The 71502-nt window shown below is 51.9% G+C and overlaps 3 protein-coding genes across 3 annotated transcripts; 1 reads left to right on the plus strand and 2 right to left on the minus strand.

The window, feature by feature from the left end:
* Positions 1 to 4514: 4514 nt before the first annotated feature.
* LOC138354565 (sericin 1-like) lies at positions 4515 to 28639 on the minus strand. The gene is made up of 3 exons (XM_069308934.1): positions 27196 to 28639; positions 20916 to 23025; positions 4515 to 4692 (listed from the first exon to the last, which is right to left on the minus strand). The coding sequence occupies exons 1-3, from the start codon at positions 28637 to 28639 to the stop codon at positions 4515 to 4517; spliced, it is 3732 nt and encodes a 1243-aa protein (XP_069165035.1).
* Positions 28640 to 28749: 110 nt separating this feature from the next.
* LOC138354566 (small proline-rich protein 3-like) lies at positions 28750 to 35563 on the minus strand. Its single transcript, XM_069308935.1, has 2 exons — positions 34804 to 35563; positions 28750 to 28889 (listed from the first exon to the last, which is right to left on the minus strand). The coding sequence occupies exons 1-2, from the start codon at positions 35561 to 35563 to the stop codon at positions 28750 to 28752; spliced, it is 900 nt and encodes a 299-aa protein (XP_069165036.1).
* A 25163-nt stretch (positions 35564 to 60726) lies between these two features.
* On the plus strand, positions 60727 to 61827 carry LOC138354567 (uncharacterized protein in mobD 3'region-like). The gene has a single exon (XM_069308936.1). The coding sequence runs from the start codon at positions 60727 to 60729 to the stop codon at positions 61825 to 61827; it is 1101 nt and encodes a 366-aa protein (XP_069165037.1).
* The last annotated feature ends 9675 nt before the right edge of the window (positions 61828 to 71502 follow it).

The following is a 71502-nucleotide window of genomic DNA, read 5'->3' on the forward strand; positions in this document are numbered from 1 at the left end:
ACCTATTGGAGCTGACGTGAGAAAGGTTATTGGGCCGGACGGAATCTCACCATGGGTATTGAAAGAGTGTAGAGGAGCACTCTGTTTGCCACTCTCCACTAATATTTTGCCATACTTTGCCATAGTGTATAGTAGGTCACTGGAAACGGGAGACCTACCAGAAATATGGAAGACGGCTAATGTAGTCCCAGTATACGGAAAAGGGTGACAGACAGGAGGCAATGAACTACAGGCCAGTGTCCTTAACTTGTATACCATGCAAGGTGATGGAGAAGATCGTGAGAAAAAACCTAGTAACACATCTGGAGAGAAGGGACTTCGTGACAACCCATCAACATGGGTTCAGGGAGAGTAAATCTTGCCTTACAGGCTTAATAGAATTCTACGATCTAGTGATAAAGATTAAGCAAGAAAGAGAAGGATGGGCGGACTGCATTTTTTTGGACTGTCGGAAAGCCTTTGACACAGTACCCCATAGAGAGGCTGGCTGACCAAGCCAGCCTCTCTGACCAAGCAAGCCTCTCTGACCAAGCCAGCCTCTCTGACCAAGCCAGCCTCTCTGACCAAGCCAGCCTCTCTGACCAAGGTATTGTCCCCGACCAGGCCAGCCTCCCCGACCAAGCCAGCCTCTCCGACCAAGCCATCGTCCCTGACCAAGCCAACCTCTCCGAACAAGCCATCGTCCCCGACCAAGCCAACCTCTCTGATCAAGCCATCGTCCCCGACCAAGCCATCGTCCCCGACCAAGCCAACCTCTCCGACCAAGCCAGCCTCTCCGACCAATCCAGCTTCTCCGACCAATCCAGCTTCTCCGACCAAGTCAGCCTCTCTCCGACCAAGCCATCGTCCCCGACCAAGCCATCGTCCCCGACCAAGCCAGCCTCTCTCCGACCAAGCCAGCCTCTCTCCGACCAAGCCAGCCTCTCTCCGACCAAGCCAGCCTCTCTCCGACCAAGCCAGCCTCTCTCCGACCAAGCCAGCCTCTCTCCGACCAAGCCAGCCTCTCTCCGACCAAGCCAGCCTCTCTCCGACCAAGCCAGCCTCCCCGACCAAGCCAGCCTCCCCGACCAAGCCAGCCCCTCTGACCAAGCCAGCCCCTCTGACCAAGCCAGCCTCCCCGACCAAGCCAACCTCCCCGACCAAGCCAACCTCCCCGACCAAGCCAGCCTCCCCGACCAAGCCAGCCTCTCCCCGACCAAGCCAGCCTCTCCCCGACCAAGCCAGCCTCTCCCCGACGAAGCCAGCCTCCCCGACCAAGCCAACCTCCCCGACCAAGCCAGCCTCCCCGACCAAGCCAGCCTCCCCGACCAAGCCAACCTCCCCGACCAAGCCAACCTCTCCGACCAAGCCAGCCTCCCCGACCAAGCCAACCTCCCCGACCAAGCCAACCTCCCCGACCAAGCCAACCTCCCCGACCAAGCCAACCTCCCCGACCAAGCCAGCCTCTCCCCGACCAAGCCAACCTCCCCGACCAAGCCAGCCTCTCCCCGACCAAGCCAGCCTCTCCCCGACCAAGCCAGCCTCTCCCCGACCAAGCCAGCCTCCCCGACCAAGCCAGCCTCTCCGACCAAGCCAGCCCCGCAGGAAAAAGGGGCTGGCATACCTGGGATAATGGGCTGCGTGTTAATTTTGGGGAAGAGGTTGCCTGCTGACAGGCAACAGGCAGCCTCATTCTGTGCTGCGTCCTCTGCCTTGTAGCCATTAATCTGGCGTGCCCCAGGACGGGCGTCTCGGGGCGCCTCTCCTGCTCTCTCCGCCCAACCCAGCCTCACATCTATGGGCGCAGTAATGCACTTTTGATGTATACGGTCCAAGTAGCACCGGCTATGGTGAGCCCGTAGTGGAGTTGTTCTGTATACATCAATGCACTATTGATGTATACAGAACAACTCCACTACGGGCTCACCATAGCCCGTGCTACTTGGACCTTTTTGTTCCAGGTAGTGAATCTTTAACAACAACAACAACATTGGTGTATACGTTAAACTGTGTTAACTTGCTGATCACCATTGTGACTAACTTGGCCAAATTAATTTTGGAGCTTCAGTTCTTGAGCCCGTTATGTGTGTGTGTGTAACCTTTTCCACTGCCGCCCACAGGATGGGTATGGGAGGCATAATAAATGAAGACAATCACATGAATAACATTTCCTCAAATAAATTACTCATTAGTTGGTTGAACTGATTTGTCATTTTAGTTATACGAAAACTGAGTATTTGCGTTTACTCTGTTGGGTATATTGTGGTTACCTGCGTGTGCGTGTGCGTGTGCGTGTGCGTGTGTGTGTGTGTGTGTGTGTGTGTGTGTGTGTGTGTGTGTGTGTGTGTGTGTGTGTGTGTGTGTGTGCATGTGCGCGTGCGCTTATACATAACTGCCAGTGACTAGGGTGGAGTGAGGTCTAGGTCTTATGCCCGGACTAACAGCCTTGTTGTGCCTCTTGGCTGAAATTTAACAATTCTGACGTTCGAATTCTCTGGCAAATCTGGCCTTAAAGTTGTTGACTGAGGTGATCTTCGCTTCTTTGAGTGCATTCCACTTGTTACCCACCCGTACCCGGCACGAAGCTTTCCGTACACGGCACGAAGCTTTCCGTACACGAGCGTTTCCAGCTTCCACATACGTCCTCTCATCCTACTTTCTTTAACTTAAACAATGCTGTCCTAGTCCATCTTGTCAATTCTCTTCAGTATATTGTATGCTGCAATCATGTCCCTCCTCTGTTTCTTCTCTCATCTAGGGTTGTAAGGTCTAGTTACCTTAACTTATCTTTACATTTAAAAGCCCAACCACTTGGGGTGGACGATAGAGTGCCCGTCTCGCTTCATGCAGGTCGGCGTTCAATCCCCGGCCGTCCAAGTGCTTGGGCACCATTCCTTCCCCCCGTCCCATCCCAAATCCTTATCCTGACCCCCTTCCAAGTGCTATATAGTCGTAATGGCTTGGCGCTTTCCCCCTGATAGTTGCCTTCCCTTCTACCCTGTTAGCTCTGACACTGTTCTAGATGCAAGCCTTTGTACTTTCTCAGTTTTGGTTTTATGCTTCACAAGGTGCGGATTCCAGGCCGGTGCTGAATACTCCAGTATTGGTTTAACAACGACTGTGCAGATTGCTTTGAAAGAGCCGTAGTTTAGGTTTCTAAACGACACTGTAATGTTGGTCAGCGTCACATACGCTGCCGATGTTACCCTGGTTGTGTGTGCTTCAGGAGAGAGAATATTGTAATTATCCCCACTCCCAAATTCTTTTCTCTCTCCTATTCCTGTAGTTGCCTTACCCTTATGGTGTACATTCCTCTTTATCTCATTTCTGACTGTCTCATCTTCACTATCTTACATTTCTTAGGATTGAACTCCAGTAACCATTTATTTTCCCATTTCTAGAGCTTGTCAAGGACAAACTGAACACTTCTGCATTCCTCGGTGTTTGCATACCTCCCTACCTTTGGGTCGTCCGCAGACACTGATGTGTAGGGGGCTCACTCCCTTGGCAAGGTCATTAGCATAAATTAGAAACTATAGGGGGAGTGAGGCGCGACCCTCAGGGAACGCCACTTGTTATGTTCCTCCAACTCTAAACCTCTTCTCTTACAGTGACTTTGTTTTCTGTCCTTCTGTCAGGTAGTTCCTTACCCAGTTCAGTATCAGCCCAGTTATACCTGTGTGCTTCTCCCTCTGCTCTTCATGGGGACCAGCATCAAATACTTGTTGACAATGTAGGAAAATATAGTCTACCCAGTCTTCTTTTGCTGTCTTCTTCGTGTAGCCTGTTCATAGGTTAGTCATCAAGTTAGTCAGGCACGACTCTTCTCTTTTAAATACATTCTGCAATTTTGTTACAAAGTTTATCCTCTCCAGGTGTTAAATTTTGATAAATCAGATTACTTTTTCCATCACTTTACACGGAATACTTGTCAGTGACACTGGTCTGGAATTTTGAATATTGGGATTACCTTTGTCTCTTTGTACAGTTCTGGGAGGTTTCCAGTCTTAAGTTTTTCACTGAAAACGTTGTGCTGACCTTGCAGAAAGCAGTTACTGTGTAGCGTGTTGTTGGCACAGTTCTCACTGACTGTGGACGGTGGAGGTGTCATAACATGGCCTGAGGCCTCGAGGGAGGGGGTATAGTGGTGTTATATGGCGGGATATGACGATGATGGTGAGAACGGAGGGTTGATGGTTGAGGGCAGGATAGTCGAGCCGCCTTGTTTAATTTGATATGACCAAGAGAGCTGGGACTGGGGGTAGTAGGGGGGGGGGGTGTTGTTGGTAGTGGTGTGGTAGGTGGAGAGGGGGTTGGGGGGGGTGAGGGTGTAGGGTACACGCACCGTGCACTCTGGGAAAGTGTTTAATAACTGCCACAAGGATTGCAACTAACAAAGTTCTCGAGAGTTGCAGCTCTATTGCCAGAGGCTTTACAGGTATCACACACCAGTTTCGGGTCGGGTTTATAGGTGTCGGTAAGATTTACGCCTCACGAGGGATTTGTGTTGACTGTTCTCTGACGCTCTGCTTGTTTTATGATAATCTCTTGGAACGGCCTCGCCTCTTGCGGGGACGGCGTTCAATCCCCGCTGGTCCAAGTGCTGCAGGCCGTTCCTTCACTCCTTCCTCATGGCCCGCATTCTCTTGGTAGTTACCTGTTCTTGCCGGAAGTCTTCGACTCGATAAGATTTGTTTTGTTTCATCTGTTGAACTGAAAATAAATACACAAATTTCTATATTTTGTCTCTAGTCCCATTTTATATCTTAGCTTTACACTTCTTGACAATTATGGAGGAGGAGGAGGAGGAGGAATTATCAGGGGAAAGCGCCAAGCCATTAAGACTATATAGCACTAGGAATGGGTCAGGATAAGGATTTGGGATGGGACGGTGGGAAGGAATGGTTCCCAACCACTTGGACCGTCGGGGATTGAACGCGGGCAATTATGGAAACGCCAAGATACATAAACCCTTCAAGAAAATGTCGATGAAATTAGCTTTTCAATCTTGAAGTTAGCTTTTTAAACTCAAATTTGATAAATACTTAGCTTTCAAAATAAAAAGTATACTTGCAGATTTGAAGTTATCTCTCTAGTTCCAGGTTATCTTGAGGTTATCTTGAGATGATTTCGGGGCTTTAGTGTCCCAGGTGGTGCCTCGTCTTGCAGACATTGCAAGCCGTGCACAAGAGCGGTGGTAAGACCGGTTGCCCTGGTTGGCGGCCGGTTCATTTTAAATGTCACATAAAGTGAGGTAATAGAGAGCTGGAGAGTGCAACATTGCAGACAGGACTCGGGTGGCAGGGGGAAGGGTTTTTAATTTGACACCGGTTTATGTGGCACCGGCAATCGTGGCACTCCCCCTGCTCCCCCTATAACAGTGACTGGTTCATGCCTTGTTAGTGGTACCCTGTGTTCCAGCCTCGTTAGTGGTACCCTGTGTTCCAGCCTCGTTAATTGTACCCTGTGTTCCAGCCTCGTTAGTGGTACCCTGTGTTCCAGCCTCGTTAATGGTACCCTGTGTTCCAGCCTCGTTAGTGGTACCCTGTGTTCCAGCCTCGTTAATTGTACCCTGTGTTCCAGCCTCGTTAGTGGTACCCTGTGTTCCAGCCTCGTTAATGGTACCCTGTGTTCCAGCCTCGTTAATGGTACCCTGTGTTCCAGCCTCGTTAGTGGTACCTTGTGTTCCAGCCTCGTTAATGGTACCCTGTGTTCCAGCCTCGTTAGTGGTACCCTGTGTTCCAGCCTCGTTAATGGTACCCTGTGTTCCAGCCTCGTTAGTGGTACCCTGTGTTCCAGCCTCGTTAGTGGTACCCGTGTTCCAGCCTCGTTAATGGTACCCTGTGTTCCAGCCTCGTTAGTGGTACCCGTGTTCCAGCCTCGTTAATGGTACCCGTGTTCCAGCCTCGTTAATGGTACCCTGTGTTCCAGCCTCGTTAGTGGTACCCGTGTTCCAGCCTCGTTAATGGTACCCTGTGTTCCAGCCTCGTTAGTGGTACCTTGTGTTCCAGCCTCGTTAATGGTACCCTGTGTTCCAGCCTCGTTAGTGGTACCCTGTGTTCCAGCCTCGTTAGTGGTACCCTGTGTTCCAGCCTCGTTAATGGTACCCTGTGTTCCAGCCTCGTTAGTGGTACCTTGTGTTCCAGCCTCGTTAATGGTACCCTGTGTTCCAGCCTCGTTAGTGGTACCCTGTGTTCCAGCCTCGTTAGTGGTACCCTGTGTTCCAGCCTCGTTAATGGTACCCTGTGTTCCAGCCTCGTTAATGGTACCCTGTGTTCCAGCCTCGTTAGTGGTACCCTGTGTTCCAGCCTCGTTAGTGGTACCCGTGTTCCAGCCTCGTTAATGGTACCCTGTGTTCCAGCCTCGTTAGTGGTACCTTGTGTTCCAGCCTCGTTAATGGTACCCTGTGTTCCAGCCTCGTTAGTGGTACCTTGTGTTCCAGCCTCGTTAGTGGTACGCTGTGTTCCAGCCTCGTTAGTGGTACCTTGTGTTCCAGCCTCGTTAATGGTACCCTATGTTCCAGCCTCGTTAGTGGTACCCTGTGTTCCAGCCTCGTTAGTGGTACGCTGTGTTCCAGCCTCGTTAGTGGTACCCTGTGTTCCAGCCTCGTTAGTGGTACCCTGTGTTCCAGCCTTGTTAGTGGTACCCTGTGTTCCAGCCTTGTTAGTGGTACCCTGTGTTCCAGCCTCGTTAGTGGTACCCTGTGTTCCAGCCTCGTTAGTGGTACCCTGTGTTCCAGCCTCGTTAGTGGTACCCTGTGTTCCAGCCTCGTTAGTGGTACCCTGTGTTCCAGCCTCGTTAGTGGTACCCTGTGTTCCAGCCTCGTTAGTGGTACCCTGTGTTCCAGCCTCGTTAGTGGTACCCTGTGTTCCAGCCTCGTTAGTGGTGCCCTGTGTTCCAGCCTCGTTAGTGGTACCCTGTGTTCCTGCCTTGTTAGTGGTGCCCTGTGTTCCAGCCTCGTTAGTGGTACCCTGTGTTCCAGCCTCGTTAGTGGTACCCTGTGTTCCAGCCTCGTTAGTGGTACCCTGTGTTCCAGCCTCGTTAGTGGTACCCTGTGTTCCAGCCTTGTTAGTGGTACCCTGTGTTCCAGCCTCGTTAGTGGTACCCTGTGTTCCAGCCTCGTTAGTGGTACCCTGTGTTCCAGCCTCGTTAGTGGTACCCTGTGTTCCAGCCTCGTTAGTGGTACCCTGTGTTCCAGCCTCGTTAGTGGTACCCTGTGTTCCAGCCTCGTTAGTGGTACCCTGTGTTCCAGCCTCGTTAGTGGTACCCTGTGTTCCAGCCTCGTTAATGGTACCCTGTGTTCCAGCCTCGTTAGTGGTACCCTGTGTTCCAGCCTCGTTAGTGGTACCCCTGTGTTCCAGCCTCGTTAGTGGTACCCTGGTTCCTAGTTCGGTTGTTACCGGGACTTCAACTGATGTGGATACCAAAGTATATACTGATCCCAGGCTGGTTCTGTGTATCATTGCCTGTGGAACGACAGAGTATCAAATATTATCCCCTGCACCATAACATTGTTAAAATGTTACCTAGGCCTACTGCATAGGCTATCAGCCTTGTAGAACTCTCGTGTCAGCTATACAGAGGCGTAAGTGTGTGAGCACCATTACCCACAGGCGATCGTAAAGTGAGGCGATCGTAAAAATCCCGATTGGGCACTGTGACTTCAGTAGAGTTCCGGGTTGATTGGCTTTGGTCCTATCGTGGCTGAGTGGGTTAAGGCAGGTGTCTGGGAGTCACCAGAATGCTGGTTGAAGACCCCTCATTCCCCCAAAAGGATTTTCTCATTGATATATCATACCATTGGGATTTTTTGGTTGATCAATGATCTACCTAATGTCTCTAACATTCTGAAACCTATTTTGTTTGTTGATGATACTACCCTCATCTACTCTAACCCCAACCCACATACACTAAATAATGTTGTTAATAATAAACTAAAAAAAGTCCACTTATGGATGTTAACCAACAAACTAACACTTAATATAGAAAAGACCTACTACATCTTATTTGGAAGCAAATCTACAAATGCAGTTCAGCTTCAGATAGATAATGGCAATAAAAATGATGGAAAGTTTCTTGTCCTATTCCTAGACAAGAGACTCAACTTCAGTACCCACATATAACACATAACTAAGAAAGTCTCTAAAACAGTTGGTATACTCTCCAAAATCAGATATTATGTACCTAACTCTGCTCTCATATCAATATATTATGCACTAATCTATCCCTATCTCAATTATGGTATCTGTGCATGGGGTTCAACCACTGCAAACCACCTCAAGTCTATCATCACCCAGCAAAAATCTGCTATCAGAATAATAACAAATTCTGCTTTCAGACAACACTCAGCCCCCTTGTTTAAATCCCTAAACATGCTAAACATAATCTCACTCCACAAATTCTCTTGTGTCAACTACATTTACAAAACCCTGTTCTTAAATGCAATTCCTGCTCTGAAACTCTCCCTGGACAGATGTAATAGGACCCATAAGCACCACACCAGAAATAAATATCTCTTTGTTATCCCCAGAGTCAACCTTAATCTGTGTAAACACTCTATGCAAATAAAGGGACCCAGTCTATGGAACTCACTCCCTAATGAATTGAAAAGCTGTCCAACTTTTGCGTCATTCAAAAACAAAACTAAAAAGTGCCTAATTTCATCTTCATAGTTTTTTACCTTTTGCTTTAAAATTGCACTGTATCTATTGCTACCCAATCTCCCACTCTTTATGTACCCAGTCCGAACATCTTTACCATTGTGATCATTGCTGTCTTCTTATATGTGCTGTCAATCTACTGTATGGTGTCTATTAATCTTGTTTAAATTACCAATCAAGTTGTCAATGTAATCAGTGCTTTAATATACCAATGTCCTTTAATATACTTACTAATCTCTCTCGTCTCATTTTTGTCTTGCAATGTATCTGTTATTTTATTAATTCTGTTAGAATTTACCTACTTAAAATTATCTGTTAGATTAAGGACCTGCCCGAAACACTGCGCGTACTAGTAGCTTTACAAGATTGTAAATACTATGCTATGTATTCTCTCAAACTCAATGTACCTTCTTGTATATAAATAAATAAAAATAAATAAATAGAATGCTATTTTGTAGATTGCTGAGCATGCCAAAATTAAAACAAAAATCCATTCATAATATTGACCCTTTAATAGCCAAATTTACTCAGCCAGTGGTAAAACCATCCGTCCTCCTAATAAAACGTCGCGTTTTGACGTATACTCTACCTACCTAAGGCCAAAAATTATAGTAACAGAAAATGATAGCGGCCCGCAAAATTGATATCCTACCGCGTTTTCTGTTTTAGGTCCTCTGGTAGGTTAGGATGAGGGCACTTATGTACGACAGTTTCTTGACGTTGGGAAACCTTAGGAGGACGAGCTGGTTAAAAAGTCGAACCTTTCGTGCCCTGATCTGCCAGCCATCACGCGATGCCCTAGGCACCTCCCTCCCTCCCACTACAGCCACACGTGTGCAGGTCCCACTCCACCCTTCACCCACCAGTGTGGAGATCACACTGCCCTCGTCTCCCCTTGTCCCACACGTGTGCAGGTCCCGCTCCACCCTTCACCCACCAGTGTGGAGATCACACTGCCCTCGTCTCCCCTTGTCCTGGAGAATATTGTTGTCAGGTTTACTGTCATTAACGACCTCTGGCATTTTCTTCGCCAGTGTCACGTTAATGGTCCTCAACACACACTATAATCTTCATTACCTGTAGCTATAGCAGGGCAGAAGTTGTTGCTAAACACATGGGACAAAATCTTACAGAAGCGACCATACGAGTCATAAATACTCACACACCGCCTGAGTAAAACAGAAACAAGCAACACTTAGTGGGCCAGCCAGAGGCTCAGGGCCCGAGCAGGAATATCCCTGTTAATAAAAAGCTGGAGACATTCTCCTTAACATGTTCGCTATGATATGTTCACGTCCTCACTAGCACGTGTTCTCCTGGTCAGTTCACGCTCACGTCCTCACTAGCACGTGTTCTCCTGGTCAGTTCACGCTCACGTCCTCACTAGCACGTGTTCTCGTGGTCAGTTCACGCTCACGTCCTCACTAGCACGTGTTCTCCTGGTCAGTTCACGCTCACGTCCTCACTAGCACGTGTTCTCCTGGTCAGTTCACGCTCACGTCCTCACTAGCACGTGTTCTCGTGGTCAGTTCACGCTCACGTCCTCACTAGCACGTGTTCTCCTGGTCAGTTCACGCTCACGTCCTCACTAGCACGGGTTCTCCTGGTCAGTTCACGCTCACGTCCTCACTAGCACGTGTTCTCCTGGTCAGTTCACGCTCACGTCCTCACTAGCACGTGTTCTCCTGGTCAGTTCACGCTCACGTCCTCACTAGCACGTGTTCTCCTGGTCAGTTCACGCTCACACTCATGAGGTGTGTTCAGATTTTGTGAGTTTAGTTGAGCTCAATCCGCTCTTCAATTCTCGTATCTTGTTCACGTCTGCTTCATTATCTTCGTGATGATGAAGCAGACCCAGGTGGTGCCGGGTGTAGGTGGTGCTGGGTGTAGGTGGTGCTGGGTGTAGGTGGTGCCGGGTGTAGGTGGTGCCGGGTGTAGGTGGTGCTGGGTGTAGGTGGCGCCGGGTGTAGGTGGTGCTGGGTGTAGGTGGTGCCGGGTGTAGGTGGTGCTGGGTGTAGGTGGTGCTGGGTGTAGGTGGTGCTGGGTGTAGGTGGTGCCGGGTGTAGGTGGTGCTGGGTGTAGGTGGTGCTGGGTGTAGGTGGTGCCGGGTGTAGGTGGTGCCGGGTGTAGGTGGTGCTGGGTGTAGGTGGTGCTGGGTGTAGGTGGTGCTGGGTGTAGGTGGTGCTGGGTGTAGGTGGTGCTGGGTGTAGGTGGTGCTGGGTGTAGGTGGTGCTGGGTGTAGGTGGTGCCGGGTGTAGGTGGTGCTGGGTGTAGGTGGTGCTGGGTGTAGGTGGTGCCGGGTGTAGGTGGTGCTGGGTGTAGGTGGTGCCGGATGTAGGTGGTGCTGGGTGTAGGTGGTGCTGGGTGTAGGTGGTGCTGGGTGTAGGTGGTGCTGGGTGTAGGTGGTGCTGGGTGTAGGTGGTGCTGGGTGTAGGTGGTGCTGGGTGTAGGTGGTGCTGGGTGTAGGTGGTGCCGGGTGTAGGTGGTGCTGGGTGTAGGTGGTGCTGGGTGTAGGTGGTGCCGGGTGTAGGTGGTGCTGGGTGTAGGTGGTGCCGGGTGTAGGTGGTGCCGGGTGTAGGTGGTGCTGGGTGTAGGTGGTGCTGGGTGTAGGTGGTGCTGGGTGTAGGTGGCGCCGGGTGTAGGTGATGCCGGGTGTAGGTGGTGCCGGGTGTAGGTGGCGCCGGGTGTAGGTGGCGCCGGGTGTAGGTGGTGCCGGGTGTAGGTGGTGCCGGGTGTAGGTGGCGCCGGGTGTAGGTGGCGCCGGGTGTAGGTGATGCCGGGTGTAGGTGGCGCCGGGTGTAGGTGATGCCGGGTGTAGGTGATGCCGGGTGTAGGTGGTGCTGGGTGTAGGTGGCGCCGGGTGTAGGTGATGCCGGGTGTAGGTGATGCCGGGTGTAGGTGGTGCCGGGTGTAGGTGGCGCCGGGTGTAGGTGGTGCTGGGTGTAGGTGATGCCGGGTGTAGGTGGTGCCGGGTGTAGGTGGCGCCGGGTGTAGGTGGCGCCGGGTGTAGGTGGCGCCGGGTGTAGGTGATGCCGGGTGTAGGTGGCGCCGGGTGTAGGTGGCGCCGGGTGTAGGTGATGCCGGGTGTAGGTGATGCCGGGTGTAGGTGGCGCCGGGTGTAGGTGGCGCCGGGTGTAGGTGATGCCGGGTGTAGGTGGTGCTGGGTGTAGGTGGTGCTGGGTGTAGGTGGTGCCGGGTGTAGGTGGTGCTGGGTGTAGGTGGTGCCGGGTGTAGGTGGTGCTGGGTGTAGGTGGTGCTGGGTGTAGGTGGTGCTGGGTGTAGGTGGTGCTGGGTGTAGGTGGTGCTGGGTGTAGGTGGTGCTGGGTGTAGGTGGTGCTGGGTGTAGGTGGTGCCGGGTGTAGGTGGTGCTGGGTGTAGGTGGTGCCGGGTGTAGGTGGTGCCGGGTGTAGGTGGTGCCGGGTGTAGGTGGTGCCGGGTGTAGGTGGTGCTGGGTGTAGGTGGTGCTGGGTGTAGGTGGTGCCGGGTGTAGGTGGTGCTGGGTGTAGGTGGCGCCGGGTGTAGGTGATGCCGGGTGTAGGTGGTGCCGGGTGTAGGTGGCGCCGGGTGTAGGTGGCGCCGGGTGTAGGTGGTGCCGGGTGTAGGTGGTGCCGGGTGTAGGTGGCGCCGGGTGTAGGTGGCGCCGGGTGTAGGTGGCGCCGGGTGTAGGTGATGCCGGGTGTAGGTGGCGCCGGGTGTAGGTGGCGCCGGGTGTAGGTGATGCCGGGTGTAGGTGGCGCCGGGTGTAGGTGGTGCCGGGTGTAGGAGGTGCCGGGTGTAGGTGGTGCCGGGTGTAGGTGGTGCCGGGTGTAGGTGGTGCTGGGTGTAGGTGGTGCCGGGTGTAGGTGGTGCTGGGTGAAGGTGGCGCCGGGTGTAGGTGGTGCCGGGTGTAGGTGGTGCTGGGTGTAGGTAGTTCCGGGTGTAGGTGGTGCTGGGTGTAGGTGGTGCCGGGTGTAGGTGGTGCCGGGTGTAGGTGGCGCCGGGTGTAGGTGGTGCCGGGTGTAGGTGGTGCCGGGTGTAGGTGGTGCTGGGTGTAGGTGGTGCCGGGTGTAGGTGGTGCCGGGTGTAGGTGGCGCTGGGTGTAGGTGGCGCCGGGTGTAGGTGGTGCCGGGTGTAGGTGGCGCTGGGTGTAGGTGGCGCCGGGTGTAGGTGGCGCCGGGTGTAGGTGGCGCCGGGTGTAGGTGGTGCTGGGTGTAGGTGGTGCCGGGTGTAGGTGGTGCCGGGTGTAGGTGGCGCCGGGTGTAGGTGGCGCCGGGTGTAGGTGGCGTGCTCACGTATTGTTGTTTCATTTTCCTCTGCTGTTGTCACTTAGGTTGCTAGAACTTCAGGTTGGGGGCGGAGGGCCTCTGGTTGAGTGAAGGGGGGGGGGGGTAGTGGGGGGGGGCGGAGGGCCTCTGGTTGTGTGAAGGGGGGGGGGTAGTGGGGGGGGGAGTTCTGGTTGGGGAATTTATTATTTTTTTTTTTTACCACAAACGTAGCCACTCATTTACAATGCTAACCAGCATATATACATTTTTCTTCTGTCCTCCATGGACAGGGTGAGAGATCTGGTAAACATATAGTTCAATTTTTTATTGAACAGTCACCGACAGAAGGTGATTGTAGTGCTTATAAAAATGCTAATCTAACCTACACACAGAAATACATAACTACACAGATTTACGTCTGTCCTTCCTAAACAGTGTTCGATGTGTCTTTTTACATAAGGTCAATAATGTGCGTTTACAAAGGTGAAATGCAGTTCTGACCAGCTTCCACATATCCTGTTTACACATACATACACACATACATACATACATACATACATACATACATACATACATACATACATACATACATACATACATATCTATGTAAATGTTCGTTTGTTCCAAATCGCTAATCTCCGAAAGTTCTTCACCGATTACTTTGACATTTTGACACAACGTTCCATTCGCATACGAGCGTGTTTTTATATATCTACTATATAGATGTTACGTCTTTGACAGTTAAAAACAAGCTTTTTTGAAAAACTTTGTTTTTCACGTGATTTTGCATGTGAGGGGAAATCTCCGAACTCTCTTTACCGAATGCTTTGAAATGTTAACACAACGTTGCATTCGAATACACGCGTGTTTTTATATACCTACTATATAGATGCCACACCTGTGACAGGTAAAAACGTGTTTTTTCGAAAAACAGTGCCATGTTTTGCATGTAAAAGCAATACACACTATACTAAATATGTTACGATTCCATTTCAATGTTTCCGATTGCATTGATAAATTGAATTTTCATAGATTTCGATTTATTTTATTTTGATTTTATTATTTTATGTGACATTGCATTGGAATTGAGCTGTGTTGTTTACCATACCGTTCATTTCGCGAGTATAGTTTATTTTTTATTTTGTCATTTTTTAAGTTCTTTTTTTAACAGTTCTAATTCTTTTCAGTGATGGGAACACGAGATCATTTGATGTTCCCATTTTTCTGATGGAAACATCAGATCATTTGGGAACACATCGGACGAGGGAGTGGGGAATGGTGGGGAGGACGAGGGGACAGGGGATGAGGGAAGGGGTAATGGTGGGGAGGACGAGGGGACGGGGGTGTGGGGTATGATGGGGAAAACGAGGGGATGGGGGAGTGGAGAATGGTGGGGAAGGCAATAGGACAGGGGAGGACGAGGGGACGGAGGGAGGGGGGAATGGTGGGGAGGACCGGGGGGGGGGGCAAGGGAGGCTTGCTGTGGCTCAGCAATGCGCACGCGGTGCTGAGCCACAGCAACGCGTGGCCAGGTACATCTAGTGTGTGTGTGTGTGTGTGTGTGTGTGTGTGTGTGTGTGTGTGTGTGTGTGTGTGTGTGTGTGTGTGTGTGTATATATATATATATATATATGTCGTACCTAACAGCCAGAACGCACTTCTCAGCCTACTATTCAAGGCCCGATTTGCCTAATAAGCCAAGTTTTCATGAATTAATGTTTTTTCGTCTACCTAACCTACCTAACCTAACCTAACCTAGCTTTTTTTGGCTACCTAACCTAACCTTACCTATAAATATAGGTTAGGTTAGGTTAGGTAGGGTTGGTTAGGTTCGGTCATATATCTACGTTAATTTTAACTCCAATAAAAAAAAATGACCTCATACATAGAGAAAAGGGTTGCTTTATCATTTCATAAGAAAAAAATTATTGTAAATATATTAATTCAGAAAAACTTGGCTTATTAGGCAAATCGGGCCTTGAATAGTAGGCTGAGAAGTGAGTTCTGGCTACTAGGTACGACATATATATATATATATATATATATATGCGAACAAGCCTGAATGGTCCCCAGGACTATATGCGAATGAAAACTCACACCCCAGAAGTGACTCGAACCCATACTCCCAGAAGCAACGCAAATGGTAACTACAGGGCGCCTTAATCCGCTTGACCATCACGGCCGTCAAAAGGAAGTGATAGCCGAGGCTATTTGAGCCACTTCCCCGACGGCAACTCGGATGGTAATCTTGGGCATAGCATTTCACCAAATCACCTCATTCTTTGGGGCACACGTGAGGAACACAAATGCGAACAAGCCTGAATGGTCCCCAGGACTATATGCGAATGAAAACTCACACCCCAGAAGTGACTCGAACCCATACTCCCAGAAGCAACGCAAATGGTAACTACAGGGCGCCTTAATCCGCTTGACCATCACGGCCGTCAAAAGGAAGTGATAGCCGAGGCTATTTGAGCCACTTCCCCGACGGCAACTCGGATGGTAATCTTGGGCATAGCATTTCACCAAATCACCTCATTCTTTGGGGCACACGTGAGGAACACAAATGCGAACAAGCCTGAATGGTCCCCAGGACTATATGCGAATGAAAACTCACACCCCAGAAGTGACTCGAACCCATACTCCCAGAAGCAACGCAAATGGTAACTACAGGGCGCCTTAATCCGCTTGACCATCACGGCCGTCAAAAGGAAGTGATAGCCGAGGCTATTTGAGCCACTTCCCCGACGGCAACTCGGATGGTAATCTTGGGCATAGCATTTCACCAAATCACCTCATTCTTTGGGGCACACGTGAGGAACACAAATGCGAACAAGCCTGAATGGTCCCCAGGACTATATGCGAATGAAAACTCACACCCCAGAAGTGACTCGAACCCATACTCCCAGAAGCAACGCAAATGGTAACTACAGGGCGCCTTAATCCGCTTGACCATCACGGCCGTCAAAAGGAAGTGATAGCCGAGGCTATTTGAGCCACTTCCCCGACGGCAACTCGGATGGTAATCTTGGGCATAGCATTTCACCAAATCACCTCATTCTTTGGGGCACACGTGAGGAACACAAATGCGAACAAGCCTGAATGGTCCCCAGGACTATATGCGAATGAAAACTCACACCCCAGAAGTGACTCGAACCCATACTCCCAGAAGCAACGCAAATGGTAACTACAGGGCGCCTTAATCCGCTTGACCATCACGGCCGTCAAAAGGAAGTGATAGCCGAGGCTATTTGAGCCACTTCCCCGACGGCAACTCGGATGGTAATCTTGGGCATAGCATTTCACCAAATCACCTCATTCTTTGGGGCACACGTGAGGAACACAAATGCGAACAAGCCTGAATGGTCCCCAGGACTATATGCGAATGAAAACTCACACCCCAGAAGTGACTCGAACCCATACTCCCAGAAGCAACGCAAATGGTAACTACAGGGCGCCTTAATCCGCTTGACCATCACGGCCGTCAAAAGGAAGTGATAGCCGAGGCTATTTGAGCCACTTCCCCGACGGCAACTCGGATGGTAATCTTGGGCATAGCATTTCACCAAATCACCTCATTCTTTGGGGCACACGTGAGGAACACAAATGCGAACAAGCCTGAATGGTCCCCAGGACTATATGCGAATGAAAACTCACACCCCAGAAGTGACTCGAACCCATACTCCCAGAAGCAACGCAAATGGTAACTACAGGGCGCCTTAATCCGCTTGACCATCACGGCCGTCAAAAGGAAGTGATAGCCGAGGCTATTTGAGCCACTTCCCCGACGGCAACTCGGATGGTAATCTTGGGCATAGCATTTCACCAAATCACCTCATTCTTTGGGGCACACGTGAGGAACACAAATGCGAACAAGCCTGAATGGTCCCCAGGACTATATGCGAATGAAAACTCACACCCCAGAAGTGACTCGAACCCATACTCCCAGAAGCAACGCAAATGGTAACTACAGGGCGCCTTAATCCGCTTGACCATCACGGCCGTCAAAAGGAAGTGATAGCCGAGGCTATTTGAGCCACTTCCCCGACGGCAACTCGGATGGTAATCTTGGGCATAGCATTTCACCAAATCACCTCATTCTTTGGGGCACACGTGAGGAACACAAATGCGAACAAGCCTGAATGGTCCCCAGGACTATATGCGAATGAAAACTCACACCCCAGAAGTGACTCGAACCCATACTCCCAGAAGCAACGCAAATGGTAACTACAGGGCGCCTTAATCCGCTTGACCATCACGGCCGTCAAAAGGAAGTGATAGCCGAGGCTATTTGAGCCACTTCCCCGACGGCAACTCGGATGGTAATCTTGGGCATAGCATTTCACCAAATCACCTCATTCTTTGGGGCACACGTGAGGAACACAAATGCGAACAAGCCTGAATGGTCCCCAGGACTATATGCGAATGAAAACTCACACCCCAGAAGTGACTCGAACCCATACTCCCAGAAGCAACGCAAATGGTAACTACAGGGCGCCTTAATCCGCTTGACCATCACGGCCGTCAAAAGGAAGTGATAGCCGAGGCTATTTGAGCCACTTCCCCGACGGCAACTCGGATGGTAATCTTGGGCATAGCATTTCACCAAATCACCTCATTCTTTGGGGCACACGTGAGGAACACAAATGCGAACAAGCCTGAATGGTCCCCAGGACTATATGCGAATGAAAACTCACACCCCAGAAGTGACTCGAACCCATACTCCCAGAAGCAACGCAAATGGTAACTACAGGGCGCCTTAATCCGCTTGACCATCACGGCCGTCAAAAGGAAGTGATAGCCGAGGCTATTTGAGCCACTTCCCCGACGGCAACTCGGATGGTAATCTTGGGCATAGCATTTCACCAAATCACCTCATTCTTTGGGGCACACGTGAGGAACACAAATGCGAACAAGCCTGAATGGTCCCCAGGACTATATGCGAATGAAAACTCACACCCCAGAAGTGACTCGAACCCATACTCCCAGAAGCAACGCAAATGGTAACTACAGGGCGCCTTAATCCGCTTGACCATCACGGCCGTCAAAAGGAAGTGATAGCCGAGGCTATTTGAGCCACTTCCCCGACGGCAACTCGGATGGTAATCTTGGGCATAGCATTTCACCAAATCACCTCATTCTTTGGGGCACACGTGAGGAACACAAATGCGAACAAGCCTGAATGGTCCCCAGGACTATATGCGAATGAAAACTCACACCCCAGAAGTGACTCGAACCCATACTCCCAGAAGCAACGCAAATGGTAACTACAGGGCGCCTTAATCCGCTTGACCATCACGGCCGTCAAAAGGAAGTGATAGCCGAGGCTATTTGAGCCACTTCCCCGACGGCAACTCGGATGGTAATCTTGAGCATAGCATTTCACCAAATCACCTCATTCTTTGGGGCACACGTGAGGAACACAAATGCGAACAAGCCTGAATGGTCCCCAGGACTATATGCGAATGAAAACTCACACCCCAGAAGTGACTCGAACAAAAAGTGGCTCAAATAGCCTCGGCTATCACTTCCTTTTGACGGCCGTGATGGTCAAGCGGATTAAGGCGCCCTGTAGTTACCATTTGCGTTGCTTCTGGGAGTATGGGTTCGAGTCACTTCTGGGGTGTGAGTTTTCATTCGCATATAGTCCTGGGGACCATTCAGGCTTGTTCGCATTTGTGTTCCTCACGTGTGCCCCAAAGAATGAGGTGATTTGGTGAAATGCTATGCTCAAGATTACCATCCGAGTTGCCGTCGGGGAAGTGGCTCAAATAGCCTCGGCTATCACTTCCTTTTGACGGCCGTGATGGTCAAGCGGATTAAGGCGCCCTGTAGTTACCATTTGCGTTGCTTCTGGGAGTATGGGTTCGAGTCACTTCTGGGGTGTGAGTTTTCATTCGCATATAGTCCTGGGGACCATTCAGGCTTGTTCGCATTTGTGTTCCTCACGTGTGCCCCAAAGAATGAGGTGATTTGGTGAAATGCTATGCCCAAGATTACCATCCGAGTTGCCGTCGGGGAAGTGGCTCAAATAGCCTCGGCTATCACTTCCTTTTGACGGCCGTGATGGTCAAGCGGATTAAGGCGCCCTGTAGTTACCATTTGCGTTGCTTCTGGGAGTATGGGTTCGAGTCACTTCTGGGGTGTGAGTTTTCATTCGCATATAGTCCTGGGGACCATTCAGGCTTGTTCGCATTTGTGTTCCTCACGTGTGCCCCAAAGAATGAGGTGATTTGGTGAAATGCTATGCCCAAGATTACCATCCGAGTTGCCGTCGGGGAAGTGGCTCAAATAGCCTCGGCTATCACTTCCTTTTGACGGCCGTGATGGTCAAGCGGATTAAGGCGCCCTGTAGTTACCATTTGCGTTGCTTCTGGGAGTATGGGTTCGAGTCACTTCTGGGGTGTGAGTTTTCATTCGCATATAGTCCTGGGGACCATTCAGGCTTGTTCGCATTTGTGTTCCTCACGTGTGCCCCAAAGAATGAGGTGATTTGGTGAAATGCTATGCCCAAGATTACCATCCGAGTTGCCGTCGGGGAAGTGGCTCAAATAGCCTCGGCTATCACTTCCTTTTGACGGCCGTGATGGTCAAGCGGATTAAGGCGCCCTGTAGTTACCATTTGCGTTGCTTCTGGGAGTATGGGTTCGAGTCACTTCTGGGGTGTGAGTTTTCATTCGCATATAGTCCTGGGGACCATTCAGGCTTGTTCGCATTTGTGTTCCTCACGTGTGCCCCAAAGAATGAGGTGATTTGGTGAAATGCTATGCCCAAGATTACCATCCGAGTTGCCGTCGGGGAAGTGGCTCAAATAGCCTCGGCTATCACTTCCTTTTGACGGCCGTGATGGTCAAGCGGATTAAGGCGCCCTGTAGTTACCATTTGCGTTGCTTCTGGGAGTATGGGTTCGAGTCACTTCTGGGGTGTGAGTTTTCATTCGCATATAGTCCTGGGGACCATTCAGGCTTGTTCGCATTTGTGTTCCTCACGTGTGCCCCAAAGAATGAGGTGATTTGGTGAAATGCTATGCCCAAGATTACCATCCGAGTTGCCGTCGGGGAAGTGGCTCAAATAGCCTCGGCTATCACTTCCTTTTGACGGCCGTGATGGTCAAGCGGATTAAGGCGCCCTGTAGTTACCATTTGCGTTGCTTCTGGGAGTATGGGTTCGAGTCACTTCTGGGGTGTGAGTTTTCATTCATATATATATATATATATATATATATATATATATATATATATATATATATATATATATATATATAATAAATAAATACGTATAAACACACATACTTACACGAACATATACATACACATACATCTATGTTTCTCCTACTTTGATAGGGTAAGTTTGCTGCAATATAAAATAGAGATTATTAAGCACCTAACCATTGAAGGTGATTAGGGTGCTTGTACAAGCTCAGGTTATAGTTACATCATGGAAGATGGATGGGTGTTCTTGGTTAGGGGAGGAAGTAGGGGGGGGGGGCTTGTGGCTGGGGGAGAGGATACGGAATCAGGGGGGGGGGAACTTCTGGTTGTTGGGGGGGGGGAGGTTCTGCTTGTTGGGGGGGAAGGGATTTGTTACATATATCAGGTGAAGCCGCTACACCACCTCAGTTCTTGCCAAATGTGGTTTGTGCACTGCCCCCCCCCCCCCCTATTGTGGTCGGTGGTGCTCCCTGCTGTATTCATCTAGTTGTATTCACATAGTTGTTCTTGCCGGGGTTGAGCTCTTCTCTTTCGGCCCGCCTCTCAACTGTCCATCAATCAACTGTAACTAACTACTAACTAATTTGTTTCCCACACACACACCCAGGAGGGGGGGGGGCAGGTCCGTAACAGCTGCCTGTCTAGACAGGTACCTATTTACTGCTACGTAACAGGGCATCAGGGTGAAAGAAACTTTGCCCATTTGTTTTGCCTGGTCCGGGAATCGAACGCGCTCCACATAATTACGAGTCTGGCTGCTTCTCCCTGTTGTGGCTGCTTCTCCCTGCTGTGGACGCTTCTCCCTGCTGTGGACGCTTCACCCTGCTGTGGACGCTTCTCCCTGCTGTGGACGCTTCTCCCTGCTGTGGCCGCTTCTCCCTGCTGTGGCCGCTTCTCCCTGCTGTGGACGCTTCTCCCTGCTGTGGACGCTTCTCCCTGCTGTGGACGCTTCTCCCTGATGTGGCCGCTTCTCCCTGCTGTGGACACTTCTCCCTGCTGTGGCCGCTTCACCCTGCTGTGGCTGCTTCTCCCTGCTGTAGCTGCTTCTCCCTGCTGTGGCCGCTTCTCCCTGCTGTGGAGGCTTCTCCCTGCTGTGGAGGCTTCTCCCTGCTGTGGAGGCTTCTCCCTGCTGTGGAGGCTTCTCCCTGCTGTGGACGCTTCTCCCTGCTGAGGCCGCTTCTCCCTGCTGTGGACGCTTCTCCCTGCTGTGGACGCTTCTCCCTGCTGTGGACGCTTCTCCCTGCTGTGGCCGCTTCTCCCTGCTGTGGCCGCTTCTCCCTGCTGTGGCCGCTTCTCCCTGCTGTGGCCGCTTCTCCCTGCTGTGGACGCTTCTCCCTGCTGTGGACGCTTCTCCCTGCTGTGGACGCTTCTCCCTGCTGTGGACGCTTCTCCCTGCTGTGGACGCTTCTCCCTGCTGTGGCCGCTTCTCCCTGCTGTGGACGCTTCTCCCTGCTGTGGACGCTTCTCCCTGCTGTGGACGCTTCTCCTTGCTGTGGACGCTTCTCCCTGCTGTGGACGCTTCTCCCTGCTGTGGACGCTTCTCCCTGCTGTGGACGCTTCTCCCTGCTGAGGACGCTTCTCCCTGCTGTGGCCGCTTCTCCCTGCTGTGGACGCGTCTCCCTGCTGTGGCCGCTTCTCCCTGCTGTGGACGGTCCTCCCTGCTGTGGACGCTTCTCCCTACTGTGGCCGCTTCTCCCTGCTGTGATTGCTTCTCCCTGCTGTGGCTGCTTCTCCCTGCTGTGGTTGCTTCTCCCTGTTGTGGCTGCTTCTCCCTGTTGTGGCTGCTTCTCCCTGCTGTGGACGCTTCTCCCTGCTGTGGACGCTTCTCCCTGCTGTGGACGCTTCTCCCTGCTGTGGTTGCTTCTCCCTGTTGTGGCTGCTTCTCCCTGCTGTGGACGCTTCTCCCTGCTGTGGACGCTTCTCCCTGCTGTGGAGGCTTCTCCCTGCCGTGATTGCTTCTCCCTGCTGTAGTTGCTTCTCCCTGTTGTGGCTGCTTCTCCCTGCTGTGGACGCTTCTCCCTGTTGTGGCTGCTTCTCCCTGCTGTGGACACTTCTCCCTGCTGTGGACGCTTCTCCCTGCTGTGATTGCTTCTCCCTGCTGTGGTTGCTTCTCCCTGCTGTGGCTGCTTCTCCCTGCTGTGGACGCTTCTCCCTGCTGTGGACGCTTCTCCCTCTTGTGGACGCTTCTCCCTCTTGTGGACGCTTCTCCCTCTTGTGGACGCTTCTCCCTGTTGTGGCTGCTTCTCCCTGCCGTGATCGCTTCTCCCTGCTGTGGACGCTTCTCCCTGTTGTGGCTGCTTCTCCCTGTTGTGGACGCTTCTCCCTGCCGTGATCGCTTCTCCCTGCCGTGGACGCTTCTCCCTGTTGTGGCTGCTTCTCCCTGCCGTGATCGCTTCTCCCTGCCGTGATCGCTTCTCCCTGCCGTGATCGCTTCTCCCTGCCGTGATCGCTTCTCCCTGCTGTGGACGCTTCTCCTTGTTGTGGCTGCTTCTCCCTCTTGTGGACGCTTCTCCCTGCCGTGATCGCTTCTCCCTGCTGTGGACGCTTCTCCCTGTTGTGGCTGCTTCTCCCTCTTGTGGACGCTTCTCCCTGCCGTGATCGCTTCTCCCTGCCGTGGACGCTTCTCCCTGTTGTGGCTGCTTCTCCCTGCCGTGATCGCTTCTCCCTGCCGTGATCGCTTCTCCCTGCCGTGATCGCTTCTCCCTGCCGTGATCGCTTCTCCCTGCTGTGGACGCTTCTCCCTGTTGTGGCTGCTTCTCCCTCTTGTGGACTCTTCTCCCTGCCGTGATCGCTTCTCCCTGTTGTGGCTGCTTCTCCCTCTTGTGGACGCTTCTCCCTGCCGTGATCGCTTCTCCCTGCTGTGGACGCTTCTCCCTCTTGTGGACGCTTCTCCCTCTTGTGGACGCTTCTCCCTCTTGTGGACGCTTCTCCCTGCTGTACTCACCTCACCTAGTTGTACTCACCTAGTTGTGCTTGCGGGGGTTGAGCTCTGGCTCTTTGGTCCTGCCTCTCAACCGTCAATCAACAGGTGTACAGATTCCTGAGCCTATTGGGCTCTATCATATCTATACTTGAAACTGTGTATGGATTCAGCCTCCACCACATCACTTCCTAATGCATTCCATTTGTCAACCACTCTGACACTAAAAAAGTTCTTTCTAATATCTCTGTGGCTCATTTGGGCGCTCAGTTTCCACCTGTGTCCCCTTGTGCGTGTTCCCCTTGTGTTAAATAGCCTGTCTTTATCTACCCTATCAATTCCCTTGAGAATCTTGAATGTGGTGATCATGTCCCCCCTAACTCTTCTGTCTTCCAGCAAAGTGAGGTTTAATTCCCATAGTCTCTCCTCGTAGCTCATACCTCTCAGCTCGGGTACTAGTCTGGTGGCAAATCTTTGAACCTTTTCCAGTTTAGTCTTATCCTTGACTAGATATGGACTCCATGCTGGGGCTGCATACTCCAGGATTGGCCTGACATATGTGGTATACAAAGTTCTGAATGATTCTTTACACAAATTTCTGAATGCCGTTCGTATGTTGGCCAGCCTGGCTTATGCCGCTGATGTTATCATCTTGATATGTGCTGCAGGAGACAGGTCTGGCGTGATATCAACCCCCAAGTCTTTTTCTTTCTCTGACTCCTGAAGAATTTCCTCTCCCAGATGATACCTTGTATTTGGCCTCCTGCTCCCTGCACCTATCTTCATTATATTACATTTGGTTGGGTTAAGCTCTAACAACCACTTGTTCGACCATTCCTGCAGTTTGTCTAGGTCTTCTTGAAGCCTCAAACAGTTCTCTTCTGTCTTAATCCTTCTCATAATTTTGGCATCGTCCTCAAACATTGAGAGAAATGAATCTATACCCTCCGGGAGATCATTTACATATATCAGAAACAAGATAGGACCGAGTACAGAGCCCTGTGGGACTCCACTGGTGACTTCACGCCAATCGGAGGTCTCACCCCTCACCGTAACTCTCTGCTTCCTATTGCTTAGGTACTCCCTTATCCACTGGAGCACCTTACCAGCTACACCTGCCTGTCTCTCCAGCTTATGTACCAGCCTCTTATGCGGTACTGTGTCAAAGGCTTTCGACAATCCAAGAAAATGCAGTCCGCCCAGCCCTCTCTTGCTTAATCTGTGCTACCTGGTCATAGAATTCTATTAAGCCAGTCAGGCAAGATTTACCCTCCCTGAACCCATGTTGTCGATTTGTCACGAAGTCCCTTCTCTCCAGATGTGCTACCAGGTTTTTTCTCACGATCTTCTCCATCACCTTGCATGGTATACAAGTTAAGGACACTGGCCTGTAGTTCAGTGCCTCTTGCCTGTCGCCCTTTTTGTATATTGGGACCACATTCGCCGTCTTCCATATTTCTGGTAGGTCTCCCGTCTCCAGTGACCTACTATACACTATGGAGAGTGGCAAGCAAAGTGCCTCTGCACACACTTTCAGTACCCATGGTGAGATCCCGTCTGGACCAACAGCCTTTCTAACATCCAGGTCCAGCAGGTGTCTCTTGACCTCCTCTCTCGTAATTTCAAACTCTTCCAAGGCCGCCTGGTTTACTTCCCTTTCTCCTAGCACAGTAACCTCACCTTGTTTTGTTGTGAAGACCTCTTAGAACCTCTTGTTGAGTTCATCACAAACCTCTGTGTCATTCTCTGTATACCTGTCCTCGCCTGTTCTAAGTTTCACATCCTGTTCTTTCACTGTTGTTTTCCTTCTGATGTGACTGTGGAGTAGCTTTGGTTCGGTCTTGGCTTTGTTTGCTATATCATTTTCGTAACTTTTCTCTGCTTCTCTTCTCACCCTGACATACTCATTCCTGGTTCTCTGGTATCTCTCTCTGCTTTCTGGTGTTCTGTTATTCCGGAAGTTCCTCCACGCCCTTTTGTTCAGTACCTTTGCTTCCATACATGCCCTATTATACCATGGATTCTTTTGCTTCTCGGATTTTTCCTTTTGGGCCGGGATGTATCTGCTTACTGCCTCCTGACACTTTTGGGTGACATAGTCCATCATATCTTGTACAGACTTAGCTCTGAGGTCTGTGTCCCAAGGTATTTCCCTTAGGAAGCTTCTCATCTCCTCATAATTTCCCTTTCGGTATGCCAGCCTTTTGTTTCCTAGTTCTTTTTTTTGGGGGGGGATAATTCCTAGCTCTACCAGGTACTCAAAGTTCAATACACTGTGATCACTCATTCCCAAGGGCGCTTCCATCTTGACTTCCCTTATATCCCACTCATTTAGGGTAAATATCAGATCAAGCATTGCTGGTTCATCCTCTCCTCTCATTCTTGTTGGATCCTTGATGTGCTGGCTTAGAAAGTTTCTTGTTGCCACGTCCAGCAGCTTAGCTCTCCATGTCTCTGGTCCTCCATGCGGGTCTCCGTTCTCCCAATCTATCTTCCCATGGTTGAAGTCTCTCATGATTAGTAGTCCAGATCCATTCCTGCTAGCAACAGAAGCTGCTCTCTCCATTATGTTAATGGTGGCCATATTGTTTCTATCATATTCCTGTCTGGGTCTTCTGTCATTTGGTGACGGATTATATATGACTACGACTATAATTTTTTGCCCTCCAGTTGTTATTGTTCCTATTATGTAGTCACTGAAACCTTCACATCCCTGAACAACCAACTCCTCGAAATCCCAGCCTTTTCTTACCAGCAGAGCTACACCACCCCCACCTCTTCCTTCTCTCTCTTTCTTCATAACATAATAGTCCTGTGGGAACACTGCATTTGTTATTGTTTTCGTCAGCTTTGTTTCTATGAGACCTATTATGTCTGGGTTTTCCTCTAGTACCCATTCTCCAAGTTCATTTGCTTTATTTGTAATACCGTCTATGTTAGTGTACATTGCCTTGAGGCTCACTTTCTTCTATCCCTTCTCAAATCTCCTACTTGGTGAATGTTCTGCTGGTGGAGGAAGCTGTGCCATGGGTGTGAGGATTTGTGAGGGGGATACCAGGGTTGCAGAGGATACTGGGATGAGGGGTAGGGGGTCAAGTAAAGGGGGAAGGACAGAGAGGGTATGGGGTGAACGGGGCGGGAGGACAGGAAGGAAACGGGGGTTTTCTATGCAGTGGAGGGTGGTGGGGTTGCCCTCCCCGCTGGTGTTACTGGGTAGCTGGTTGTGGGTTCCCCCCTCGCCTCTGGGGGTTCCCCCCTCGCCTCTGGGGGTGATGTGTTGGGAGCTGTGGTTTCCTGGTTTTCCCCTCTCGCCCTGCACTTCTTCCTTTTTCTGCCGCCATGGCCCTCTCCTCCCTCGTCATGTCCCTCTGGAGGAATACTTTTTTGAATTCCCCCACATGTTGCAGGTGGCTTTTCTTTGTTAGAATCGTGTCCTTTGTGTTCTCGTTTGCAAACACTATCTTTAACACACGGTCTCGGTCTTTTTTGTACCAGCCTAACCTGAAAACCTTCTCAATGCTATGCTCAGGCCCTTCCATGTCCAGTGCCTTCAGTATTTCATTCACTGCTGCTTTGTCCTTGTCATTCCACTCTTTCCTATTAGAGCCTTCCTGCTCTTTAATACCTACAGCTACCACTGCTCTTTTCCTTTCCAGCAGCTGGCTAGTGGAGCGTGCCGCTTCCTGTGAGGTGGCTGCTTTCATGGCTACCTCCATCACTGCAGACATTACTTCAGAGTTGTTGTTTTTTTTAGCATTTCTGCAAATGTTGCTTTTAATGTGGCATTCTCTTCCAAAGTACTATTACCACCTTCTGCCTGGGTGGTTATCTGAGTCTCAGCATCGATACTGTTCGCTTTGAGAGCTCTAATCTCCTCCTTCGCTGCTGTCAGCTCTCTTTTTAGGTTGCTTATTTCATTCTTCATTTCCTGCATTATTTCCTGCATCTCACTCTTGATGTCCTCCAGAAACTGGGCGAACATTTCCTTCATTTCGTCGCCTGAACTTTTCCCTGTTCCCCTGTTGCTTCTGGCTGTCATGCTTGACGCTGTTCCTAGTTGTACCGTGATAGGATTCGTCAGAAGGGCAGAGTGGAGTGGGGGAGGAGAGATAGGGAGAGAGATAAAGAGGGAGAGAGAGAGAGAGAGAGGAGAGAGAGGGAGTGAGTATGTGTAAGGATGCTTCTCCCTGCTGTGGAAGCTTCTCCCTGCTGTGGCTGCTTCTCCCTGCTGTGGCTGCTTCTCCCTGCTGTGGCTGCTTCTCCCTGCTGTGGACGCTTCTCCCTGCTGTGGACGCTTCTCCCTGCTGTGGACGCTTCTCCCTGCTGTGGACGCTTCTCCCTGCTGTGGACGCTTCTCCCTGCTGTGGACGCTTCTCCCTGCTGTGGACGCTTCTCCCTGCTGTGAACGCTTCTCCCTGCTGTGGACGCTTCTCCCTGCTGTGGACGCTTCTCCCTGCTGTGGACGCTTCTCCCTGCTGTGGATTCTTCTCCCTGCTGTGGACGCTTCTCCCTCCTGTGGACGCTTCTCCCTGCTGTGGCTGCTTCTCCCTGCTGTGGACGCTTCTCCCTGCTTTGGTTGCTTTTCCCTGCTTTGGTTGCGTCTCCCTGCTTTGGTTGCTTCTCCCTGCTTTGGTTGCTTCTCCCTGCTATGATCGCTTCTCCCTGCTGTGGACGCTTCTCTCTGCTGTGGCTGCTTCTCCCTGCTGTGGACGCTTCTCCCTGCTGTGGACACTTCTCCCTGCTGTGGACGCTTCTCTCTGCTGTGGCTGCTTCTCCCTGCTGTGGACGCTTCTCTCTGCTGTGGCTGCTTCTACCTGCTGTGGACGCTTCTCCCTGCTGTGGACGCTTCTCCCTGCTGTGGACGCTTCTCCCTGCTGTGGACACTTCTCCCTGCTGTGGAGGCTTCTCCCTGCTGTGGACACTTCTCCCTGCTGTGGACGCTTCTCCCTGCTGTGGACGCTTCTCCCTGCTGTGGACGCTTCTCCCTGCTGTGGCTGCTTCTCCCTGCTGTGGACGCTTCTCGCTGCTGTGGACGCTTCTCCCTGCTGTGGACGCTTCTCCCTGCTTTGGTTGCTTCTCCCTGCTGTGGACACTTCTCCCTGCTGTGGACGCTTCTCCCTGCTGTGGACGCTTCTCCCTGCTGTGGACGCTTCTCGCTGCTGTGGACGCTTCTCCCTGCTGTGGACACTTCTCCCTGCTGTGGACGCTTCTCCCTGCTGTGGACGCTTCTCCCTGCTTTGGTTGCTTCTCCCTGCTATGATCGCTTCTCCCTGCTGTGGACACTTCTCCCTGCTGTGGACGCTTCTCCCTGCTGTGGACGCTTCTCCCTGCTGTGGACGCTTCTCCCTGCTGTGGACGCTTCTCCCTGCTGTGGCCGCTTCTCCCTGCTGTGGACGCTTCTCCCTGCTGTGGACGCTTCTCCCTGCTGTGGACACTTCTCCCTGCTGTGGACGCTTCTCCCTGCTGTGGACGCTTCTCCCTGCTGTGGACACTTCTCCCTGCTGTGGACACTTCTCCCTGCTGTGGACACTTCTCCCTGCTGTGGACGCTTCTCCCTGCTGTGGACGCTTCTCCCTGCTGTGGACGCTTCTCCCTGCTGTGGACGCTGTTTTGTACTGTATTCATCTGGTTGTGGTAGAGGGGGTTAAACTTCAACTCTGTCTTTCAACTTCTGTCCTGTCTTTCAGTCGATTGATGTATTACTCTTCAACTCTTATTACGTGAATCACGTGCTTTTAACTCCATGAGAGAATGTGATCATCTAAGACTTGATTCTCTGCCATGTAGGTCTTGGACACAATGTCAAATGCCTTTTTGCAGTCCAGGAATGTGCAGAATATCTTCACCGGCCGGCGAGCCATGGGGCTTGTCGCTGCTGGGTTAACGAGAAACAGCAGTCTAGGTAATCTGTGTAAGTCTGTGAAGGCCAAGTGTGACGGGTTTGTATTTTGTGGGTCGGGTGAGGTGCATTATGGGGCTGGCGAGCGGTGGGCCGGGAGAGGTGCATTATGGGGCTAGCGAGCGGTGGGCCGGGTGAGGTGCATTATGGGGCTAGCGAGCGGTGGGCCGGGTGAGGTGCATTATGGGGCTGGCGAGCGGTGGGCCGGGAGAGGTGCATTATGGGGCTAGCGAGCGGTGGGCCGGGTGAGGTGCATTTTGGGGCTGGCGAGCGGTGGGCCGGGAGAGGTGGGTCGGGTGAGGTACATTATGAGGCTGGTGAGCAGTGGGCCGGGAGAGGTGCACTATGGGGCTGGCGAGCGGTGGGCCGGGAGAGGTCCATTATGGGGCTGGCGAGCGGCGAGGTGGTCGACCGCCAGTTGTTTAGTATCGGGGGTCGACAATTAGGTGTCTGGCTCGCGTGTTGCTTAGCGCACGGGTTCACCAGGCGTCTGGTCCATCACGGGTTCACCAGGCGTCTGGTCCATCACGGGTTCACCAGCACCAACCATGGTGACCGCACTGGTCACCAAACTGGTACCTCAGTAGCCGTACTGAGCCACATGAGCACCACCTGACTACTTACGTAGATTGCCTGTAGTGTCGAGCACCCAAATCAATTCCTACACTGTGGTCTACACTGCTACAACACTGTGACCTACACTGCTACAACACTGTGGTCTACACTGCTACAACACTGTGGTCTACACTGCTACAACACTGTGATCTACACTGCTACAACACTGTGGTCTACACTGCTACAACACTGTGGTCTACTCTGCTACAACACTGTGGTCTCCACTGCTACAACACTGTGGTCTACACTGCTACTACACTGTGGTCTACACTGCTACAACACTGTGATCTACACTGCTACAACACTGTGGTCTACACTGCTACAACACTGTGGTCTACACTGCTACAACACTGTGGTCTACACTGCTACAACACTGTGGTCTACACTGCTACAACACTGTGGTCTACACTGCTACAACACTGTGATCTACACGGTTACAACACTGTGATCTACACTGCTACAACACTGTGGTCTACACTGCTACAACACTGTGGTCTACACTGCTACAACACTGACTGTGGTCTACACTGCTACAACACTGACTGTGGTCTACACTGCTACAACACTGACTGTGGTCTACACTGCTGCAACACTGTGGTCTACACTGCTACAACACTGACTGTGGTCTACACTGCTACAACACTGGTCTACACTGCTACAACACTGGTCTACACTGCTACAACACTTTGTGAGTCAAAAGTGTGTGACTCATGAACCTTAGGACAGTCAGTATATTACATATTCCTAAGTAAAGGCGAGAGTCCCCGTCCTTGGCCTCGACTTAGTTAAACGATTCAGATAAATAACGTAAACGACCATTTAGTCCTCAGAAGAGTGTTTAAGGTGATAATTCACTAGACAGGACCAAACAGCGCAGTTACGAGGTACTTGGGCAGTGATGTTATGGATCACAGAGGCGGTTCAGACTCGGGTTATTCATTAAGGATTTACGTGGTCAGGTTGCGACACCTGCACATCTTAACTCAGTAAATGTGTTGTAGTCAGTACTTACTAAACAGTTTACGAGATTGGGAACTTCACAACCCAAAGTTGTTATTGTTATAAATGACCTCGTAGTGCTTCGGAACTCACAGGCTGTTAAGAAGCAAACTTAGTCGCCATTATTGATTTACGATGTACAGGTTTCGTAAGTGGACACGTGCATGCGCGATGAATTGATAAGTGGACACGTGCATGCTAGCTGTGTGCTCAAGATTCTCGTTGGTTGTTAGCGTTACAAGGTCATAAGGCATTAGTAGTACAAGGTCGGAAGCACCGCGGGTGTCTGGCACACACACCGCGGGTGTCTGGCACACACACCGCGGGTGTCTGGCACACACACCGCGGGTGTCTGGCACACACACCGCGGGTGTCTGGCACACACACCGCGGGTGTCTGGCACAGGGACACCACGGGTGTCTGGCACAGGGACACCACGGGTGTCTGGCACAGGGACACCACGGGTGTCTGGCACAGGGACACCACGGGTGTCTGGCACAGGGACACCACGGGTGTCTGGTACAGGGACACCACGGGTGCCTGGCACAGGGACACCGAGGGTGTCTGGCACAGGGACACCACGGGTGCCTGGCACAGGGACACCGTGGGTGCCTGGCACAGGGACACCGCGGGTGCCTGGCACAGGGACACCACGGGTGTCTGGCACAGGGACACCACGGGTGTCTGGCACAGGGACACCACGGGTGCCTGGCACAGGGACACCACGGGTGCCTGGCACAGGGACACCACGGGTGCTTGGCACAGGGACACCACGGGTGTCTGGCACAGGGACACCACGGGTGTCTGGCACAGGGACCCCGCGGGTGTCTGGCACAGGGACATCACGGGTGTCTGGTACAGGGACACGACGGGTGTCTGGTACAGGGACACCACGGGTGTCTGGCACAGGGACACCACGGGTGTCTGGTACAGGGACACCACGGGTGCCTGGCACAGGGACACCACGGGTGTCTGGCACAGGGACACCACGGGTGTCTGGCACAGGGACACCACGGGTGCCTGGCACAGGGACACCACGGGTGTCTGGCACAGGGACACCACGGGTGTCTGGCACAGGGACACCACGGGTGTCTGGCACAGGGACACCACGGGTGCCTGGCACAGGGACACCGCGGGTGCCTGGCACAGGGACACCGCGGGTGCCTGGCACAGGGACACCGCGGGTGTCTGGCACAGGGACACCACGGGTGTCTGGTACAGGGACACCACGGGTGCCTGGCACAGGGACACCACGGGTGTCTGGCACAGGGACACCACGGGTGCCTGGCACAGGGACACCACGGGTGCCTGGCACAGGGACACCACGGGTGCCTGGCACAGGGACACCGCGGGTGCCTGGCACACACACCGCGGGTGTCTGGCACAGGGACACCACGGGTGTCTGGCTTAGGGACACCACGGGTGTCTGGTACAGGGACACCACGGGTGCCTGGCACAGGGACACCACGGGTGTCTGGCACAGGGACACCACGGGTGTCTGGCACAGGGACACCACGGGTGCCTGGCACAGGGACACCACGGGTGCCTGGCACAGGGACACCACGGGTGCCTGGCAGAGGGACACCGCGGGTGCCTGGCACAGGGACACCGCGGGTGCCTGGCACAGGGACACCACGGGTGCCTGGCACAGGGACACCACGGGTGCCTGGCACAGGGACACCACGGGTGCTTGGCACAGGGACACCACGGGTGTCTGGCACAGGGACACCACGGGTGTCTGGCACAGGGACACCGCGGGTGTCTGGCACAGGGACACCACGGGTGTCTGGTACAGGGACACCACGGGTGTCTGGTACAGGGACACCACGGGTGTCTGGCACAGGGACACCACGGGTGTCTGGTACAGGGACACCACGGGTGCCTGGCACAGGGACACCACGGGTGTCTGGCACAGGGACACCACGGGTGTCTGGCACAGGGACACCACGGGTGTCTGGCACAGGGACACCACGGGTGCCTGGCACAGGGACACCACGGGTGTCTGGCACAGGGACACCACGGGTGTCTGGCACAGGGACACCACGGGTGTCTGGCACAGGGACACCACGGATACCTGGCACAGGGACACCACGGGTGCCTGGCACAGGGACACCGCGGGTGTCTGGCACAGGGACACCGCGGGTGTCTGGCACAGGGACACCACGGGTGTCTGGCACAGGGACACCACGGGTGTCTGGTACAGGGACACCACGGGTGCCTGGCACAGGGACACCACGGGTGTCTGGCACAGGGACACCACGGGTGTCTGGCACAGGGACACCACGTGTGTCTTGCACAGGGACACCGCGGGTGTCTGGCAGAGGGACACCGCGGGTGCCTGGCACAGGGACACCACGGGTGCCTGGCAGAGGGACACCGCGGGTGCCTGGCACAGGGACACCGCGGGTGCCTGGCACAGGGACACCACGGGTGCCTGGCACAGGGACACCACGGGTGCTTGGCACAGGGACACCACGGGTGTCTGGCACAGGGACACCACGGGTGTCTGGCACAGGGACACCGCGGGTGTCTGGCACAGGGACACCACGGGTGTCTGGTACAGGGACACCACGGGTGTCTGGTACAGGGACACCACGGGTGTCTGGCACAGGGACACCACGGGTGTCTGGTACAGGGACACCACGGGTGCCTGGCACAGGGACACCACGGGTGTCTGGCACAGGGACACCACGGGTGTCTGGCACAGGGACACCACGGGTGTCTGGTACAGGGACACCACGGGTGCCTGGCACAGGGACACCACGGGTGTCTGGCACAGGGACACCACGGGTGTCTGGCACAGGGACACCACGGATACCTGGCACAGGGGCACCACGGATGCCTGGCACAGGGACACCGCGGGTGTCTGGCACAGGGACACCGCGGGTGTCTGGCACAGGGACACCACGGGTGTCTGGCACAGGGACACCACGGGTGTCTGGTACAGGGACACCACGGGTGCCTGGCACAGGGACACCACGGGTGTCTGGCACAGGGACACCACGGGTGCCTGGCACAGGGACACCACGGGTGCCTGGCACAGGGACACCACGGGTGCCTGGCACAGGGACACCGCGGGTGCCTGGCACACACACCGCGGGTGTCTGGCACAGGGACACCACGGGTGTCTGGCACAGGGACACCACGGGTGTCTGGTACAGGGACACCACGGGTGCCTGGCACAGGGACACCACGGGTGTCTGGCACAGGGACACCACGGGTGCCTGGCACAGGGACACCACGGGTGCCTGGCACAGGGACACCACGGGTGCCTGGCACAGGGACACCACGGGTGTCTGGCACAGGGACACCACGGGTGCCTGGCACAGGGACACCACGGGTGCCTGGCACAGGGACACCACGGGTGCCTGGCACAGGGACACCGCGGGTGCCTGGCACAGGGACACCGCGGGTGCCTGGCACACACACCGCGGGTGTCTGGCACAGGGACACCACGGGTGTCTGGCACAGGGACACTACGGGTGCCTGGCACAGGGACACCACGGGTGCCTGGCACAGGGACACCACGGGTGCCTGGCACAGGGACACCGCGGGTGCCTGGCACACACACCGCGGGTGTCTGGCACAGGGACACCACGGGTGTCTGGCTTAGGGACACCACGGGTGTCTGGTACAGGGACACCACGGGTGCCTGGCACAGGGACACCACGGGTGTCTGGCACAGGGACACCACGGGTGTCTGGCACAGGGACACCACGGGTGCCTGGCACAGGGACACCACGGGTGCCTGGCACAGGGACACCACGGGTGCCTGGCAGAGGGACACCGCGGGTGCCTGGCACAGGGACACCGCGGGTGCCTGGCACAGGGACACCACGGGTGCCTGGCACAGGGACACCACGGGTGCCTGGCACAGGGACACCACGGGTGCTTGGCACAGGGACACCACGGGTGTCTGGCACAGGGACACCACGGGTGTCTGGCACAGGGACACCGCGGGTGTCTGGCACAGGGACACCACGGGTGTCTGGTACAGGGACACCACGGGTGTCTGGTACAGGGACACCACGGGTGTCTGGCACAGGGACACCACGGGTGTCTGGTACAGGGACACCACGGGTGCCTGGCACAGGGACACCACGGGTGTCTGGCACAGGGACACCACGGGTGTCTGGCACAGGGACACCACGGGTGTCTGGTACAGGGACACCACGGGTGCCTGGCACAGGGACACCACGGGTGTCTGGCACAGGGACACCACGGGTGTCTGGCACAGGGACACCACGGGTGTCTGGCACAGGGACACCACGGATACCTGGCACAGGGACACCACGGGTGCCTGGCACAGGGACACCGCGGGTGTCTGGCACAGGGACACCGCGGGTGTCTGGCACAGGGACACCACGGGTGTCTGGCACAGGGACACCACGGGTGTCTGGTACAGGGACACCACGGGTGCCTGGCACAGGGACACCACGGGTGTCTGGCACAGGGACACCACGTGTGTCTTGCACAGGGACACCGCGGGTGTCTGGCAGAGGGACACCGCGGGTGCCTGGCACAGGGACACCACGGGTGCCTGGCAGAGGGACACCGCGGGTGCCTGGCACAGGGACACCGCGGGTGCCTGGCACAGGGACACCACGGGTGCCTGGCACAGGGACACCACGGGTGCTTGGCACAGGGACACCACGGGTGTCTGGCACAGGGACACCACGGGTGTCTGGCACAGGGACACCGCGGGTGTCTGGCACAGGGACACCACGGGTGTCTGGTACAGGGACACCACGGGTGTCTGGCACAGGGACACCACGGATACCTGGCACAGGGGCACCACGGATGCCTGGCACAGGGACACCGCGGGTGTCTGGCACAGGGACACCGCGGGTGTCTGGCACAGGGACACCACGGGTGTCTGGCACAGGGACACCACGGGTGTCTGGTACAGGGACACCACGGGTGCCTGGCACAGGGACACCACGGGTGTCTGGCACAGGGACACCACGGGTGCCTGGCACAGGGACACCACGGGTGCCTCCAAACTGAGACCAGCGAGAGTTTGGCAGAATTACCATGTTGGCAGAATTGTAGCAGTAGTCTACGTCCTCGACTCACACTCGAGGGACCTGGATAAAGTCCCCGGGCAGAACAAAAATGGCCGGGGACATGACTGTTCACCGAGGACGTATATTACCTAGCAAGAGGGTAAATATAAAAATGTTGTGGATTCCTTCTCGCATTGACCTGCAGGAACATGCCGAAATTGACGCCCTTGCTAAGGCTGCAGTAAATAAAGACAGTATTGAACAGAATCTTGAGTTATCAAATGGGTCCCTTAAAAGTGTCATTAGACGAGAACTCCTGGATGCACTTGAAGAAAGCAGAACAGTGCAAACTGGCACTAGCAGGTCCATTGGTTATCACAATGAAATGTGTCAAGTTAAACATGTGTCTGGGGCAAGTAACAAAGTCAGTAGACTAACATACGAGCTGTGACAACATTTAAGACTTGGCTACAAGTATCTCTGGCAGTTCGGCTTGTATAGGGATCTAGATGAAGTAAAGTGTAAAGTGTGTGGACAAAGACAGGGACACACACTCCAACACTATATCTTGGATTGTAGTAAAATTGAGCCATTTAGAGATAAATCTAAGCTCACTATGTATGATATGGCAACCTATCTTATTACCATGAGTAAATTACCTGAAATCCTTGCACTGTACCCACATTTCGCTTCCAGTAGATAAACGACATATGAGATGAAGAAACAAGTAGTGTATTGTGAAGACTAATAATAAACAGAAGCTCCCCTATGACTCTGTAATATCCCCATCCCCTATTATGTATTAGCGATAAGACCTACCATTAATGTATAATGCCTTACTGTAAATATATAGCTCTTGAAATAGAACATTCTCTGTAATTAGCTGACATGTAACTATAAGGTAAGAAGGATAGATGAAATTGTTTATGTAATAATCTAAGATGAGGTCTGATAAAGACCTTTTGTGTCCTCTGTAATGCTTTTGCGCTACCGCTCACAGGATGAGTATGGGGTGCACAATAGACTAGCCGCCTCCGGCGTCAACAATCTAAATTCCTTGGAGACGTCAGTCTGGAAAAAAGCCATCCACAGGTCAGAGAATTATTTAGTGTGTCAGACAAATTTTCACTCAACCAGCAGATAAGACTCAGCTAGAAACGAAAATCTATCTTTTATATAAAATTTTAGATCTAATCTTCACAAACAATGAAGAACTAGGAGCATACTGTGGCCACAAGCTCGTTAAAGTGCAGACTAACATCAGTACTATCGTCATCAGTACTAACATCAGTACTATCATCATCAGTACTAACATCAGTACTCGTAATATGTCTAAAATGATCAAGCAAGAAGGGACATTCAATAAATTAAATTTTAAAATAAAAGGAATGATTAGTTACAAAAATAGAACTTGCACACAATCAGTTGAAAACCGTCTAAGGTAACTCTGCCGCAAGGAATAGAACAATTGACTGCCGAGGCGCACAAAGTCTGCTTGAAACAAGTGTGTTTGTTGGTCAGAAAGAAACCAGCTAAGAAACAGAAAGCAGACGACACTACCGAAGGACAGTACAACGGTAATGCTCAAGCAGACACCACTACCACTAATCCAATCCCCCCAAAAATTGTTTAAACAAGGGGTAGTGAAGAAACAGGAGAAGCTGAAGCAATTATATCAGACTTAAGAAATGAAACTGGAACATAAGGCCTTAGAAGAGATAAAGAACAGTTCAGAATATTTCTTACCAACACCAAAATCCACACGGCACCCACATTCGGCACTCTTGGCACCCACACTGGGCACTCTTGGCACCCACACTGGGCACTAAGAGAGTGTTGCTGAGTGCCTGAGTCACGCCTGGTGTACTACCCTCCCTGCAGGCCGCGCCAACACTCTCTCTTTCTCCCGATAAATTTATACCGAGCCGTAGTTGTGTAGTCTGTGGTAGACTTGCTCACACAACCACATTTTTGTACTATTTTTTATAGTCTGGAAAAAATAAAGCTAAAAAGCAGACTTAAAATATTCCTAGGCCTAGTATACCACATGTCTGTACTGTATTTAGGCCTTAGAAAAACGTGCATTAGGCCTATGATGGTTAGGTTAGGTCTTATTAGAAACATAACAATATAAAATTTTCCAGTTTGTCCAAATTCAGTAACACAAAAGTCTAATTTCTACAGTTTCATTACGACATATTTGTGCTTCCGACGACATCGTTACTCTATGTACTATCATCTCAGGAGGCCGGGGTGTGTGGTCGTGGTGACGAGGACCACGAGGGACTCCACTCTGGCGAAATGTTCCGAACCAACCTCATCCTTGAGGAGGAATTGATTATAATCTTTTGCCTGTGGTCGAGGTGGGGAGGATGTGATACCTGGTTGATGGGGTTCTGGGAGTTCTTCTACTCCCCAAGCCCGGCCCGAGGCCAGGCTTGACGTGAGAGTTTGGTCCACCAGGCTGTTGCTTGGAGCGGCCCGCAGGCCCACATACCCACCACAGCTCGGTTGGTCCGGCACTTCTTGAAGAAAACTGTCTAGTTTCCTCTTGAAGATGTCCACGGTTGTTCCGGCAATATTTCTTATGCTTGCTGGGAGGGTGTTGAACAACCGTGGACCTCTGATGTTTATACACTGTTCTCTGATTGTGCCTATGGCACCTCATAGGCGATATCTGGTTGTAATGAGATGGAAAGGGTGTGGCTGGTAATAAGGTGGGGAGAATGAGGCAAGGAATGAGGTGGGGAGGATGAGGCAAGGAATGAGGTGGGGAGGATGAGGTGGGGAGGGCGAGGCTTGAAATGAGTTAGGAAGGATGAGGCAGGTATAATTAATGGACACAGTTTTGGGTAAGCGGAGGTACCTGTACAAACACAAGAATGATTGTTGGGAAGCTGGTAGTAGCTGGATTCCTGTGACCCTCCGCCTACTTGACCTTGGACCACCTTGTTCACTACACGGTTCCTCTTCATTTGACTGTGACACATTAAACCTATTTTTTTTTTCTTTACATGATAAGGATCCCTTGTCACTCTGGTCCAGTGGCACCCCAAAAGCTTCTGGCCCTCCCCCAAATAACTCCAGAAGAAATGTGTGTGTGTGTGTGCTCACCTAATTGTTCTTGCGGGGGTTGAGCTCTGGCTCTTTGGTCCCGCCTCTCAACCGTCAATCAATAGGTGTACAGGTTCCTGAGCCTATTGGGCTCTATCATATCTACACTTAAAACTGTGTATGGCGTCAGCTTACACCACATCACTTCCTAATGCATTCCATTTGTCAACCACTCTTGACACTAAAAAAGTTCTTTCTAATATATCTGTGGCTCATTTGGGCACTCAGTTTCCACCTGTGTCCCCTAGTGTGTGTGCCCCTTGTGTTAAATAGTCTTTATCTACCCTATTGATTCCCTTGAGAATCTTGAATGTTGTGATCATGTCCCCCCTAACTCTTCTTTCTTCCAGCGAAGTGAGGTTTATTTCCCGTAGTCTCTCCTCGTAGCTCATACCTCTCAGCTCGGGTACTAGTCTGGTAGCAAACCTTTGAACCTTTTCCAGTTTAGTCTTATCTTTGACTAGATATGGACTCCATGCTGGGACTGCATACTCTAGGATTGGCCTGACATATGTGGTATACAATGTTCTGAATGATTCCTTACACAAGTTTCTGAATGCCGTTCTTATGTTGGCCAGCCTGGCATATGCCGCTGATGTTATCCTCTTGATATGGGCTGCAGGGGACAGGTCTGGCGTGATATCAACCCCCAGGTCTTTTTCTCTCTCTGACTCTTGAAGAATTTCAAGAATCTACACCTATCTTCATTACATTACATTTGCTTGAGTTAAACTCTTAACAACCATTTGTTCGACCATTTCACATTTCTCACACACACACACACACACACACACACACACACACACACACACACACACACGTGTGTGTGTGTGTGTGTGTGTGTGTGTGTGTGTATATATATATATATATATATATATATATATATATATATATATATATATATATATATATATATATAATATGTGTGTGTGTGTAAATCACGAAAACACGTGATGAAAAATGTGACAGAGTCAGACCACGGAGTAAGAATCGAAACAGGAATTTCCTTAAGTACTTTCGTATATTAATAAATCTTCAGAAGGAATAGGAATGATTTACAAGTCAAGTATTGGACATATATATAAGCAGGAGAGTGTGGTGAGGTACAGTGAAAAATTAATGGGAACCAGGTGGACACAAATAAGAGCCGCCTAAGAACTGCTGAAGGCCTATTGGCCCATACGATGCAGCTCCTATCCATACCCACCAACAGGTCCACACATGGATAATAATAGCATAAGATAGTAAATATTTACAATGAATTAGCGAGACAAATGTGTATCAATGATCCTACTCAAATTGCCCCTTAACTGATCTATCAAAAATGGATCTAAGTTATATAAACCGCTGCTAATGTTCAAATTACTTTCTTTTGTAATCTGTATTAAAGCAGATTCAATTATGTTCCTGTTATAAGTGCTTTTACAATTCGTTATTGAAGAAGCCATCTCTCAATCAATTTGGTGAGCATCTTCTGACAAATGAACCAACAAAGCATTAGACAATAAGCCGTGTCTAACAGTATTTGTGTCGTGAAATTCTACATTACAAATCTTTAGATGTTTGCCCAACATAGAACTTATTACAGTCTTTACAAGGTATTTTATAAATGACACAATTATGACTACGAGGGCTGTTGATGAGTCACAATAACGTGGCTAAAGTAAGTTGACCAGACCACACACTAGAAGGTGAAGGGACGAAGACGTTTCGGTCCGTCCTGGACCATTCCCAATCGACTTGAGAATGGTCCAGGACGGACCGAAACGTCGTCGTCCCTTCACCTTCTAGTGTGTGGTCTGGTCAACTACGAGGGCTGTTTCTAACTAATAGTTTATGCTGTTGGTAAAGTGCCTACACCTGGCCAGGCGTGAGGCTGTGTACCGTGGTGTAGGTGGACTAAAGTTAGCCCTTGTGGCACTCCTAGTGGCACTCCTAGTGGCACTCCTAGTGGCACTCCTAGTGGCGCTCCTAGTGGCACTCCTAGTGGCGCTCCTAGTGGCACTCCTAGTGGCGCTCCTAGTGGTACTCCTAGTGGCACTCCTAGTGGCGCTCCTAGTGGCGCTCCTAGTGGCACTCCTAGTGGCACTCCTAGTGGCACTCCTAGTGGCACTCCTAGTGGCACTCCTAGTGGCACTCCTAGTGGCACTCCTAGTGGCACTCTACACCTGCACGCGCCATCTACCTCCCGGGGGTCGGTGGGGTTGGCACCAGATACGCGGCTTTAAGTTCACATCTACATGCATTTCCTGTATCTTGGTGTACCTGGGGGAGGATGGTGTACCTGGGGGAGGATGGTGTACCTGGAGGACGATGGTGTACCTGGGGGAGGATGGTGTACCTGGAGGACGATGGTGCACCTGGGGGAGGATGGTGTACCTGGGGGAGGACGGTGTACCTGGGGGAGGACGGTGTACCTGGGGGAGGATGGTGTACCTGGGGGAGGATGGTGTACCTGGGGGAGGATGGTGCACCTGGGGGAGGATGGTGCACCTGGAGGACGATGGTGTACCTGGGGGAGGATGGTGTACCTGGAGGACGATGGTGCACCTGGGGGAGGATGGTGTACCTGGAGGACGATGGTGCACCTGGGGGAGGATGGTGTACCTGGAGGACGATGGTGCACCTGGGGGAGGACGGTGTACCTGGAGGACGATGGTGCACCTGGGGGAGGATGGTGTACCTGGGGGAGGATGGTGTACCTGGGGGGAGGACGAAGAGAACACCGGTGGAGTGTGTGGTACATGAACAAGAGAACATGAACAGGTAGAGTGTCTTGTGCAATGAAAGAACTGCAATGTTTATTTAAACTTTTGACAGTTATATGTGTACGACCATTAGTGAGTAAAACTCTTGATTTGATCAGAACTCAATGCTGGCAGGCGGTACCAAAGAGCTGAAGCTCAACCCCCGCAAAAATATTAGGTAAGCACTAGGTTTGAGCACCGTAGCATTGACCTGATTCGACCCTCATAGTGCCTTGCGCATGGGTTGGGGAGGGGCTGAGAGGGGGGGTTTGGATGGGGTAGGTGTTGCTGGGGAGGTAGTCGGGGTTCTGGGGTTGGTGGGGGATATATGGAGGGGGGGAGGGGTTGGAGGGAGGGGGGGGTATGGTAGCGAGGCATGCGTTAGTGGGGAGATTGGGTAGAGAATGGGAGGGGGGGGGGAAGGGAAGCAGGGCCAGCACTGGGTAATTTTTGGCGGGAGGGGTGAGGCAGGGAGGGGGCGACCGGCATGGTGCCGCTGTCACTGTTATGGGCGGCAGGGGCGGCAGGGGAGGACTTACACAGGTATTGTGGTGGCCAGTGTATTGTGTACCTTACACTCCCTCCTCCCCCTCACTCCCAGCCCCCTCACACCACCCCTTCCCATACTTCCTTTGTTGTGGAGCCTCGCCCCCTCCCTCTCTCCCTCTCTCTGGGGATGCCTTGCTCGCTGCCCACCTCCCATGTTTAACAATGGTACCATGGTACGTTGGTGTGGTTGCTGGCCAGGTACCATGTTTGACAGTGGTACCACGGTACGTTGGTGTGGTTGCTGGCCAGGTACCATGTTTGACAGTGGTACCATGGTACGTTGGTGTGGTTGGTGGCCAGGTACCATGTTTAACAGGTACCACGGTACGTTGGTGTGGTTGGTGGCCAGGTACCATGTTTAACAGAGGTACCACGGTACGTTGGTGTGGTTGGTGGCCAGGTACCATGTCTAACAAAGGTACCACGGTACGTTGGTGTGGTTGATGGCCAGGTACCATGTTTAACAGAGGTACCACGGTACGTTGGTGTGGTTGCTGGCCAGGTACTATGTCTAACAGAGGTACCACGGCACGTTGGTGTGGTTGCTGGCCAGGTACCATGTTTGACAGTGGTACCACGGTACGTTGGTGGCCAGGTACCATGTGTAACAGAGGTACCACGGTACGTTGGTGTGGTTGGTGGCCAGGTACCATGTCTAACAGAGGTACCACGGTACGTTGGTGTGGTTGGTGGCCAGGTACCATGTCTAACAAAAGGTATTGCGTTGTGGTACCTTTTGTTCTCTCATACTTTGTTTCTCGTTCGTTGTCTTCTGCTCCTCTTATTCCCATTGTGTTTATTTTAATTTTATTACTTTCATAAATTATGATTTTAATATTTTCTCTGTCAGTCTCCGTATGTAACAGTGCTGGAGAGCTCGAGTGTGTTCTCCCCCTCGTGTTCCGTGAGTGTTCTCCCCTCGTGTTCCATGAGTGTTCTCCCCTCGTGTTCCGTGAGTGTTCTACCCTCGTGTTCCGTGAGTGTTCTCCCCTCGTGTTCCATGAGTGTTCTACCCTCGTGTTCCGTGAGTGTTCTCCCCTCGTGTTCCGTGGGTATTCTACCCTCGTGTTCCGTATGTGTTCTCCCCTCGTGTTCCGTGTGTGTTCTCCCCTCGTGTTCCGTGGGTATTCTACCCTCGTGTTCCGTATGTGTTCTCCCCTCGTGTTCCGTGTGTGTTCTCCCCTCGTGTTCCGTGAGTGCTCTACCCTCGTGTTCCGTGAATGCTCTACCCTCGTGTTCCGTGAGTGTTCTACCCTCGTGTTCTGAGTGTTCTCCCCTCGTGTTCCGTGAGTGTTCTACCCTCGTGTTCCGTGAGTGTTCTCCCCTCGTGTTCCGTGAGTGTTCTACCCTCGTGTTCCGTGAGTGTTCTCCCCTCGTGTTCCGTGAGTGTTCTACCCTCGTGTTCCGTGAGTGTTCTCCCCTCGTGTTCCGTGAGTGTTCTACCCTCGTGTTCCGTGAGTGCTCTACCCTCGTGTTCCGTGAGTGTTCTCTCCTCGTGTTCCGTGAGTGTTCTACCCTCGTGTTCCGTGAGTGTTCTACCCTTGTGTTCCGTGAGTGCTCTTCCCCCGTGTTCCGTGAGTGCTCTTCCCCCGTGTTCCGTGAGTGCTCTACCCCCGTGTTCCGTGAGTGCTCTACCCTCGTGTTCCGTGAGTGTTCTCCCCTCGTGTTCCGTGAGTGTTCTACCCTCGTGTTCCGTGAGTGTTCTCCCCTCGTGTTCCGTGAGTGTTCTCCCCTCGTGTTCCGTGAGTGCTCTACCCTCGTGTTCCGTGAGTGTTTTACCCTCATGTTACGTGAGTGTTTTACCCTTGTGTTCCGTGAGTGTTCTCCCCTCGTGTTCCGTGAGTGGTCTACCCTCGTGTTCCGTGAGTGTTCTACCCTCGTGTTCCGTAAGTGTTCTACCCTCGTGTTCCGTGAGTGCTCTTCCCCCGTGTTCCGTGAGTGCTCTTCCCCCGTGTTCCGTGAGTGCTCTACCCCCGTGTTCCGTGAGTGTTCTACCCTCGTGTTCCGTGAGTGCTCTACCCTCGTGTTCCGTGAGTGTTCTACCCCCGTGTTCCGTGAGTGCTCTACCCTCGTGTTCCGTGAGGGTTCTACCCCCGTGTTCCGTGAGTGCTCTACCCTCGTGTTCCGTGAGTGTTCTACCCCCGTGTTCCGTGAGTGCTCTACCCTCGTGTTCCGTGAGTGTTCTACCCCCGTGTTCCGTGAGTGTTCTACCCTCGTGTTCCGTGAGTGTTCTACCCCGTGTTCCGTGAGTGTTGTCCCTCGTGTTCCGTGAGTGCTCTACCCTCGTGTTTCGTGAGTGCTCTACCCCCGTGTTCCGTGAGTGCTCTACCCCCGTGTTCCGTGAGTGTTCTACCCTCGTGTTCCGTGAGTGTTCTCCCCTCGTGTTCCGTGAGTGTTCTACCCTTGTGTTCCGTGAGTGCTCTTCCCCCGTGTTCCGTGAGTGCTCTACCCCCGTGTTCCGTGAGTGCTCTACCCTCGTGTTCCGTGAGTGTTCTACCCCCGTGTTCCGTGAGTGTTCTACCCCCGTGTTCCGTGAGTGCTCTACCCCCGTGTTCCGTGAGTGCTCTACCCCCGTGTTCCGTGAGTGCTCTACCCCCGTGTTCCGTGAGTGTTCTACCCCCGTGTTCCGTGAGTGCTCTACCCCCGTGTTCCGTGAGTGTTCTACCCTCGTGTTCCGTGAGTGCTCTACCCCCGTGTTCCGTGAGTGCTCTACCCCCGTGTTCCGTGAGTGCTCTACCCCCGTGTTCCGTGAGTGTTCTACCCCCGTGTTCCATGAGTGTTCTACCCCCGTGTTCCGTGAGTGCTCTACCCCCGTGTTCCGTGAGTGTTCTACCCCCGTGTTCCGTGAGTGCTCTACCCCCGTGTTCCGTGAGTGCTCTACCCCCGTGTTCCGTGAGTGTTCTACCCTCGTGTTCCGTGAGTGCTCTACCCCCGTGTTCCGTGAGTGCTCTACCCCCGTGTTCCGTGAGTGCTCTACCCTCGTGTTCCATGAGTGCTCTACCCTCGTGTTCCATGAGTGCTCTACCCCCGTGTTCCGTGAGTGCTCTACCCTCGTGTTCCATGAGTGCTCTACCCCCGTGTTCCGTGAGTGCTCTACCCTCGTGTTCCGTGAGTGCTCTACCCTCGTGTTCCATGAGTGCTCTACCCCCGTGTTCCGTGAGTGCTCTACCCTCGTGTTCCATGAGTGCTCTACCCCCGTGTTCCGTGAGTGCTCTACCCCCGTGTTCCGTGAGTGCTCTACCCCCGTGTTCCGTGAGTGTTCTACCCCCGTGTTCCGTGAGTGCTCTACCCTCGTGTTCCGCAAGACACAAACTACGGTCTAACTATATGTGTGGTGTTTTCTTGCGATTACTTGAAACCTTTTGTGGCATTAAAGGTTGCGAGAGGATGTGAACCCGGTTGATACCTGGTTGATGGGGTTCTGGGAGTTCTTCTACTCCCCAAGCCCGGCCCGAGGCCAGGCTCGACTTGTGAGAGTTTGGTCCACTAGGCTGTTGCTTGGAGCGGCCCGCAGGCCCACATACCCACCACAGCCCGGTTGGTCCGGCACTCCTTGGAGGAAACAATCTAGTTTTCTCTTGAAGATGTCCACGGTTGTTCCGGCAATATTTCTGATGCTCGCTGGGAGGGTGTTGAACAACCGTGGACCTCTGATGTTTATACAGTGTTCTCTGATTGTGCCTATGGCACCTCTGCTCTTCACTGGTTCTATTCTGCATTTTCTTCCATATTGTTCACTCCAGTATGTTGTTATTTTACTGTGTAGATTTGGGACCTGACCCTCCAGTATTTTCCACGTGTATATTATTTGATATCTCTCGTCGTCGTCTTTCTAGTGAGTACATTTCGAGAGCTTTGAGACGATCCCAATAATTTAGGTGCTGTATCGCGTCTATGCGTGCCGTATATGTTCTCTGTATTCCCTCTATTTCAGCAATCTCTCCTGCTCTGAAGGGGGAAGTGAGTACTGAGAAGTACTCAAGATGGGACAACACAAGTGACTTGAAGAGTACAACCATTGTGATGGGATCCCTGGAATTGAAAGTTCTCGTAATCCATTCGATCATTTTTCTGGCTGACGCAATATTTGCTTGGTCATGCTCCCTAAACGTTAGGTCGTCTGACATTATTATTCCCAAATCCTTAACATACTGTTTTCCTGCTTTCTTTGAGTGCCTGTGTTACCGGCACTTTGCATTTCTTTATAAATATTGAATTCCATGAATCTGGACCCGGAGCTGAGTGCATGGGCATGTTATCAATTTCTCTTTCAAAATCTAGGACACTCGTGTTAATATCAGTTATATTTACAGGGGTTTGAATATCACGCATAAAGAAATTGTCTGGATCTTCCACTTTCATGGCGTTTATCGGAGTGCTAAACATGTCCTCATACTGCTTTTTTAGGATTTCACTAATTTCTTTGTCATCCTCCGTGTATGAACCTTCACTCGTACGAATAGGTCCAATACTGGCAGTGGTTTTTGCTTTTGATACCGCATATATGAAGAAATATTTTGGATTTTTCTTTATTTCCTGAATTGCTTTCTGTTCTAACTGTCTTTCTTCAGTCTGATATGAGTGTTTCAATTTCCGCTCGATTTCTTCAATCTCCCTGTTTAAATTATTCCTTCTTTGACGGGAAAGTCGTGTCGAAAAGACTTTCCCTACACGACGTGTAGGGAAAGTCGAAAGAAAGGCAGGCAGTACCATTGGCAGTACCGATGGTACGGCCCGCCTCACCTGATGGTACCGCCTGCCTCACCTGATGGTACCGCCTGCCTCACCTGATGGTACCGCCTGCCTCACCTGATGGTACCGCCTGCCTCACTTGATGGTACCGCCTGCCACACCTTGTGGTACCGCCTGCCACACCTGGCAGCGTGGGTGAGGGGCGCCAGGGGCCACACCTGGTGGTACCACACCTGGCAGCGTGGGTGAGGGGCGCCAGGGGCCACACCTGGTGGTACCACACCTGGCAGCGTGCGTGAGGGGCGCCAGGGGTCCAGACCCAGTATTGATGCCGCCGTAAACATTACCTGGTGAAGGCTTTTAAAGAGGCTCGGCTGCGCTTAATGTTGTGGAGGAGCGTCCTGCGCTCCTGGCGCTCTCTGGCGTGTTTACCCCTGCTGGCGACGACGCCTTGTGCGCCGGCCCCCCCCCCTTGCCCACGCCCTGTGGCCCCCCCTGGCCCACGCCCTGTGCCCCCCCCTGGCCCACGCCCTGTGCCCCCCCCCTGGCCCACGCCCTGTGCCCCCCCCCTGGCCCACGCCCTGTGCCCCCCCCTGGCCCACGCCCTGTGCCCCCCCCTGGCCCACGCCCTGTGCCCCCCCCTGGCCCACGCCCTGTGCCCCCCCTGGCCCACGCCCTGTGCCCCCCCCTGGCCCACGCCCTGTGCCCCCCCCCCTGGCCCACGCCCTGTGGCCCCCCCTGGCCCACGCCCTGTGCCCCCCCCCCTGGCCCACGCCCTGTGTCCCCCCCCCTGGCCCACGCCCTGTGCGCCCCCCCTGGCCCACGCCCTGTGCCCCTCCCCCTGGCCCACGCCCTGTGGCTCCCCCCTGGCCCACGCCCTGTGCCCCCCCTGGCCCACGCCCTGTGCCCCCCCTGGCCCACGCCCTGTGGCCCCCCCCCTGGCTTACTTGTGTACTGGTACTTATCTATTACTACTTACCTATCATGACCTCGAGGGGAGTGAGGTCTAGCCACCCCCCGCCAACAGCCGGGTTACACCTGTTACGTCATTAATTAATCATTCTAACATTCACATTCTGTGTACTAGGTTTTTTCTCTGCTTTAGAAACAATATCATTTAGTTTTTTCCCCAATACTCTTCTTACATATATGAATAAATTAAAGGAGTAGGTGGTAGAAGCAATGATGCCCAACCCAGACATCTCAAGATGAAGAAACCATGATGTTTCGGTCCGTCCTGGACCATTATCAAGTCGATTGTCGACTTTATCAAGTCGACTTTAAGCAAACTGCAGTCATAATTTTAATAGATGCGATAGTGAAAAAGGTCAGGAGTCATTGCGTCAGATAACTCCGTGTTAGAAGACCAGGGAGGGGGGGGGGTGATAGCGTCCCATCTCAGAAGCATAAGACCAGTCGGGGATGTGCTTTAATTGTACACTTGACAGCGGGACATACCGCGGTGCGCGAGCTGGGGGTATGCGGAGTGCGATGTCGTTCTGCGTGTCCAGGATCACATTGGTTTTAACGCGAACTTAGACATAGTGATTGAGGTCGTTACACAGCCGTGCTGGGGGTCGTTACACAGCCGTGCTGGAGGTCGTTATCCAGCCGTGCTGGAGGTCGTTACACAGCCTTGCTAGGGGTCGTTACACAGCCGTGCTGGAGGTCGTTACACAGCCGTGCTGGAGGTCGTTACACAGCCGTGCTGGAGGTCGTTACACAGCCGTGCTGGAGGTCGTTACACAGCCGTGCTGGGGGTCGTTACACAGCCGTGCTGGGGGTCGTTACACAGCCGTGCTGGAGGTCGTTACACAGCCGTGCTGGAGGTCGTTACACAGCCGTGCTGGAGGTCGTTACACAGCCGTGCTGGAGGTCGTTACACAGCCGTGCTGGGGGTCGTTACACAGCCGTGCTGGGGGTCGTTACACAGCCGTGCTGGAGGTCGTTACACAGCCGTGCTGGAGGTCGTTATCCAGCCTTGCTGGGGGTCGTTACACAGCCGTGCTGGAGGTCGTTACACAGCCTTGCTGGGGGTCGTTACACAGCCTTGCTGGGGGTCGTTACACAGCCGTGCTGGAGGTCGTTACACAGCCGTGCTGGAGGTCGTTACACAGCCGTGCTGGGGGTCGTTACACAGCCGTGCTGGAGGTCGTTACACAGCCGTGCTGGAGGTCGTTACACAGCCGTGCTGGAGGTCGTTACACAGCCGTGCTGGAGGTCGTTACACAGCCGTGCTGGGGGTCGTTACACAGCCGTGCTGGAAGTCGTTACACAGCCGTGCTGGGGGTCGTCACACAGCCGTGCTGGGGGTCGTTACACAGCCTTGCTGGAGGTCGTTACACAGCCTTGCTGGAGGTCGTTACACACCCTTGCTGGAGGTCGTTACACAGCCTTGCTGGAGGTCGTTACACAGCCGTGCTGGAGGTCGTTACACAGCCGTGCTGGGGGTCGTTACACAGCCGTGCTGGAGGTCGTTACACAGCCGTGCTGGAGGTCGTTACACAGCCGTGCTGGAGGTCGTTACACAGCCGTGCTGGGGGTCGTTACACAGCCGTGCTGGAGGTCGTTACACAGCCGTGCTGGGGGTCGTTACACAGCCTTGCTGGGGGTCGTTACACAGCCTTGCTGGAGGTCGTTATCCAGCCGTGCTGGAGGTCGTTACACAGCCGTGCTGGAGGTCGTTACACAGCCGTACTGGGGGTCGTTACACAGCCGTGCTGGAGGTCGTTACACAGCCGTGCTGGGGGTCGTTACACAGCCGTGCTGGGGGTCGTTACACAGCCTTGCTGGGGGTCGTTACACAGCCTTGCTGGAGGTCGTTATCCAGCCTTGCTGGAGGTCGTTACACAGCCGTGCTGGGGGTCGTTACACAGCCGTGCTGGAGGTCGTTACACAGCCGTGCTGGAGGTCGTTACACAGCCTTGCTGGAGGTCGTTATCCAGCCTTGCTGGAGGTCGTTACACAGCCGTGCTGGAGGTCGTTACACAGCCTTGCTGGAGGTCGTTATCCAGCCTTGCTGGAGGTCGTTACACAGCCGTGCTGGAGGGCGTTACACAGCCGTGCTGGAGGGCGTTACACAGCCGTGCTGGAGGTGCCCAACAAGGAAAGTGTGATCAAATGAGAGTCGTACATCAGTAGTGTGGCGCTGGACCATTTTGGTCTCGTGCAGCAGCTGTGGATCACGTAGACTGTCGCTGCGGGATATTTGCATAGCATTTAATAATTTTTAATGATTGTTAAGAATGTGTGCGTGTTTTGGGTGTGCGTTTCCACGTAAGAACGTTCACATGTGCACACAGGGTTGACGTTCATGCATGTTAACTGCCGAATAAGAAGAGACAGTTAGACAAACGTACAATTTATACCATTAATCGTAAATTTGAAAAATTCGATTTCAACAGTTTGAGATCAGATGTAGAAGAGGAAAACTTGGTCAAGTAACTGTGTAAATACACATAGGGAAGCGGAGGGTGATTAGATCAGGTTCAGGACAAGCGTTCGAGGTCACTGGCCCATGCGCATGAACGATGCGCATGGGCCAGTGACACAATACATCTTGGTATTACATATTGCGCATTACCAACCCCGCGCACTCAACCAGTGCGTCGCTTGCTTTACGTTACGTCACCAACGTTACAGATACAACCTACTGAGAAGTGTAAAGGCTCATAAGTACCTTACGTTTTCTATGCATCAGACTCGGGTTAGGTGGGCTGTGCTTGGGTTCGGTCTTGGTCAGGTTAGGATAGGAGACTGTATTTCTGACGGAGTGGCTGGTCTTCCAGGGCCACCGTCCAGCGTGGTCTCTCCTTACGCCACTCCGTAAATAATGCAACTGTTTCACCCAGCCAGATACGTACGAGCCCCAACCTACCCGCCCAATCATTCGAGGCCGATGCATTGAAAACTGTCAATATTACCGTACTTTAATATGTACTAATGCGTCGAATTTTTAACAGATTGGTCGATACCGTGAACAATATGACGTGTTAGATGACAGGACAGGCTGCTGGGTGAACAGTGGTGGGAAGGGAGGGACGGGAAGGGAAGGGAAGGGAAGGGGGAGGGAAGGGAAAGGATGGGATGGGATATAACCGGAAGACAACACTGTGAAGACATAACACATGGCAACTGCTTCACCATACAGCCTAACATTAAGCTTAAACCTTGAGGTTGTATGGTACTCATGGCAACACTGCACACCTGTCATCTTTGTCCAGGTACAGTGTTGCCATAATATTCCCCGAGGTACAGTGTTGCCATAATATTCCCCGAGGTACAGTGTTGCCATAATATTCCCAGAGGTACAGTGTTGCCATAATATTCCCCGAGGTACAGTGTTGCCATAATATTCTCCGAGGTACAGTGTTGCCATAATATTCCCCGAGGTACAGTGTTGCCATAATATTCCCCGAGGTACAGTGTTGCCATAATATTCCCCGAGGTACAGTGTTGCCATAATATTCCCCGAGGTACAGTGTTGCCATAATATTCCCCGAGGTACAGTGTTGCCATAATATTCCCCGAGGTACAGTGTTGCCATAATATTCCCCGAGGTACAGTGTTGCCATAATATTCCCCGAGGTACAGTGTTGCCATAATATTCCCCGAGGTACAGTGTTGCCATAATCTCCGAGGTACAATGTTGCCATACTCTCGAGGTACAGTGTTGCCATAATATTCTCCGAGGTACAGTGTTGCCATAATATTCCCCGAGGTACAGTGTTGCCATAATATTCCCCGAGGTACAGTGTTGCCATAATATTCCCCGAGGTACAGTGTTGCCATAATATTCCCCGAGGTACAGTGGTGCCATAATATTCCCAGAGGTACAGTGTTGCCATAATATTCCCCGAGGTACAGTGTTGCCATAATGTTCCCCGAGGTACAGAGTTGCCATAATATTCTCCCAGGTACAGTGTTGCCATAATATTCCCAGAGGTACAGTGGTGCCATAATATTCCCCGAGGTACAGTGTTGCCATAATATTCCCCGAGGTACAGTGGTGCCATAATATTCCCCGAGGTACAGTGGTGCCATAATATTCCCAGAGGTACAGTGTTGCCATAATATTCCCAGAGGTACAGTGTTGCCATAATATTCCCAGAGGTACAGTGGTGCCATAATATTCCCAGAGGTACAGTGTTGCCATAATATTCCCAGAGGTACAGTGGTGCCATAATATTCCCCGAGGTACAGTGTTGCCATAATATTCCCCGAGGTACAGTGGTGCCATAATATTCCCCGAGGTACAGTGTTGCCATAATATTCCCCGAGGTACAGTGGTGCCATAATATTCCCCGAGGTACAGTGGTGCCATAATATTCCCAGAGGTACAGTGTTGCCATAATATTCCCCGAGGTACAGTGGTGCCATAATATTCCCAGAGGTACAGTGTTGCCATAATATTCCCCGAGGTACAGTGGTGCCATAATATTCCCAGAGGTACAGTGTTGCCATAATATTCCCCGAGGTACAGTGGTGCCATAATATTCCCCGAGGTACAGTGTTGCCATAATATTCCCCGAGGTACAGTGGTGCCATAATATTCCCAGAGGTACAGTGCATCCCGCTTCACGAGAGAGCACTCCTGGACCCCCTTCACGAGAGAGCACTCCTGGACCCCCTTCACGAGAGAGCACTCCTGGACCCCCTTCACGAGAGAGCACTCCTGGACCCCCTTCCTTCACGAGAGAGCACTCCTGGACCCCCTTCACGAGAGAGCACTCCTGGACCCCCTTCACGAGAGAGCACTCCTGGACCCCCTTCCTTCACGAGAGAGCACTCCTGGACCCCCTTCCTTCACGAGAGAGCACTCCTGGACCCCCCTTCCTTCACGAGAGAGCACTCCTGGACCCCCTTCCTTCACGAGAGAGCTCTCCTGGACCCCCTTCCTTCACGAGAGAGCTCTCCTGGACCCCCTTCCTTCACGAGAGAGCTCTCCTGGACCCCCTTCCTTCACGAGAGAGCTCTCCTGGACCCCCTTCCTTCACGAGAGAGCCCTAGGACCCCCTTCCTTCACGAGAGAGCTCTAGGACCCCCTTCCTTCACGAGAGCCTTAGGACCCCCTTCCTTCACGAGAGCTCTAGGACCCCCTTCCTTCACGAGAGAGCCCTCTTGGACCCCCTTCCTTCACGAGAGAGCTCTCCTGGACCCCCTTCCTTCACGAGAGAGCTCTCCAGGACCCCCCTTCCTTCACGAGAGAGCTCTCCAGGACCCCCTTCCTTCACGAGAGAGCTCTCCAGGACCCCCTTCCTTCACGAGAGAGCTCTCCAGGACCCCCATCCTTCACGAGAGAGCTCTCCAGGACCCCCTTCCTTCACGAGAGAGCACTCCTAGACCCCCTTCCTTAACGTGAGAGCACTCCTGGACCCCCTTCCTTAACGAGAGAGCTCTCCTGGACCCCCTTCCTTCACGAGAGAGCACTCCTGGACCCCCTTCCTTCACGAGAGAGCACTCCTGGACCCCCTTCCTTCACGAGAGAGCACTCCTGGACCCCCTTCCTTCACGAGAGAGCTCTCCAGGACCCCCTTCCTTCACGAGAGAGCACTCCTGGACCCCCTTCCTTCACGAGAGAGCTCTAGGACCCCCTTCCTTCACGAGAGAGCTCTCCTGGACCCCCTTCCTTCACGAGAGAGCTCTAGGACCCCCTTCCTTCACGAGAGAGCTCTCCTGGACCCCCTTCCTTCACGAGAGAGCTCTCCTGGACCCCCTTCCTTCACGAGAGAGCACTCCTGGACCCCCTTCCTTAACGAGAGAGCACTCCTGGACCCCCTTCCTTAACGAGAGAGCACTCCTGGACCCCCTTCCTTAACGAGAGAGCACTCCTGGACCCCCTTCCTTCACGAGAGAGCTCTCCTGGACCCCCTTCCTTCACGAGAGAGCTCTCCTGTACCCCCTTCCTTCACGAGAGAGCTCTCCTGGACCCCCTTCCTTCACGAGAGAGCTCTCCTGGACCCCCTTCCTTCACGAGAGAGCTCTCCTGGACCCCCTTCCTTCACGAGAGAGCTCTCCTGGACCCCCTTCCTTCACGAGAGAGCACTCCTGGACCCCCTTCCTTCACGAGAGAGCTCTAGGACCCCTTCCTTAACGAGAGAGCACTCCTGGACCCCCTTCCTTCACGAGAGAGCACTCCTGGACCCCCTTCCTTCACGAGAGAGCACTCCTGGACCCCCTTCCTTCACGAGAGAGCACTCCTGGACCCCCTTCCTTCACGAGAGAGCTCTAGGACCCCCTTCCTTCACGAGAGAGCTCTCCTGGACCCCCTTCCTTCACGAGAGAGCTCTCCTGGACCCCCTTCCTTAACGAGAGAGCACTCCTGGACCCCCTTCCTTAACGAGAGAGCTCTCCTGGACCCCCTTCCTTCACGAGAGAGCACTCCTGGACCCCCTTCCTTCACGAGAGAGCACTCCTGGACCCCCTTCCTTCACGAGAGAGCTCCAGGACCGTGGGCTTCACCAGCACATGAAGGTGGAATGTAACATTGAGACATAATTAATGAGATAAGGAATAAGAGACGTACCGGAAGTTCGAGGAGTGAAGGATATTAGTAAGGTAAAGTACGAGGGGGTTGGGGTTATGGTTGTGGTTGGGGGGGGGGGGTTGTGGTTGGGGGGGGGGGTGGTTGTGTGTGGGGGGGGGGGTGGGGGGGGTTAGGAGGGTGTGGTGGTGGGGGTTTGGGGTATTGGGGAGGTGGTGGCGGTGGCAGGTATCGATCCAGACGCTCAGACTACTGGGTACTGCCGGCCTGGTACCATGGGGCCTCAACTGCAGGTTCTCCCCCCCCCCCTTGCAATTGTGCCCCCTCCCCCACTCCCGCCCCCTCCCCTCTCATGGGCATTGCTGCCACACGCTCACCAATAATACGCCAAAACACACACGCACGCACACACACGCACGCGCACGCACACACACAAGCACGCACACACACGCACGCACGCACACACACGCACTCAGTTCAGCAGCAGTATGGGATGAAGGGAAGATAGATTCTTCAAGCAAAGGAGAATGACCTGGGAGCGGACATAGCCCCAAACCTGATGCCAGACGCCCACATTAGAGGACTAACAACAGCTCCACTTGTCGTAGCCGCTAACATCCGCGTATCCTTCAGAAACTTGGACAAAGGCGCTTCCCGGGCCCAATATACAGCGAAGGTGAGACTCACTCTTGAATATGCGTCCCCAGCACAGAACCCTTACAAGGAAAAGAACAAGTAGAAACTAGAATATCTCCAAAGATAAGAAACGAGACTCGTTTCGGAGCTAAGGGGTTTGAGCGATGAGGAAAGACTCTGGAGGAAAGGAGAGACAGGAGGGACATGATAACAACATATTAGATTCTAAGAGAAAATTAATAAAGCAGACAAACCAATGTTTTTCATTCCTAAGAACAGCAGAACGAGGTGTCATGGATGGAAACTGGAGGCACAAATAAGTCATAGAAACACCAGTAATAACTTCTTCAGTGTTAGAGGAGTCAGTAAATGGAATAGGTTAGATACAGAAGTTGTTGAAGTTAATTCGATTCAAATTGTTCATTGTAAATATGATTAAAGCGTGAGATATGAGTCAATGCGTTAATCTTAGAACGTTCATAATGCGTGGCGAGGAGCCTAGCTCGACCCTGCAAGCACATCTGGGTTGCTGGGCGGCAACAAGAATCAGGCAGGAAAGAGAGGGGTGGGCAGACTGCATGTTTTTGGATTGCCAGAAAGCCTTTGGCACAGTAACACATCAGAAACTAGTGAGAAAGCTGGAGGTGCAGGCAAGAGTGAAAGGGAAGATATTCCATTGGATAAGGAAGTACTTAAGTAACAGAAGACAGCGAGTCACTGTGAGGGGTGAGGTCGCAAACTGTCGAGACGTCACCAGTGGAGTCCCGCAGGGTTCAGTCCTTGGACCTATACTGTTTCTGATATATGTAAATGATCTCCCAGATGGTATAGAATTATTCCTCTCATTGCTTGCTGATGATGCAAAAATTATGAGGAGGATTAAGATGGAGGAAGATAGTATGAGGCTACAAGATGACCTATACAGACTGAATGAATGGTCCAACAAATGGCTACTAAGGTTCAACCCGAGTAAATGTAAGGTAATGAAATTAGGCAGTGGAAACAGGAGGCCAGACACAAGATATAGAATGGGAGATGAAATCCTTCATGAAACAGATAGAGAGAAAGATCTAGGAGTTGATGTCATACCAAACCTGTCTGCTGAAGCCCACATCAAGAGAATAACATCGGCCTATGCGAGGCTGGCATCTTTCAGGAACCTGTGTAAGGAATCATTCAAAACCTTGTATACCACATATGTAAAACCAATCCTGGAGTATGCGGCCCCAGCATGGAGCCTGTACTTTGTCAAGCACAAGGCGAAGCTGGAAAAAGTTTAAAGGTATGCCACTAGACTAGTTCCAGAGCTAAAAGGCAAGAGTTACGAGGAAAGGCTGCGTGAGATGCACCTCACGACACTGGAAGACAGAAGAGTAAGGAGAGACATGATCACTACCTACAAAACTTTTAAAGGAATTGACAAGGGTAGATAAAGATAAACTGTTTAACACAGGTGGTACGCGAACAAGGGGACACAGGTGGAACCTGAGTACTCAAATGAGCCACAGAGACGATCGAAAGAACTTTTTCAGTGTCAGAGTAGTTAACAGATGGAATGCATTAGGCAGTGATGTGGTGGAGGCTGACTCCATACACAGTTTCAAATGTAGATATGATAGAGCCCAGTAGGCTCAGGAATCTGTACACCAGTTGATTGACAGTTGAGAGGCGGGACTAAGGAGCCAGAGCTCAACCCCCGCAAGTACAACTAGGCGAGTACACACACTCAACGCGCACATACGTGCGCATGAGGCCAGATACAAGGAACCATTTGTGAGATGAAATCCTTCAAGAATCAGGGGAGGGAGAAAGACCTGCAAGTGGTTGATATCACGCCAGACCTGTCCCCTGAAGCCCACATCAAGAGGATAACATCAGTGGGTTAGGCTAGGTTGGCCAACGTAAGAACTGCCTTTAGAAACTTGTGAAGGAATTTTTAGAACCTTATATATCACACATTTAAGACCAATCCTGGAGTATGCAGCGCTAGCGTGGAGTCCGTACCTAGTCAAGCACAAAATTAAATTGGAGAAGGTATGCCACCATACTAGTACCCCGAGCTGAAGGATATGAGCTACGAGGAGAGACAACGGGAACCAAACCTCACGTTGCTGGAAGACAGAAGAGTTAGGGGAGATATGGTCACCACATACAAGATTCTCAGAGGAATTGATAGTGTAGATAAAGACAGTTTAAGACAGGGGTACACACAAGGGAACACAGGTGAAAGCTGAGTACCCAACTGTGTCACAAAGACATTAGAAAGAACTTTTTTTTAGTGGAAAAGAACCTAATCGAGGACGGAGGAGTAGACAACATAACAGTCCATCAATTTTGTGAGACGCTGTGATTTACAGTACATCATATTTAGGCCGTTGGGGATTTATACGCTAAAATGCGACGTACTATGCGAGTGGACAGTTTCTAAACGTGAGTGAAGCATAGAGAACTTTTGCCAAACAGAGCTATAATTAAAATGATTGGAGGAATGAATTTATGAGTGATAGTGAGTGAATGAGAGCGCGAGTGTTTTTTTTTTTTTCATGGATATTCCTGCGCGGGCCCTGAGCCTCTGGCTGGTTCACTAAGTGTTCCTTGTTTCTTGTTTCTGTTTTACTCAGGCGGAGTGTGAGTATTTATGACTCGTATGGTCGCTTCAGTAAGATTTTGTCCCATGTGCTTAAAAACTTCTGCTCTGTTGAATCTTAGTTGAAGTCATATTGAGTTTGTTAGTGTGCAGTGTGTTAGGTAATGTTCCAGTGGTCTGTCGGAGAGCAAGTGGTGATGAGTAATTGTACGAAGATATCGGAGAATGACCCATAAGACAGGAACACTCGGTACGTTGGGTCCGGTGAGTCAGTGGTTATCGTACCAGATTGGGCCATGATACAGAAGACATTTACGATATCTGTACCTCATGTCTCGCACATGGCAGCATATAGTCTGTATTTACTAAACAATTTACGACGTCTTAAGCGCTACGAGGCTACCCATTACAGCAATGGGACGAGAACGACCTCCTAAACCCAAAAGAATAAACAACCGTGATCGAGAAAGATGTAAATGTTTCGTATGAGGACATCAGAGGAAAACTATCGGAGGAAAGCTGCATAGATCTCATACGTGAGCACGAAGGATAGGGAGTACTGCGCCTTATTTAACAGAGTACATTGTAGAATTAACATTATTTCCCCCGTTAAATAGTACATTGTAGAATTCAATTTTGACGAATGTTGACGGATTCAAACGCATTTTGACGTATGAGTTCTCCTTGGCCCCAAAAACTGATGTTTACAAATCACAGCGGCTCGCCAAATTGACGTGTTGTTCCGTTTTCTATGTGTGGGACCTCGGGTAGGATAGGTTCGGGTAATTTGGTACATCAGTTTAGTGACGCTGTGAGCGCTCGAGAGGATGGACTGGTGTACAACCAAGGGTCAGTATAAGGCGTGTATGTATACGTGTGTGTGTGTATGTTTATACATACGTGTATGTACATATGTAGGGATGTACATTTATATATACGTATGTATGTGTATGGTGAATGTATGCACAGTAAGACTGTATGATTGTGTGTGGGACTGGCATCAGGGTGACGGCCCTCAGGGTGACGACCCTCAGGGTGACGACCATCAGGGTGACGACCATCAGGGGTGACGGCCCTCAGGGTGACGACCATCAGGGTGACGACCCTCAGGGTGACGACCATCAGGGGTGACGACCATCAGGGGTGACGACCATCAGGGGTGACGACCATCAGGGTGACGACCCTCAGGGTGACGACCATCAGGGTGACGACCCTCAGGGTGACGACCATCAGGGTGACGACCATCAGGGGTGACGACCATCAGGGTGACGACCATCAGGGGTGACGGCCATCAGGGTGACGACCATCAGGGTGACGACCATCAGGGTGACGACCATCAGGGTGACGACCCTCAGGGTGACGACCCTCAGTGGTGACGACCCTCAGTGGTGACGACCATCAGGGTGACGACCATCAGGGGTGACGACCATCAGGGGTGACGACCATCAGGGGTGACGACCATCAGGGGTGACGACCATCAGGGTGACGACCATCAGGGTGACGACCATCAGGGGTGACGACCATCAGGGGTGACGACCATCAGGGTGACGACCCTCAGGGTGACGACCCTCAGGGGTGACGACCATCAGGGTGACGACCATCAGGGGTGACGACCATCAGGGGTGACGACCATCAGGGGTGACGACCATCAGGGGTGACGACCATCAGGGGTGACGACCATCAGGGGTGACGACCATCAGGGGTGACGACCATCAGGGTGACGACCATCAGGGTGACGACCATCAGGGGTGACGACCATCAGGGTGACGACCATCAGGGGTGACGACCATCAGGGGTGACGACCATCAGGGTGACGACCATCAGGGTGACGACCCTCAGGGTGACGACCATCAGGGTGACGACCATCAGGGGTGACGGCCATCAGGGTGACGACCATCAGGGTGACGACCATCAGGGTGACGACCATCAGGGTGACGACCCTCAGGGTGACGACCCTCAGTGGTGACGACCATCAGGGTGACGACCATCAGGGGTGACGACCATCAGGGGTGACGACCATCAGGGGTGACGACCGTCAGGGGTGACGACCATCAGGGTGACGACCATCAGGGTGACGACCATCAGGGGTGACGACCATCAGGGGTGACGACCATCAGGGGTGACGACCATCAGGGGTGACGACCATCAGGGGTGACGACCATCAGGGTGACGACCATCAGGGTGACGACCATCAGGGTGACGACCATCAGGGTGACGACCATCAGGGGTGACGACCATCAGGGGTGACGACCATCAGGGTGACGACCCTCAGGGTGACGACCCTCAGGGGTGACGACCATCAGGGTGACGACCATCAGGGGTGACGACCATCAGGGGTGACGACCATCAGGGGTGACGACCATCAGGGGTGACGACCATCAGGGGTGACGACCATCAGGGGTGACGACCATCAGGGGTGACGACCATCAGGGTGACGACCATCAGGGTGACGACCATCAGGGGTGACGACCATCAGGGTGACGACCATCAGGGGTGACGACCATCAGGGGTGACGACCATCAGGGTGACGACCATCAGGGTGACGACCATCAGGGTGACGACCATCAGGGTGACGACCATCAGTGTGACGACCATCAGGGGTGACGACCATCAGGGGTGACGACCATCAGGGTGACGACCATCAGGGTGACGACCATCAGGGTGACGACCATCAGGGGTGACGACCATCAGGGTGACGACCATCAGTGTGACGACCATCAGGGGTGACGACCATCAGGGGTGACGACCATCAGGGTGACGACCATCAGGGTGACGACCATCAGGGGTGACGACCATCAGGGGTGACGACCATCAGGGTGACGACCCTCAGGGTGACGACCCTCAGGGGTGACGACCATCAGGGTGACGACCATCAGGGTGACGACCATCAGGGGTGACGACCATCAGGGGTGACGACCATCAGGGTGACGACCATCAGGGTGACGACCATCAGGGGTGACGACCATCAGGGGTGACGACCATCAGTGGTGACGACCATCAGGGGTGACGACCATCAGGGGTGACGACCATCAGGGGTGACGACCATCAGGGGTGACGACCATCAGGGTGACGACCATCAGGGTGACGACCATCAGGGGTGACGACCATCAGGGGTGACGACCATCAGGGTGACGACCATCAGTGTGACGACCATCAGGGTACACCCACTAGTCAGTCATGAAGATGCATCACAACCCTGATTATTTCTTTGTTTCATGAGTCAAAACAGAAGAAAATCAGAAATAAAGGAAAGTGTTGAGGCCCGTAGCGCCCGTGGGACAGTGTTGGCGTGTGTGTGAACCTCTCCCAGGTGAACCTCTCCCAGGTGAACCTCTCCCAGGTGAACCTCTCCCAGGTGAACCTCTCCCAGGTGAACCTCTCCCAGATGAACCTCTCCCAGATGAACCTCTCCCAGATGAACCTCTCCCAGATGAACCTCTCCCAGGTGAACCTCTCCCAGATGAACCTCTCCCAGGTGAACCTCTCCCAGGTGAACCTCTCCCAGATGAACCTCTCCCAGATGAACCTCTCCCAGATGAACCTCTCCCAGACGAACCTCTCCCAGATGAACCTCTCCCAGGTGAACCTCTCCCAGGTGAACCTCTCCCAGATGAACCTCTCCCAGATGAACCTCTCCCAGATGAACCTCTCCCAGATGAACCTCTCCCAGGTGAACCTCTCCCAGATGAACCTCTCCCAGATGAACCTCTCCCAGGTGAACCTCTCCCAGATGAACCTCTCCCAGATGAACCTCTCCCAGGTGAACCTCTCCCAGGTGAACCTCTCCCAGGTGAACCTCTCCCAGGTGAACCTCTCCCAGGTGAACCTCTCCCAGGTGAACCTCTCCCAGGTGAACCTCTCCCAGGTGAACCTCTCCCAGGTGAACCTCTCCCAGGTGAACCTCTCCCAGGTGAACCTCTCCCAGATGAACCTCTCCCAGATGAACCTCTCCCAGATGAACCTCTCCCAGATGAACCTCTCCCAGGTGAACCTCTCCCAGATGAACCTCTCCCAGATGAACCTCTCCCAGGTGAACCTCTCCCAGATGAACCTCTCCCAGGTGAACCTCTCCCAGATGAACCTCTCCCAGATGAACCTCTCCCAGGTGAACCTCTCCCAGATGAACCTCTCCCAGGTGAACCTCTCCCAGATGAACCTCTCCCAGATGAACCTCTCCCAGGTGAACCTCTCCCAGATGAACCTCTCCCAGATGAACCTCCCAGATGAACCTCTCCCAGATGAACCTCTCCCAGATGAGAAGGAATACATGACGCGGTGTGGAGGTACTCTGACGCCAAGGTTCTCCAGTGAGAGGCTGGCACACCACCCGTTTAGTGCACACATACAGTTGTTATTGAAGGGTGTAGAGCTCCACCTCCTGGAGCCCGCCTCACAACCTTCAGTCGACGTAATGTTCACGCTCCAGAATCTTTTTGAGTGTGCGTGTATATGTGTAAACACACACATTGGTGTATTTATGCTTTAAGCCACATATGAGTGAGAAAAATATATGTGAGCAAGACCCAAATATACATAGTTTTGTCATTAAATATACATAGTTCTGATTATTTTTAGAATTTTCAAAATGACTGTGTGGTCTGCATTATCTTTAGATCTGGAGATATTGAATACAGGGATCCGAGGTTAATTTTAGTGTGGGTTGGTGTTGTGTGTATCGCGAGTGTAGCTAATGTCGTCCCTCTCTTGTTTCAGGTTGGTGGCTCTGAGCAGTGTTTCTCCCGGCTGTCGTGGCTGTATAGTGGTAGGTGGGTGCTGGGGGCGGCTACACCTCCTCCTTGTGCTCGGGAAGGTGTTGCCAACTCCTCCTCGTGCTTGGGATTGACCCCAATACTTGTGTTTATAGATTTAATTATATATATATATATATATATATATATATATATATATATATATATATATATATATGTCGTACCTAGTAACCAGAACGCACTTCTCGGCCTACTATGCAAGGCCCGATTTGCCTAATAGGCCGAGTGATTTTCTATATTTTCAATAAATGTTTTCCTATTGGTTTATTTTAAATATTATTATTATATTATATTAGGACCATAATTTATTGACTTAGTTGTGATAGTTTAGGTTGGGTTAAGATAGGTTAGGTTAGGTTAGGTAGGGTTGGTTAGGTTCGGTCATATATCTACTCTAGTTTTAACTCAAAATTAAACAAATTAACTTATACATAATGAAATGGACAGATTTATCATTTCATAAGAAAAAATTTAGAAAAATTATATAAATTCAGGAAAACTTGGCTTATTAGGCAAATCGGGGCTTGCATAGTAGGCCAAGTACGACGTTCTGGCTACTAGGTACGACATATATATATATATATATATATATATATATATATATATATATATATATATATATATAATATTTATGCGCGAACAAGCTTGAATGGTCCCCAAGCCAATATGCAACTGAAAACTCTACAACCCAGAAGGATTCAAACCCAAACAGCCAGGAGCACTATGCACCATGACCTACCTGATTCTTGAACCACTAGATCATACAGCTCTACAAAGTTGTGCTGGGTTTCGGACGAGGCCAACTGGTTGCCTGCTTCTGTGTTCGTACACGCCCCTACTCGCCCACACTCCCACAGCAGAATGTGCCCACAATGACACCCAGCTGTCCTCCTTGTGTGGAGAACAGCTGCCTCCTGCTGCACGCTGGTGGCTCTCACGCTGGCATGATCACACCCACACCCGCCCACGCTGGCATGATCACACCCACACCCGCCCACGCTGGCATGATCACACCCACATCCGCCCACGCTGGCATGATCACACCCACATCCGCTGGCATGATCACACCCACATCCGCTGGCATGATCACACCCACACCCGCCCACGCTGGCATGATCACACCCACACCCGCCCACGCTGGCATGATCACACCCACATCCGCTGGCATGATCACACCCACACCCGCCCACGCTGGCATGATCACACCCACACCCGCCCACGCTGGCATGATCACACCCACATCCGCCCACGCTGGCATGATCACACCCACATCCGCTGGCATGATCACACCCACATCCGCCCACGCTGGCATGATCACACCCACATCCGCCCACGCTGGCATGATCACACCCACATCCGCTGGCATGATCACACCCACATCCGCTGGCATGATCACACCCACATCCGCTGGCATGATCACACCCACATCCGCTGGCATGATCACACCCACATCCGCTGGCATGATCACACCCACATCCGCTGGCATGATCACACCCACACCCGCCCACGCTGGCATGATCACACCCGCCCACGATGGCCCCAACAGCTGATAGTAATTTCCAGCAGCCAGCAGGGCGGTGCTGGGGGTCCACCCGCTCGCCTCTCCCTCACTCAGCAAGCAGGGCGGTGCTGGGTGCCACCCGCTCGCCTCTCCCTCACTCAGCCAGCAGGGCGGTGCTGGGTGCCACCCGCTCGCCTCTCCCTCACTCAGCCAGCAGGGCGGTGCTGGGGGTCCACCCGCTCGCCTCTCCCTCACTCAGCAAGCAGGGCGGTGCTGGGGGTCCACCCACTCGCCTCTCCCTCACTCAGCCAGCAGGGCGGTGCTGGGGGTCCACCCGCTCGCCTCTCCCTCACTCAGCAAGCAGGGCGGTGCTGGGGGTCCACCCGCTCGCCTCTCCCTCACTCAGCCAGCAGGGCGGTGCTGGGGGTCCACCCACTCGCCTCTCCCTCACTCGGCCAGCAGGGCGGTGCTGGGGGTCCACCCGCTCGCCTCTCCCTCACTCAGCCAGCATGGTGGTGCTGGGGGTCCACCCGCTCGCCTCTCCCTCACTCAGCAAGCAGGGCGGTGCTGGGGGTCCACCCGCTCGCCTCTCCCTCACTCAGCAAGCACAAGCGATTTACACAACCAATGACGCTTTTTTCTGTCCCCTTTTTTGCCAGTTTTTATGAATGGACTGGTCATTTAAACATGCACTTGCCGATATAGTTTTGTTGTAGAGTTGTACAACTTGGATGGTTTATGGCGAGTAATCACGAGGCTGAAGTGTGTTGTAGAAGGTTGTGTTGGCGCGGTCCGTGTTAGAGGAAGGTGTTCGTGTACCGGTAGTAACACACTTACCTCCGTGTGTGTGTGTGTGTGTGTGTGTGTGTGTGTGTGTGTGTGTGTGTGTGTGTGTGTGTGTGTGTGTGTGTGTGTGTGTGTGTGTGTGTGTGTACTCACCTATTTGTGCCTGCAGGTTGGAGCATTGACTCTTGGATCTTGCCTTTCTAGCCATCGGTTATTTACAGCAATGACTCCTGTCCCGTTTCCCTATCATATCTAGTTTAAAATTATGAATAGAGTTTGCTTCCACAACCTGTTCCTTAAATGCATTCCATTTTTTCCACTACTCTCTCGCTAAAAGAAAACTTCCTAACATCTCTGTGATTCATCTGAGTTTCCAGCTTCCACCCATGTCCCCCTCGTTCTGTTAATTTTACGTGTAGACATTTCAGCTATTTCCACTGTGTCAATTCCCGAGTATTTTATACGTTCCTATCATATCCCCCCCTCTCCCTTCTTTTTTCTAGTGTCATAAGGTTCAGTTCCTTCAGGCGCTCTTTATATCCCTTTGTAACTCTGTGACGAGCCTCGTCGCAAACTTCTGCACCTTTTCCAGTTTCCTTATGTGTTTCTTCAGGTGGGGACTACATGATGGCGCGGCATACTCTTAAGACTGGTCTCGCGTAGGCAATGTAAAGCGCCCTAAAAGCTTCCTCACTTAGGTTTCTAAATGATGTTCTAACTTTTGCCAGTGTTGAGTACGCTGCTGTCGTTATCCTGTTTATATGTGCCTCAGGAGTTAGATTAGGTGTTACGTCCACGCCCAAGTCTCTTTTCGAGTTGTCACAGGCAGGCAGTTCCCCTTCATTATGTACTGTCCCTCTGGTCTGCTATCACCAGATCCCATTTCCATAACTTTACATTTGCTCGTGTTGTACTCCAGTAGCCATTTCTCTGACCATCTCTGCAATCTGTCCAGGTCCTCTTGGAGGATCCTACAATCCTCATCTGTCACAACTCTTCTCATTAATTTTGCGTCTTCCGCGAACATTGACATGTAGGATTCTACTCCTGTAAACATATCATTTACGTAAATTAGAAATAGAATTGGTCTCAGCACCGATCCTTTAGGTACCCCACTCGTTACTGTTCGCCAGTCCGACTTCTTGCCCCTTACCATTACTCTCTGGCTCCTTCCTGTTAGGTAGTTCCTTACCTCATGCTAGGGCCTTCCGCTTACTCCTGCCTACTTCTCAAGTTTGAGTAGCATTCTCATGTGCGGTACTGTATCAAAGGCCTTTTGGCAGTCCAGAAATATGCAGTCTGCCCAACCTTCTCTGTCCTGCCTTATCCTTGTTACTTTATCATATAATTTCAAAAGGTTTGTTAGGCATGATTTCCCTGTCCAGAACCCATGTTGATGCTTTTTTACAAACCTAATGCTCTCCAGGTGTGCAACAAGTGTTAGCCTAATTATTCTTTCGGGTATTTTGCAGGGGATGCTTGTCAGTGATACAGGTCTGTAGTTAAGTGCCTCCTCCCTATTGCGTTTCTTGAAGATCGGTACGACATTTGCCTCCTTCCAGCAACTGGGCAATTTTCCCGATATGAATGACTCATTAAAGATCATTGCCAGAGGCACACTGAGGGCCTGCACTGCCTCTTTTAGTATCCTTGGGGATACTTTGTCTGGTCCAACCGCTTTAGTTGCATCCAGTGTCGTCAACTGTTTCATTACCTCCTTTGCTGTCACCTCTGTGATAGTCTTTCATCTAGGATAATCTTTTCTAACAATGGGAACTGCTCAGGCTCGGTTGTGAACACTCCATGGAAACTGGCATTCAGTGCCTCGCAGATTTCCTTGTCATTTTCTGTATATGCCCCTTCTGTTTTCCTTAGTCTTGTCACTTGGTCGTTCACTGACATTTTTCTTCTTATATGGCTGTATAGTAATTTAGGTTGCTTTTTCGCTTTGACTGCAATATCATTCTCATAATTTCTTTCCGATACTCTTCTTATATTAATGTAATCGTTCCTAGCTCTGTTACATCTAATCCTGTTGTCCTCTGTCCTTTGTCTTCTGTACTTCCTCCACTCCCTCCTGCTTTTTATTTTTACTTCCTATCACTGTCTATTAAACCATGGGTTATTATATTCCCTCCTGCTTTTTTCCGTTACTGTTGGTGTAAATCTCTCTTCGGCCTCCTTGCATTTCCATATGACTTGGTTCATCATATTTTGGACTGTTTTTTCTCTAATTTCTTCCTCCCACTGCACTTCTCCCAGATAGTCCCTTATCCTCATGTAGTCCCCTTATCTGTAGTCAACTCTTCTTTCCCAGACCTCTTGTCCCTTGATTACAATTTTAAGTTCCGTCATGTAGTCAAAGACTAGGACACAATGGTCACTGGCTTCTAGTGCTATTTTATGATCCAAATTCTTGATGTCTTCTACATCCTGGGTGAAAATCAGGTCTAATAGGCTCGGTGTAGCCCCTCCTCTTTCCCTTGTGTCTTCCTTCGCATGTTGTGTTAGGAAATTCTTGTCTATAACGTCTACTAACTTCTTTCTCCACGTTTCCTCCCTGCCATGGGGATTCCTTGTTTCCCAATTTATATCCCCATGATTTAGGTCCCCCATGACTAGCAGTTTCGCTCTCATTCTGTGAGTTATTGATGCTGCCTTCTGCATTTCATCTATACATGCCTTGTTGTTGTCATCATACTCCTGCCTGGGTCTTCTACTGTTTGGTGGGGGATTGTAGATTACCAAGATCACAATCTTCCTCCCATCCGCTGTCAGTTCCATGTATGGAGCTTGTGCTTTCATTGGTACCCCGATTTTCTAGGTCTCCAAACTTCCATTTCCGCTTTATTAGGAATGCCACTCCCTCTCCCTGTCTCTGTGTTCTTTCTTTTCTTATTACCTGTTACCTCTCTGGAAATATTGCATCCAAGATCATGCCGTTTATTTTAGTTTCCACTATTGCAACTGTGTCTGGATCTGCCTCACTAACTCTTTCTTTTATGTCTTCTGCTTTATTGGATACCCCATCAGCATTGGTGTACCAAACCTTGAGACTCTTCTTGGAAACTCTGGTGCCAGAGTTCACCCTTCCTCTGGGGGTCTGGGAGGCGAATGGGGGCTGGAGGGGTGCCTGGGAGACAAATGGGGTCTGGGCTGAGAGTCAGATAGAGGTTAAGAGGTTGGGGGGGGGGAAGAATAATGGGGGGAGAGGGCTGAGGGGAGAATGGAGCATGGGTGCTGAGAGTGGAAGAGAGGTTGTTAGGGGGGGGGGGGCAGAGGTAGGTTTTGGGGTAGAAGAGGGGAAGAGGGAGATGGGGAAGAGGTTAGGGGGTCACAAGGCGAGGGGGACATATGGGAGATGGGGTGCAGATGAGGGTTGAGGGTTGGGTGGGGTTTGGGGGTGAGGGGAGCAGTGGGAGCTGGAATGGAGCAGATAGAATTGAAGGCAATGGGGTAGAAGGGGGAGGAGAGGTGGGAAGGTGGGTTTGGGGAGGGTATGGCCTGGCCCGATATGGTCATTGAAGTGTGCGATGTAGCAGGTTGAGTTGAGTGCAAGTGTGGAAGGGGCAGGGGAGTTGTTGGGGGTTGAAGCAGGGGGGGGTATAGGAGGGCAGAACTGGGGAGGGTGTGACTTGGGAGGGTGTGACTTGGGCGACTAGGGGTTTCGGTGACGTGCAGGCCATTTCACCTTGCGAGCTGTTTGTTCATCTTTCGTCACATACCTCTCAATAAACACATAGTAATGGGCTTCGCTGCTTCTAAGTAAATGTTTGTTCTTCATTATGTAATCCACTGCCTCTTCATTAGAGAATTGTACCAGAACAGGTCTATTCTGTGTACAATTGTAAGGTCCCACCCGGCGGCTGTGTTCCACCTCGTTTCCTGCCATCTCGGCCCTAATAATCTCAAAATCCCATGCCATTCATATTTTTCCATTTTTATCCTTAATTGTCTTGATGTTGCCCTAGATGTGTGTACTTACCTAATTGTGCTTGCGGGGGTTGAGCTCTGGCTCTTTGGTTCTGCCTTTCAACAGTCAATCAACTAATGTGCAGGTTCCTGAGCCTACTGGGCTCTATCATATCTACACTGGAAACTGTGTATGGAGTCGGCCTCCACCGCATCACTTCCTAATGCATTCCATTTGTCTACTACTCTGACACTGAAAAAATTCTTTCTAACGTCTCTATGGCTCATTTGGGCACTCAATTTCCACCTGTGTCCCCTAGTGCGTGTGCCCCTTGTGTTAAATAACCTGTTTTTACCTACCCTATTAATTCCTTTGAGAATGTTGTACGTGGTGATCATGTCCCCTCTAACTCTTCTGTCTCCCAGTGACGTGAGGTTTAATTCCCGTAGTCTCTCCTCGTAGCTCATACCTCCTCAATTCGGCTACTTGTCTGGTAGTAAATCTTTGAACCTTTTCCAGTTTAGTCTTATGCTTGACTAGATATGGACTCCATGCAGGAGCCGCATACTCCATGATTGGTCTGACATATGTGGTATACAAAGTTCTGAAAGTTTCCTTACACAAGTTTCTAAAGGCCGTTCTTATGTTAGAACATAACAACCTGGCATATGCCGCTGATGTTATCCTCTTGATATGAGCTTCAGGGGACAGGTTTGGCGTGATATCAACGCCTGGATGTGTGTGTGTGTGTGTATGTGTATATTTGTGTGTACACGTGCGTGCGTGAATGCGTGTGTGCATGATTGCGTGCGTGCGTGTATAAAGGGTGGCAACAAGCAGTAGAGGTAGAGTGCCAGACACTAGGCTGCTTCTTCCCTGCCCGCCACCTTGCCCTCCTGCCCTCCCTCATTTGTTTCTTTATTTTATTACGGAAGATTTTCACACGTTTGATGATTTTCCTCAAAGAATTTTCAGAAATAATACTGAAATTTGTTACCAGTGTTTGAGAGAGAGAGAGAGAGAATAAGCAAAGTGTGATAGCGTGTGAAATAGCAGTATGGTTTTCAGAAGGGAAAGAATGCCTTATGACCCTGATCGAGGTATTCACAAGGTGTTCAAGATTCGCCAGGGTAGAGGACAGATGGACTGCATTTTCCTAGATTGCCAAAGAGCCTTTGACACTATCCCCCACGTAAAAAGTTCGAAAAACAGGCTGGAATAACAGGACACAGGATTGGATTAGAGTGTGTTTGACGAAGAAGAAACAAAGGTATGTGGTGAGTGTGTGTGAGCCAGTAGTGTGTGGGTGTATGTTGGTAATGACTGTGTGTATTAGTACCGACCTTTGCAGTACCACTCGCGGTACCATTTGGCATGGACCATTGGTCCATGTGGCACTTGGTGGCACTTAGTCCGCTAATGTTCCCGATTAATATGAATGATCTTTCTGAAGTGGACCCAAGATATTTTACATCATTTCTGCCACCACTATTATGACTGAATTAACCCCCCCCCCCCACACACACAGAAGGGAAGGGAACTATGAGGAGAAAGCGTCAAGCCATTATGACTATATAGCACTTGGAAGGGATCAGGATAAGGATTTGGGATGGAATAAAGAGGAGAAATAGGGTCTACATTTATCCACGAACATAACAAGAACCGAAGTGTTAGGAGTCAATATATTAGACGATTGACAGCTTGAGAGGCGGAGCCCACAAGCAAGACCTCGGTGACACAAACTATTAGATAAGTACTGCAAGTGTAGTACACACAGTTGCTCAGGGAGAGAGAGAGAGAGAGAGAGAGAGAGAGAGAGAGAGAGAGAGAGAGAGAGAGAGACAGAGAGACAGAGACAGACAGAGACAGACAGAGACAGACAGACAGACAGACAGACAGAGACAGACAGAGACAGACAGAGACAGACAGACAGACAGAGACAGACAGAGACAGACAGAGACAGACAGAGACAGACAGAGACAGACAGACAGAGACAGACAGAGACAGACAGAGACAGACAGACAGACAGACAGACAGAGACAGACAGAGACAGACAGAGACAGACAGAGACAGACAGAGACAGACAGAGACAGACAGACAGAGACAGACAGACAGAGACAGACAGACAGAGACAGACAGACAGAGACAGACAGACAGAGACAGACAGACAGAGACAGACAGACAGAGACAGACAGACAGAGACAGACAGACAGAGACAGACAGACAGAGACAGACAGACAGAGACAGACAGACAGAGACAGACAGACAGAGACAGACAGACAGAGACAGACAGACAGAGACAGACAGACAGAGACAGACAGACAGAGACAGACAGACAGAGACAGACAGACAGAGACAGACAGACAGAGACTGACAGACAGAGACAGACAGACAGAGACAGACAGACAGAGACAGACAGACAGAGACAGACAGACAGAGACAGACAGAGACAGACAGAGACAGACAGAGACAGACAGAGACAGACAGAGACAGACACAGACAGACACAGACAGACACAGACAGACACAGACAGACACAGACAGAGACAGACAGAGACAGACAGAGACAGACAGACAGACAGACAGACAGACAGACAATATACCGAACTCATTTTGCCTGGTAGTGTACCGCGGTGCAGCAGGAAGCAAGAGAGAGAGAGGGACGAGGTGACTGGCAGCTGCACCCTTCTCATTGCTTACCTAACCTCTCACACCCTCCATCATTTGCTGAATCTTTACCCTAACTTCTCTCATTGCTTCCCTCGCCCCTCTCTCTTCCCCCTAGTCAACATCTCACCAGATGGCGTCTGAGGCAAACTTACCCCTGTAACCCGCAACAACTCTACCAAACCTTACCTTCACTCTTCTTCAGCTCAACTTACGGCAGAGGTGTCTTTCTCCACGTAAACTTTCTAGACAGTTTTGTCCAGCCCGTCATTTTGTCCAGCCCGTCATTTTGTCCAGCCCGTCATTTTGTCCAGCCCGTCATTTTGTGCAGGGTGTCCATATTATAAATATATAAATATAAATTATTTGTCCATATTATAAATATATAAATATAAATTATTTGTCCATATTATAAATATATCGTCCACTATTTTTTTTGCCACTCCTGGCAGCTTGTGTTGTAAAGTGTGGGAGTGACGCAGGTGTTATGGTTGTGTGAGAGTGACGCAGGTGTTATGGTTGTGTG

This window comes from Procambarus clarkii, chromosome 63 (assembly GCF_040958095.1).
Source record: "Procambarus clarkii isolate CNS0578487 chromosome 63, FALCON_Pclarkii_2.0, whole genome shotgun sequence".
NCBI classification, from domain to species: domain Eukaryota; kingdom Metazoa; phylum Arthropoda; class Malacostraca; order Decapoda; family Cambaridae; genus Procambarus; species Procambarus clarkii.

Bases quoted from the DNA above. Each gene is read 5' to 3' on its own strand.
- LOC138354565 (XM_069308934.1), bottom strand. From the start codon at position 28,639: ATGAATACAGTACAAAACAGCGTCCACAGCAGGGAGAAGCGTCCACAG. The intron at 23,026-27,195 runs GCATCCTTACAC...TGAGTACAGCAG, and splicing joins AGCTTCCACAGCAGGGAGAA to GGAGAAGCGTCCACAAGAGG. The intron at 4,693-20,915 runs GTGAAGCGTCCA...ATTTATTTTCAG, and splicing joins GGAGAAGCGTCCACAGCAGG to TTCAACAGATGAAACAAAAC.
- LOC138354566 (XM_069308935.1), bottom strand. From the start codon at position 35,563: ATGGTAATTCTGCCAAACTCTCGCTGGTCTCAGTTTGGAGGCACCCGT. The intron at 28,890-34,803 runs GTATCCGTGGTG...TCGTTAACCCAG, and splicing joins CCGTGGTGTCCCTGTGCCAG to CAGCGACAAGCCCCATGGCT.
- LOC138354567 (XM_069308936.1), top strand. From the start codon at position 60,727: ATGAACCTCTCCCAGATGAACCTCTCCCAGATGAACCTCTCCCAGATG.